Consider the following 72,089-nt stretch of genomic DNA (forward strand, 5'->3'; position numbering starts at 1 on the left):
CATGGTGCCAAGTTTGTAGGACCCTTTGCCTACTACTCCGAGGACGCAATATGGTCCTTCCCAGCTTGGGCCTAGCTTCCCTTTATTTGGGTTTCGAGTGTTGAGGGTGACTTTCCTTAGGGCTAAGCCCCCGACTCCAAAGTATTGGAGGTTTGTTCTCCTGTTATAATACCTCTCGATCCTTTGTTTTTGGGCGGCCATTTGGACTAGTGAAGCCTCTCACTTTTCATCTAGTAGCTCGAGGGCTCTAGTCATGGCCTCGCTGTTCAAGTCCTCGATGGCATGTCGAAATCTGGCGCTTGGCTCCCCGGCCTCCACCGGCATCAAAGCCTCGGATCCGTATACCAAAGAGAACGGTGTCTCTCCTATGCTTGGATTCGAAGTTGTTCGGTATGCCCATAGTACTTCGGGAAATACCTCTTTCATTTTCCCTTCACATTTTCTAACCTCTTTTTCAAGTTTTGGATGATGGTCTTGTTCGTGGACTCGGCCTGTCCATTTGCACATGGATGATTGGGCGTTGAAAGGATCCTCTTGATTTTATGATCTTCGAGGAATTTCGTCACCTTGCTACCTATGAACTGCTTCCCATTATCACATGTAATCTCGGAGGGGATCCCGAATCGGCATATGATGTGGTCCCAGATGAAGTCAATGACTTCTTTTTCTCTTATCTTCTCAAAGGCATGTGCTTCCACCCATTTCGAGAAATAGTCAGTCATAAAAAGAATAAGTCTAACTTTACCTGGCGCCGTTGGTAGGGGGACGACGATGTCCATCCCCCATTTCATGAATGACCATGGTGATAATACTAAATGTAGCTGTTCACCGGGTTGGTGAATCATTGGCGCAAACCTTTGGTATTTGTCACACCTTCGAACGAATTCCTTGGTGTCCTTCTCCATGCTGTCCTAATAGTAGCCTGCTCTGATCACCCTTCGAACCAAAGAATCAGCGCCGGAATGATTTCCACAAGTGCCCTCGTGGATTTCTCAAAGTACATAATTGGTGTCCTCCAGTCCCAAGAATACTGCTAGAGGTCCGTCGAAGGTCCTTCTATATAGAGTTCCCTTCTCGTCGAGTGAAAATCGAGCTGCTTTGGCTCGTAGGGCCCTCGATTCTTTTGGGTCTGTGGGCAGCTTCCCGTTTCTCAAGTAGTAGATATATTTATTCCTCCAGTCCCATGTTAGACTTATTGAGTTGATCTTGGCTTGGCCTTCTTCAATCACTGACTAGGATAACTGTACGACAGCCCCCGGGAGTATGTCATCTTCTTCGACGGGCGACCCCAGGTTCGCGAGTGCATCGGCCTAAGGCATGTTAGCAAGGGGGGGGGGCTCGAGGGATACCGCTTCAATTCCTATAAAGCATGTTGGCATTCCGGAGTCCACTCAAAGCTATTTTTCTTTTTGATTAAGGAGAAGAAATGATGACTCCAATCTGACGATCTCGAGATGAACCGGCCTAAGGCCGCTATCCACCCGGTCAGCCACTATACGACATTCACATTGTTCACCACTGTGATTTCTTCAATGGCCTTGATTTTGTCGGGGTTGATCTCAATCCCCCTATTCGACACCATGAAACCTAAAAATTTGCCCGATCCTACTCCGAAGGCACATTTCTCGGGGTTGAGCTTCATGTTGTAGCTTCTAAGGATATCAAATGTTTCCTACAAATGAGTCAAATGGTCCTCTATGCGCATGGACTTAACTAGCGTGTCATCACTGTAAACTTCCATAGATTGGCCTATTTGATGTTCGAACATCTTATTAACTAGGCGTTGGTACGTAGCTCCTGCATTTTTTATCCCGAAGGACATTACATTATAATAGTATGTACCATACTTCATGATGAACGAAGTTTTTTACCTGCCCTCTGGGTTCATTTGAATTTGATTGTAGCCAGAGTAGGCGTCGAGAAAAGTGAGGATCTCGTGGCCGACCGTGGCATCGATCAAGCGATCGACATTGGGGAACGAGAATGAGTCTTTGGGGCATGATTTATTCAAGTCTTTATACTCTACGCACATTCTTAATTTATTTCCTTTTTTGGGAACCACTACTACATTAGCCAACCACTTAGGGTATTTTACCTTCCTAATTGATCCTATTTTGAGGAGTTCTGTGATAAGTTGGTATTTTACAAACTTATCTTTTTCGTTGAGCCTATACTTTTGCTATGTTTGAGTGATAAAATCATGTGTTTAATGTCATTTACTTCTATATTTACAGGTTTTATGTGATTTAGAAGTGATCTTGAAGAAACCAAGTGAAACGAGTCAAAAAGAAGCTGAAAAGAAGAAAATCTAGAAAATGGCCTTAGTTGTCGCAAATGCGACACATTTATGGGAAATACGAAGAAAGCAGTCATGGGAATTGCGAGTAGCCCATCGGAATTGCAAAGAAGGACCAATCAAGCAGTGCTCGCAAATGTGAAGAAGACTTTACAAATGCAAAGTCAAACTAGGATGTCACCCTTCGCAAATGCGAAGTCTTGATCGCAAATGCGAAGTCTTGATCACAAATGTGAAGGTCAACAGTATATTCAAAGTTCGCAATTGCAAACTTTTGTTCGCAAATGCGAAAATCGTGCTTCAGTGCTGGGCAATTATGTCATTGCACATTTTTTGGCCCCAAACCCTTTAATACCCAAACCAGCTCATTTGTAAAAGATTTTTTTGGCATAAAGGGCTTATTTTCAGTCTCAAACACGAGAGAGAACAAGTTTTGGAAGCTAGGGTTTGCACACACACTTTGGTCTTGAACATTTGAAGCTTTTGGTTGAGAATTTCTTCCCCATTTATGTTCATTTCTTCATTTCCTTGCTTTGTATTGAATATCTAAGTGTATAGTATTTTATCCACACTTGAATCTTGTTTATGGAAATATTCTTGTTTAAAGTATGGATTAAATATCTTGTTGTACTTATGTATTGAATGATTTGTATGAAGTGAGTTATTGTTTCTTTAATTATTCTTGTTCTTTAATGTTTCCAAAGGGATTAGCTAACCCTAGGACTCACCCACTAACTCCAAATTAATTTTGGGAAAGATATTTGGGGTTGGGAACGATTAATTAACAAGAACTCGAGGCTTTAACCCTCATTTTATAGATTCTACCTAGGGATAGGATTGAACTACTTGTAGCCATATCTGAGTATGCTTAATCTCTTAATTATTTTAGGGATAATTCAATTAAAAAGTCTTGTTAGTCTTTGGAAGAAGCTAATATAGAATTATTACCCGTGGCTAATTAACATAAACTCTCTCATATTTGTAAAATCGTGAAATACATTGGATCGTTTCTTGAGTGTAATTCCTGATGCATCCATACTTATAGCTATTGATCACTTTACTTGCTTTCTAGGTTAGTTTACATTTCCGCATTTAGGTATGAATATTTTCTCAAATCCATTCTTAGTGTTGGGCATTGCATAACAAGTGATAATTCTCTTACATTCTTAATCGCCTATATATTGTTCTCTGTGGGATTTGACCCCGACTCATAGTTGGGTAAATTATATTGCATGTGACCGTGTCCATTTACTTTTTAGTAGTGGATTTGGATGTCATCATTTTGTTACCTCATCTTTGATGAATGCATGTTTTACCTCGGACTGAGGCCTCCTTTTTTGCTTCACTGGTTTGAACATGGGATCGACACTTAGTCGATGGGTGGTTATTTCCAGCGGGATCTCTGTCATGTCTAAATGGGACCAAGCAAAACAATCAACATTGCTAATAAGAAATTGGATGAGTTTTTTCTTGAGTTCGGGGGTTAATCCAAGTATACCTTTCAATCTGGAAGATGCTTGATCAAGACGGCCTGTTCGAGTTCTTCGACCGTCGATTTTGTTGCATCCGACTCCTCGGGGGCAATGAAAGTCTGAGGAGTGAGGAAGTCTTCTTCGTCATCTTTGTTAAAATGCTCACTGACCACCTATTCCTCAGGGGTCAGCCCGTTTCCTGACTCATCCTAGATGAGTGGAGTCGATGTTGGAGCCATGTCATTTACCGCGAACATCTTTTTTGCTGCGCATTATTCTCCGTACACCATTTTTATACCATCTTTTGTTGGGAACTTCATCTTCTAATGAAGAGTTGATAGTACCGCACTCATGTTATGTATCCACGGCCTTCCAAGTAAAGCATTGTACCTTATGTCACCTTTGATGACATGAAACTTGGTGTCTTGAACTGTACCAGACACGTTGACAGGGAGGATTATTTCTCCATTCATTGTCCCGCTTGCCATGTTGAATCCATTGAGGACTCGAGAGGTGGGTATGATCTGATCGAGTAGCCCAAGATTCTCCACCACCTTTGACCTGATTATGTTGGCCGAGCTACTTGGATCCACGAGCACACGTTTAATTTGAACGCTGTTCAAAAGAAAAGAAATTACCAGTGCATCATTATGTGGTTGGGATAAGGCCCCGATGTTTTCTTCTCTAAATGTAAGGGCGTCCTCGGGTATATAGCTCCACGTTTGCCTTTTCGTTGTGATGGACACTTTGGTCCGTTTGAACATGGGTCCCTGTGGGACGTTGGTTCCTCCAACGACCATATGAATGATTTACTAAGGTTTTTCTGGTCCATTCTTTCCATTCGCATCTCTTTCTTGAAAGTGGTTCTTGGCTCGATCGCTAAGGAATTCTCGAAGGTGCCCTTCATTGATCAGCCAGGCCACCTCCTCTCGGAGCTGTCTACAATCCTCAATCTTATGACCGTGAATGCCATAGTATTCGCCCATCAAGTTGGGGTTCCTTCGGGAAGGATCTGACTGTGCAGGCTTCGTCCATCTAGTATCCCTGATTCTACCCATGGCTGATATGATGTCTGAGACATCGATGTTGAAGTTGTATTTTGACAATCAAGGTGCCTCCATTGGCCTTGAATGCCTATCAAACCCGGTCTTGCTCATAAGTCCCTATGAATTTTGGCCTCGATCTACTCTTCAACCATTTTGAGGTATATTCTGCCTCGAAGTGTCTCTTTGATCTTTGAAGTATGGCTGATACCTTTCTTTGCCTGATTTCGACTCCCTTGGTTCCTTTAGGAGCCTGCTTGGATATACTGAGCCAGAGGGGGCTCCTAATTGGTCTTCCTCAACCCTGATCTTCGATTGATATCTGTTGTGTACATCTCCAAGTCACGGTGGGATACTCAACCAAGTTCTGCTTTCACTGCTTCGAAGCTATCGAGCTTCGCTCATTCAAGCCCTGAGTGAAGGCCTGCACTGCCCAAGCGAGATACAAATTCCCTCAGCATCTCATTCTCCCTTTGTTTGATCTTGAAGACATCGGAATTCCTTGTAGCAACCTTGATGGCATCGGCATGTTCCTTCATAAAAGAATCTACCAACATGGAAAACGAGTCCATCGAGTTCGGGGGTAGGTTGTGATACCACATCATGGCCCCCTTCTACAGTGTTTCTCCAAATTTCTTCAGCAAGACGGATTCAATCTCGTCATCCTTTAAGTCATTCCCTTTTACAATACAAGTATAAGCGGTAATGTGCTTATTAGGGTCCGTGGTCCCGTTATACTTCAGGATATCAGGCATTTTGAATTTCTTCGGGATGGGCTTCTGAGCCGCACTTGATGAGAATGGTTTCTGCACGAACTTCTTTGAATCTACATCCTTTAGAATCAGGTGTGCGCCCAGGATTTGATCGACCCTCAAGTTATAAGTCTCCACCTTTTTATCGTTAGCCTCTATCTTCTTTTCTCCTGACTCCATTATTTTAATTAATTCCTCGAGCATTTTCATGATTGTGGGGTCAGTCCCCAAGCCGCTTTCATCGGGCCTTTCTAGCACTGGTTCATGCTGCATGTTTACTGGTTCAGCGGTGTTAGGGGTTCTGTTCTGACTTTGAAGTTGAACGATGGTGACTTGCTGAGCTTGCAACATCTCGAATATCACTTGGAGGCTGACTCCTCCTCCTTCCATTCCTCGTGCTTCTTGGCGTCCAGCCTGGGCTTCCCTGCATCCATTCCTTATGGGGTCTGCGCCTGCTCCCATGTTTAGAGCGTTGTGGGAGCTGATATCAACTGGCTCCATGTTTGGCACTCCCTTAGGGTTTATAGGTGGTACACCGAGCCCTATGCCACTATTTTCTCCAAGTCCTTCGCTGTTATGAGCGGGTGCATTTTGTGTGCTAGACATATTTTGGCCTGAAATCAAAAACACTTTGACAAGAAAAAAGTGTGAAGAATAACGTGTGTTATCAGAAAACTAGCACAAAAAACAATCACTATTATTTTTAGCCCCACGGTGAGTGCCAAACTATTTACCTTGAAAATGGTATTAACAATTATATTTGATTTTGTGGTTCTAAAAATATGTGATTTATTTCAATACTAGTTGTTAGGAAATAGATGCTAAGAGTAAATGAAGAGAATATGATATGCACGCCAATGTTGATGAAGGACTGGGCCTCGAGCTGGCTGGAACAGAGGGCCTCGAGGTCCAGTAAGGACAGTTAACAATGAACAATTGATGAAGAAACAATGATATATAAGGCCTTGAAGATAGACTTTTGCGGTTAATAATGAACAATAAATGAAGAACAATAAGTGAACAATAAATGAACAAGCAATAAATCTGTAGAGTAATTGTTGAGCACGTTTAGGCAAGAAAAGCAGAGAATGTCCTATTGTATTCAATATTCACGTGTGTTACAAAATGACAAACGTCCCCTTTATATAGGAGGGAGAATCTCAACATAGTACATGTCTAATAATGATGAGGAAATGCTATTGGTACAACTGTATAGTAGCTCAGTACGGATTTGTACTATTTCTTGCAGACTCTATCAGTTCTAATCACGTTCCCTCGTGAATTTTCCGCCTTTCTATGACGGTCGTCGATTTTTATGCTACCTCGAGGTACGCTGTGATGAGTCTTTGATATACCCTATTGAGGCGAGTGCTTCGGGGACGCGCCTTAGACTGTGCTTCGAGCCCATCGAGGTCGGGCTTAAAATTCCATCGAAACCTTAAAATCGGCCTTCCCTGATTTTGACCGTATACAGATATGTCGGCAGGTCCAAACCCACGACATTTGATATCGAACAAGCAATCCCCATGCACACTTGAAGGAATATCGTGATAAGTAAGTAGGAGTAGGAAGAAACGAGAAGTTGAGGATGAATATATTCATTAGAAGTTTGATTGGGGACGTACTCACTCGGTATGCTAGACAGGACCCCAGGAATTTGAGAGAATGGCAAGATATGGTTGAAGATGTCATGAACTGCTTCGGGTTCAATATTGAGATTACACCGGATAGATTTGCTTTGATAAACATACAAAAGAAGCCCTATGAGTAATTTCAAGGGTATGCTCGTTGTTGGAGATTAGAAGCAGCTAGAGTACATCCCCTACTGGATGATAACGAGTTGACCAAATACTTCATTCTGCCCAGGAAGGAATCTACTTTGATAAAATGATAGGGATGATGGGCCAAAAGTTCCCCGAGCTAGTCAAAATGGGAGATTTCCTGGAAGAAGGTATCAAGCCAGGGAGATACAGTTTATGGCTGCGCTACAAGATGTTAGCAAGGCTATACAATCTGGTTCCATCGGCAACACAAAGAAGAAAAAAGAAGAATGACAGAAATTATCCCTTACTATCAACCAAGTCATCCTCGTCGAGCCAATCCATACCCTACAAACACTCATCCTCCAAAGCAGTCTACTTATACCCCAGTCTACAATGCACAACCACTTTACAATAACCAAACCACATTACAATCAACCCTGATACAATATATTTCCAAACCCATCACGACGATATGCCCCCGTTCAAACCACTACCCATCAAAATAGGTCTGCCTATGCTCCCAGACCACGTCCTAACTTCGAAGCACAGAACCCCAGGAATTTTACCCCAATTACTAAGCCTTTGGCCCAATTATTTGAGAGGTTGAGAAGGGCTGGATTGCTATTCCTGATTGAAGGAAGAATCCCGAACCAACACATTATGTATTTTGATTCAAGCAAGAATTGTGCCTATCATTAAGATGTTCAAGGACATGACATCGAGGATTGCTATAGTTTGAAGCACGAGATCAAAATGTTGATTAAAAGCAGAGCTATCCAATGCACCCCAGCCCCACAAAATGTAAATTATACTCCACTACCAAACCATAGAAATCAAGGGGAAAAGTAGATAAGAGGAATATGATTTAAAGAAGACCATCATTACCATTAGGAATACTGAAGCAAGAAGGACAACTCCTTGGGCGGCCCCGTTAATCACTGTGCAACTAAATCCACTAGTAATGGTTCGGACATATTAGCTATGGCACCCCACATCTGTCAAAGGGGATTAGAATCATGAGTATAAGGCAGTTTTGTGGACCTATCAGTCAAAGTGAAAGACAAAAATGACAGAAACTCTAGCCGTGTCACGACCCCAAATCGGACCTGGTCGCTGAGGCGGATATACACTAGGCCTTGAGGGGTCACGTGAACCAGTTAACCTCGGCAAAAACCCTATATATATATATTGTATGTATAGCTGTATATATTTTAGGGATCCCTTAAATATTTTTCTTGGCCCCCTTATAATCGAAATGCTGCTTGGAGCAATGGTCCGCTTGTGTCAGTAGTATTTCCCTTCGTTTTGCTACGAAGGACTGGGGTTCGAAACCCCCTTTCCACAAATATTTCTTTTTTAGTTTCTTTCACTTTTTATAACTGGAATAATCAATTATATATTAGTACAATAGTACTATTTATTAGTCACTAGTCAACAATTGACTAATTTATAATTTTTTATTTTACCTTTTCTCAATTTTATTATATTTTAATAGTTATAGATAATAGTCAATTTTATTATTTAGTTCTTCTACAAAATCCTACCCAAAAGACCCAAAATATTAAATCCCTAAACCTGTCTTAGTTCTTCCTCGATCAAACGAAAAAGCTCCCCAGTCGGCCAGTCCCCTCCGTCAAACTCAGAAGCTCCCCTCCTTCAAACTCAGTGTTTACTCCCCAGCCATCACTCCTCACTCCGAAATAGAGAACCATTCTTCCTCAATCTCAATTCCTCTCATTACTTTGAAAAAGTAGCGGGCATCGAATCTCTAGTTAGTGCTTCTCTTACTTTGAAACTTAATTTTTATTTATAAATTGTAAGAGCATGGAGAATTGGGGATGGATTTTATATGATTTTATTTAGGTTTAAAATTTTTGGTTCAAGAATTCCCAAAATTTAGGTTTGCCACTGGTAAATAAATCAAATTTTCTCTATTGTTATAAATATATAAATAAAAATACGCCTGCATTCAAATTATAAAGTGATGAATACGTACATCTATTAACTTCGCTGATTGTAATTGGCCTTATTGATGATTACGGGCCTTTAAAAGTTAGAATCGCAGCCACTCTATTTTTACTAACTTTTCAATAAATTAATCACTGTCATATGATACTTTGCTCAGCTAACATCCAATTACTTATGGATTAAATCTCTGTATATTGGGTTTCTGCTTGGAACTTTTTGCTTTTCCGTGGTTTCTACTTTGACCCTTTTTGCATTTGATGAATTTCTATTCTTTATAGACTATTAAATTTATTGAACTCATTTTTTATAGGAAGTTCTTGTTCTTATGAATTGAGATGGACGTGTTTTTGACAAAGTTTAATTCTTCTCAACCAAGTTCTAGTCTTAGAAACAATTCCTCTCATCTCATAGATGAGTTTGATGAGAAATTACTCAATCCCGACCCTGGAGAGAGAGTACCAATTGATAAATATAGTCTTAGAATACGGGATGACATAAGAAGACACTACATTCAAAATGGACCTTGCCAACCGATTGATCATAAATTTCCTAAAACTTTATTCGGGAATAAAATGCGTCAATTTAGTTCGGGTTGGTTTAAAGGTTCCTATTCTAGATGGTTGGAGTATAGTGTGAATAAAGATGCCGCATTTTGTTTATGTTGTTATTTATTCAAAAATGATTATGTTCATGGAAGCACGGGTGACTCTTACACAAAAACGGGCTTTAAGGCTTGGAATAAAGCTTCGGAAAGACTTGACTTACATGTTGGTAAAGTAAATAGCCTCCACCACAAGTATTTCAAAAAGATGCTAGACTTATCAAATCAATCCTAATCAATTCAAGTTGCTTTTGATAAGCAATCTGAGAAACAAAGAAATGAGCACTGAATTCGTTTAAATGCATCAATCGATTTTGTAAGGTTTCTCTTGTATTTTGGATTGTCTTTTCGAGGTCATGATGAAAGTGATTCTTCAAAAAACAAAGGCCTTTTTCTAGGGCTTTTGGAATGGCTTGCAAAGAGGCTCCCTGAAGTAGATAGAGTCATATTGAAACATGCTCCAAAAAATGATATGATGACTTCACCAAAAATTCAAAAGGACATTGTGAGTGCATGTGCAAAAGAATCCGTGAAAGCTATAATCAATGATTTGGATGGGGATTATTTCGGGATATTAGTTGATGAGTCCAAGGATATTTCACACCATGAACAAATGGGCCTTGCTTTGCGGTATGTTGAATAAAAAGGCCAAGTGAACGAGCCATTTATTGGTCTTGTTCGTGTTCATGATATCTCTGCAAAGTCGTTGAAGGAAGCAATACTTTCTTTGCTTATGAAATACCCATTAAGTCCATCCAAAATACGTGGACAAGGCTATGATGGAGGTAGTAATATGCAAGGAAAAATGAATGGTCTTAAAGCTTTAATTTTGCAAGAAACTCCTTCGGCACATTGCATTCATTGTTTCGCTCATCAATTACAGTTGACGCTTGTAGCGGTTGCTAAAAAACATAAGGAGGTGGAAACTTTCTTTGCTACAGTTTCTAATATGTTGAATGTGATTGGAGCATCCTTTAAACGTAGATATCAACTTCGGGATCATCATGACAAATTATTGGGGCAATTGCTAGAGAGTGGTGAAGTTCAAAGTGGGAAAGGATTAAATCAAGAGCGAGGGCTTCAAAGGCCAGGTGACACTCGTTGGGGATCACATTGTAAACCATTAGATAACTTTGTTGTTTTATTTTCATCTATTGTTCATGAGCTTGGGGTGATTGAATATGAAGGTCAATAGGCTAATAATAGATTGCAAGCAGAAGCTTTTTCGAGTAAAATTAATTCATTTGAATTTGTTTTCTTGCTTCACTTGATGTTGAAGGTATTGTTGATGTCGAATGAGCTGAGTAAAGCTTTTGAGAAGAAAGAGCAAGATATTGTCAATGCCATAATATTTCTTGACATTACAAAGGAAAGGTTGCAACAAATGAGAGATGAAGGATGGAAACTATTAATGGATGAAGTATATTTGTTTTGTACTAAACATGATATTTTGGTGCATAATATGGAAGAATTCTATATTCCTGGAAAGTCAAAGCGTAGGCCTTCTATTGTTACTTATTCTCATCACTTACGTGTTGAACTTTTTTATACAGTGATCGATTTGCAAGTTCAAGAGCTTAACCGTCGTTTCGATGTTGTTAGTGGTAACTTGCTTCTTGGTATGGCTAGCTTGAATCCGGCTAACTCGTTTGCTAATTTTGACAAAGAAAGAATAATGACCTTGGTCAAGTATTATCCAGATGAGTTTGATGAATTGAAGTTTCGAGATCTTAGTCACCAACCTGAAACTTTCATATTGCACATGCAACATGGTGACCCTAGATTCTCAGATTTGAAAGGAATTAGTGACTTGGCAAAAGCGTTGGTTGATGCAAATCTTGTAGAGACATATTCACTTGTTTATTTACTTGTGAAGTTGACTCTAATTTTACCTGTCGCGACTGCAACGATAGAAAGAGCATTCTCATCCATGAAGTACATCAAAGATGAATTGCATAGTAGTATTGGTGATGCATTTTTAAATGATTATTTAGTTTGTTACTTTGAAAAAGAAGTATTCACAAATGTAAGCAATGATGCTATTATTGACCGTTTTCAGAGTATGAAAAAGCGTCGAGTTCAAGTATAAGTGGATGATGTACTTTTGTTATATTAGTATCAATTAAAGATATTCTATAACATTGAAGTTTGTCTTTTGATGTAAATTGTGTCTTCTTTTGTTCTCATTTTTGGATAACAGTAGATATTACTATTAGTATGTCAGGAATTGTTATTAAGGCCACTACGCTTGTTTTATATTTTAAAGTTTATTTCAATTTAGTCCATGTGTGCGCAAGGATGTGCAAGAAGTTGTTTATTTTCTTGGAATGCTTATTTTTTTTTAAAAAATTCGCAGATCAATTGGGGAGTCTGATGAAATCAAAGTTTGTGTTCACGGGTCAATTAGGGAGTATGATGAAATCAAAGCGTAAGCTCTTCTTACTTTATTTTGGTTTTTTGCTTAGCAAGTTTATATTATATAGTGGATTGTGCTGCTTATTTACTGGTCTATCATAGAGTTTATATGTATTTTTTTACTGGCTTTGGGTAATTCACTCTAATGACAATGGTGCCCCCGTTATACTCAAATCCTGGGTCCGCCTCTGCCTGGTCATGATGACGCCTCTCATGAAGACAAGGCCAGCCAACACAATCCCCAAATCCATTTCAATAATTTTAATATATCAATCTAGGCCTTTTTAATTAATCGGATATTGCATAATGTAAATTTAAATGAACAGTGCGGAAATAGATACAACCCGACATCGGGGTGTCATAAGTCACGAGCATCTACTAAGGTCTAAAATACAACAGAAATTATGGAAATACTAAATACAGTCTAATGACATCAAGAAGGAGTAAAGCAGTGCTGCGGATGCCGGATGGCTACCTCGCTAAACTCCAATGACTCTGCCTCAGCTCAACCAATACCTGATACGGGGTGTAGAAATACCTGAATCTGAACACAAGGTGCAGGGAGTAAAGTGAGTACTCCAACTCAGTGAGTAATAATCATAAATAAAGATGACCGATAAGAAATCACGAAAAGTGCATCAACATGCTGGATAGAAGTAGTACGAAACCAGTAAGAAAGCAATGAAGCTGTGAAATCTCTTTAAACATCTTAGCTCAGTTTAAAACTTCTTTAGAAACATCTTTTTAACAGTTAAGCAACTAAATGCAAAGCGACTAGATCAAATAAGCATAGAAAATCCGCCCCTCGGGTGCAAACAACAACAGAAAACAGCCCCTCGGGCAACAATATGGAACAACACCAGCCCCTCAGGCTATATCTCACATCACAATGGGTACCCGTGCTTACTGGGGGTGTGCAGACTCCTGGAGGGGCCCCTTACGGACCAGAGCGCAATATCAAGCCATCTCGTGGCATCATCTCTAGGCTATCAGCCTCATATCAACAAGCGACCTCGTGGCGTACATATCTCAAGCCCTCGACCTCATAATCAAAATCAGTGTATTGCCGTTGTGACGTGCAACCCGACCCAAAAGTATCCTCATAACATAGGCCCTCGGCCTTACTCAGTCAAAATCACATAAGCCACTCGGACAACAATAAAACATGATGCTCAACCCAAAATATTATTTAGAATATCATTTCAAGTGTTAAAGTAGAGTAAACATGGCTGAGTTTTGAAAACAGTAGAATATAGCATGACTGAGTACAAGTTTAAAGTCAAAACAGTGAGGAAATATCAATAAAAATTCCCGAAGGGTCCAAATAGTTGGCACGAGGCCCAGATATGGCATTCAACCCACAACATGATGATAGCAAATAGTTTTCAATAAAATATGCAGTAAAATAGTCATTCGGGATGGACTAAGTCACAATCCCCAACAGTGCACGACCCCACGATCATCATCTAGCGTGTGCGTCACCTCAATATAGCAAAACGATGTGCACGTCCGGGTTTCATACTCTCAGGACAACATTTACAATTATTACTCACCTCAATCTGGTCAAATATCTAGCTCGCGATGCCTTTGCCCCTCGAATCAGCCTCCACTCGCATCGAATCTATCCAAAATTAGAACGAGGACGTCAAAATATGCTAAGGGAACGAAGCCCAAGCGAAGATAATCAATTTACAACATAAATCCTGAAATTACCAAAACCCGACCCCCGTGCCCACAATTCGGAATTTAATAATTTTTACATCAATAGATTCCTTATCTCCCCACGAGTCCATACATACCAAGAACACTGAAATCGGAGTCCAAATGGCCCCTCAAATTCTCATTTTAAAGTCTCATAATCTCAAGCCCTAATTCCTCAAATTTTGGCTTAGATTCCATGATTTATTAGGTAGATTTCACAATAGAATCGAGTTTTAAGTCCAAAATACTTACCTCCAAGTGATTCCTCTTGAATTCCTCTTCAATCCCCTTCAAAAAGCTCCAAAAACGATTAACAATAGAAGAAATAAACCCCAAAATCGCGGACAAGATGAGTATTTAAACATTCTGCCCAGGCCTGAAATCCTTCTTCGCGAACGCGGTCAAAGCCTCGCGTTCGCGAAGCACAAATCACCTTTGACCAAAATTCCTCTTTCGCGATCGCAACATGCACTCGCAGACGTGATGGTTCCTTAACATGACTCTTTGCGTACGCGCTCCCTCACCCATGAACGCGATGAACAAAACACCTCAAACCCTGCTGGCCAATTTCCTCTATGCGAACGCGGAGCTTACCTCGCGAACGCGATGAATTACTTCCCAGTCCTTCGCGAACACGGAGTTTTCCTTGCGAATGCGAAGTCCAAAATCTCCGCCTTCTCCAGCTAACCCTTCGCGATCGCGGCTCCCCTCTCGCGAATGCGAAGGTCAATTGTCTGCAACACCGAGCAACAGATTTCTGCAATTCCAAACTTCATGAAATGGTCCGATTGACCACCCGAAACTCACCTGAGTCCCCCAGGACCTCAACCAAACATTCCAAAATATCTCATAACCTCATTCAAACTTGTTCCAACCTTCAGAACGCTATTCGCATCAGATTCAAGCCTAAGAATTCCAAAATCTTCTAAATTATGCTTCTGATAAAAAACCCAACCAAACCGCATCCGAATGACCTGAAAATTTGCACACACATCCCAAATAACACAACGGAACTACTGCAACACTCGGAATTCCATTCTGACCCCTTATCAAAATCTCACCTACCAACCGGAAATCACCAAAAATCCACTTTCGCCAATTCAAGCCTAAATTTACTCCGGACCTCCAAAACTCATTCCGATCATGCTCCTAAGTCACAAATCACCTAACGGAGCTAGCCAAATCATAAAATTCCGATCCGAGATCATATACCAACAATTCAAATCTTGGTCAAACTTTTCAAATTTCAAGCTTCAAACTGAGAACTGTTCTTCCAAATTCATTCCGACTACTCTGAAAAACAAAACCAACGATTTACATATAAGTCATAATCCATCACACAGGGCACGTCATGCCCGAGAACAGACGAGCAAAGTGCAAAAGCTTAAAACGATCGATTCCCCCACTTAAACATACGTTCGTCCTCAAACGTGCCCAGAGTTGTTCCAAAATCCAACCAATCGCTAAATAACCTTACCATGCATATACCCGGGGGTGATAGCACGTCACCCAATCTCATATGAGTCCAATAATACAATGTAACTGAAATTCCACAATCCCACCTAGCCCATAAACTTTAGAACCACATTTCACTTCTGAAATCATCCACAAGATCAGAATCTCATATCTATACTCTGAATAAGCCCAAACCAGTTGTAATAACCCATACCTGCAACCTCAGGTGAAATTACATGATATACCACACAACTCAAACATTTGTAGTGATAACTTCTAATCAAAGCAGCTGCACACAACAACTGAATACCGGTAGAAAACCTCTTATGTACTAAAGTCTCACTCCAACACTTTCATATATTGCCAATGATAAATAAAAGACGCAGTAAGCCATAACCATTTCTCAGATCAACCATTCATGAAGCCACTTCTCCTTTGGCAAAGACCATAGCAAATTTCTGAGCCGAACCTTGATATTATCTTTCCAACATGCTAAAATCGAATTTGTTCGTATTCATTAATGATCCCAATGATCTCATCTAATTCAACACACTACTCTGGTGATATGGCACATCAATACAGGCTAAAGTCACAACTTGTGCAATCCGCACACCAATAAGTCACAATCCGAACATATTCAAATCATGAAAATGACTCAAATGAAAGAGCTGTACCGTAAGCTTGCCAGTATCACCACACATAATGCTGAGAACCCATTACCCATCATATAAACAGAACATATAAATTTAACCCATAGGATCATACTTCCACATAGCTTAACTCTGCAATGCGACCTCATCCAAACACTGGTCCACATGAAACACCTCAAGTCACTATGGTCAAAATCGACAACCACACACAATTTGATTTTCTAGAACCAAAGCAGATCATTATAACCATGGCGAAGCAATTGACATAACTTTACACAAACCCAAAAGGACACAACCGATACGCCATCCGCCGAACAATACTCAATACTCTTCCCACTCAAATTCCACTGAGAGACCCCAATAACACCGCACCACCGGTGCATATACCCAACAAATTCCAATGCCTCGCAACATGTAAAGGTAACTCATGGATCTCCCCAGATTACTAATAAGCTTAATAACAATCGAATCAACACATCCCTTAACAATACAACTCGGAGCCAACCAAGCCAACCCAAGTTGGAACACACATTCATATTGGCCTGCCAACGAACCCCTTATCAAAGAAACCCTAAGGCTGCTCCTTCAGCTCCTTTAACTCTGACGGTGCCATACGATACGATTCCCGACACCACGTTAATACCGAAATCAACAACTTTTCCCGGTGACATGCCCGACCACAAGAAACACCTCTGAAAAGTCCCTCACCACCGGAACAGAATAAATGGTAGGAGTCTCTACACTGACATCCATAACGAAACCCAAGTAAGAAAGATGATCCTTCCCTGCTATCCACTGGATCTTCAAAATATGAAACCACCCTATTAAGAACATAATCCGTAAAACCTCGCCACTCAATCCGTGGCATTCCCGACATAGCCAAAAGTGCCGCCTTAGTGCAATAGTCCAGAATACCACGACACGGAGACAACCAGTCTGCCCCCAATATTACATCATAATCTAACATACCAAGCAGCAAAAGATCCACTCAGGTCTCCAAACCCTGATAGTCACTATACAGTGCCAATACACACGACCCACAACCACAACATAACCTATTTGTGAGAACTTCCCATCTCCAAATCCATATAGCACACGAATCACCATATCCGATCCCAATTCTGCCGTCCGAATACATACCACACCTCTAATACCTAATCATTCTACGAGAGATACTCTAAATTCTTCTGTCCCACCAAGCAAACTCGAATATCAGCGGTCGATCTAAACAAGAGAATGCTGCAATACTACCGAAGTACCATCAACTTAATCACATTGCCTTTTTCTGAAACATATACCCTCGTCAAATCACCCCAGTTAGCAATACCATTTCCCTAATCATCTGAAGATCATTTCCCTAATCATCTGAAGCTCATTTCTCTAATTATTTGGAGCTGCCCATGCTGCCTAAGAATTTGTGACCTTCCTTTCAGAACTGATCCATAACCTTACACATGCAAATCTAAGTCCTGCATAACATACCGCATATACCATACCATCCTAAGGTAAACATGAGAACTTCATATCTATTCTGAGCCAAACGTAACTACATACTCAACTAGCCAAGAACTTTTCTATTGGACCCTGTCTGGGAGAAAATCACTATATATCCCATGCTCTTCATGCCCATGGAAAATATACACCTCTAACCGTGGTAGAAATCATCAAGAACTTTCCAAATTCCATTCGCACAAAATTAAACCATCAGGACTGAATCCTTCTAACTCAACCAAGCTATGCATGCCACTAAAAACCCAAGAGAATTTTCGTGAAACACCTGCAGAAACTCATTACTCCATTCACACCCAAGGAACTAATCATATCCTTACCATAGCGATCCGGTCTACTACCAAGCTTTCCCATCTATCCAGTTTTCCTTCTAATTTACCTTCAACTTGATACTCCTTCTTGCTATAACACCACAATTCCTCAACCTAGACTCACCACACGAGACCCAAGCATAAACCACACTGTCTAAGGCTCATAAGCTGCCGAGTACTCTCTTAAATGTTCCAAAAGCACCACTTTCAAAATACCTACCCCGAAGAGACTTCCTACGAATCTGGAACAATTACTTTCCTAATACTGATATATAGAATCCCATAATTTGATATAGAAATGACACAAGTCTCGGCACCCTCCAATGCAAACCTCAGTTTCTAGCCAGATTATACACTTGAAATCTCCAATTATTAAACGTAAAACCTTGAACGCGTTAGAACCATTCTCTAGAGCCATCCACCCTACTCAAACTACATTTAGCCTGATCAAATGAACCGAACAACCCGTGCCTCATTAGCACTCTGACACCGCAGAGTGTAACCTCACCTTAATGCAACCAAGCAGCTCCATGTTCTAAGAACCGCACACCCTTTACCCATAACAACTCAAGATATTCCATGATTCTCATACACCTACGAAGCATAACATAACCTTTTCCTTTACTCGAGCCATCCTCTATCTCAAATCTTTGTAAGCCATAAATGATTCTCCCGAATGCCTCAAACTGGAACCAACATAGCACATAACTGTGCAATCAACTAATCAATAGCAAACTTCCCCACTTGGCTCGAAGCCATAGATCAAAACACACTCAATCACTCATAACATATATACTCTATTGCTGCCATAATACCATAGTGAGATTAAACTCAATCCTTCATAAGCTTGTGAAACATAGACCATCTGGTACTTTAACTCTTATGCAAATCTCGCATTCACTCTTGTAACAGTTAAACCAACTCTCTTAAGCGACCCAAATTTAAATTGCAACACATATATTTCACTTATAAATGAGATCTTCTAACAGACAACATAAGGATCACAAAATCTCAGAACACTCCGCAGGAGATAACCCACATGCTTTTCCTCAAATTGGAATTTCTGTATACCTTCCACCGTCATAAACGTTACGTAGTCAGTTAATATTCCTGAGTCTGAACTCATACCGCAATATGAAATTTACTTCACTCCCAACTAGAAAATATGAAAAGATTCTTCACACACCCATAACTCGGGGATATACCCCAAATCAAGATGGAAATCAAGCACCTAATAGTCCTTGCTGCCCCAAAGTAGACCCTCCTCATCTCATTCGATTCATATGAACACATCCCACAGTCACATCACCCTCATCACGTAGCTATCCAGTCATTACTTCTCTTAATAGGGACACAACAACACGTATAGATCCAAAAACACACGCATTACGCAATCAACAGCTCAAGGCTCAAGATATAGGCAGAAATCCGGCCTCAAGTCTTCCAGACTGGCCCAACATCAACACCCAGGGATCACATCTCGCCCCTCGATCAGGGAATTATAAGCCATCGATGCACATCTGATACCGAGCGCTCATGCGCGCATACGAACGCGTGGAAGGAATTCAAAGAGTTACTTTTCAAGATGAATCAAGGACGCACGATAAGAATTCAGGAATGTGAAGTTCTTCCTAAAGGTTCTGCAGCCTGCCAAGGATAAGTACATACATCTCTGCACCGATCTGCGAGACTCTACTAAACTTGCTTATGACTCGTGAGACTTATGTAACCTACGCTCTGATACCAACTTGCCACGACCCCAAACCGGACCCGGTCATGATAGCGTCTCTCGTGAAGACAAGGCCAACCGACATAATCCCCAAATCCATTTCAATAATTTTAATAGATCAATCTAGGCCTTTTTAATTAATCGGAAATTGCATAATGTAAATTTAAATGAACAGTGCGAAAATAGATACAGCCCGACATCGGGGTGTCACAAGTCACGAGCATCTACTAAGGTCTAAAATACAACAAAAATTCTGGAAATACTAAATACAGTCTAATGACATCAAGAGAGAGTAAAGTAGTGCTGCGGAAGCTGAGCGACTACCTCGCTAACTCCAATGACTCTGTCTCTGCTCAACCAATACCCGATACCGGGTGCAGAAATACCCGAATCTGCACACAAGGTGCAGGGAGTAAAGTGAGTACTCCAACTCAGTGAGTAATAATCATAAATAAAGACTGAGCGATAAGAAATCACAAAAAGTTCATCAACATGCTAGATAGAAGTAGTACAAAACTAGTAAGAAAGCAATGAAGCTGTGAAATCTCTTTAAGCATCTTAGCTCAGTTTAAAAATTCTTTAGAAATATCTTTTTAACAGTTAAGCAATTAAATGCAAAGCGACTAGATCAGATAAGCACAGAAAATCCGCCCCTCAGGCGCAAACACTAACAGAAAATAGCCCCTCGGGCAACAACATGGAACATCACTAGCCCCTCAGGCTATATCTCACATCACAATGGGTACCCGCGCTCACTGGGGTGTGCAGACTCCTAGAGGGGCCCCTTACGATCCAAGCGCAATATCAAGCCATCTCGTGGCATCATCTCTAGGCTCTCGGCCTCATATCAACAAGGCACTTCGTGGCGTACATATCTCAGACCCTCGACCTCATAATCAAAATCAGTGTATCACCATTGCGGCATGTAGCCTGACCCAAAATTATCCTCACAACACAGGCCCCTCAGTCAAAATCACATAAGCCACTCGGGCAACAGTAAAAATGATGCTCAACCCAAAATATTATTTAGAATATCATTTCAAGTGTTAAAGCAGAGTAAACATGGCTAAGTTTTGAAAACAGTAGAATATATCATGACTGAGTACAAGTTTAAAGTCAAAACAGAGAGGAAATATCAATAAAAATCCCTGAAGGGTCCAAATAGTTGGCACGAGGCCCAAATATGGCATTCAGCCCAAAACATGATGATAGCAAATATTTTTCAATCAAATATGCAGTAAAATAGTCATTCGGGATGGACTAAGTCACAATCCCCAATAGTGCACGACTCAACGCTAGTCATCTAGCGTGTGCGTCACCTCAATATAGCACAACGATGTGCAAATTCGGGGTTTCATACCCTCAGGACAACATTTACAATCATTACTCACCTCAATCCAGTCAAATCTCTAGCTCGCGACGTCTTTGCCCCTCGAATCGGCCTCCACTCGCGTCGAATCTATCCAAAATCAGAATGAGGACGTCAAAATATGCTAAGGGAACGAAGCCCAAGTGAAGATAATCAATTTAAAACATAAATCTCGAAATTACCAAAACCCGACCCCCGGGCCCACACCTCGGAATTCGATAATTTTTACATCAACAGATTCCTTATCTCCCTACGAGTCCATACATACCAAGAACACTCAAATCGGAGTCCAAATGACCCCTCAAATTCTCATTTTAAAGTCTCTTAATCTCAAGCCCTAATTCCTCAATTTTTGGCTTAAATTCCATGATTTATTAGGTAGATTTCACAATAGAATCGAGTTTTAAGTCCAAAATTCTTACCTCCAAGTGATTCCCCTTGAATCCCTCTTCAATCCCCTTCAAAAAACTCCAAAAATGATCAACAATGGAAGAAATAAACTCCAAAATCGCGGACAAGACGAGTATTTAAACATTTTGTCCAGGCCGGAAATCTTTCTTCGCGAACGCGGTCAAGGCCTCGCGTTCGCAAAGCACAAGTCACCTTTGACCAAAATTCCTCTTTTGCGATCGTGTCATGCCACTCGCGAACGTGATGGTTCCTCAACCTTACTCTTCGCGAACGCGCTCCCTCACCTGCGAATGCGTGAACAAAACACCTCAAACTTAGCTGGCCAATTTCTTCTATGCGAACGTGGAGCTTACCTTGCGAACGCGATAAATTACTTCCCAGACCTTCGCGAACGCGGAGCCTTCCTCACGAACGCGAAGGCCATAATCTCCACCTTCTCCAGCTAACCCTTCGCGATCGCAGCTCCCCTCTCGCGAACGCGAAGGTTAATTGTCCGCAACACTGAGCAGTAGATTTCTGCAATTCCAAACTTCATAAAATGGTCCGATTGACCACCCGAAACTCACCCGAGGCCCTCGGGACCTCAACCAAACATACCAACATATCCTATAACCTCAATCAAACTTGTTCCAACATTAGTAACGCTCACAACAATATCGAAACACCAAAATCGCATCGGATTCAAGCTAAGAATTCCAAAATCTTCTAAATTACGCTTTTGAAAAAAACCCCAACCAAACCACATCTGAATAACCTAAAATTTTGCACACACATCCCAAATGACACAACGGAACTACTTCAACTCTCGGAATTCCATTCTGACCCCTATATCAAAATAATACCTACCAACCGGAAATCGCCAAAAATCCACTTTCGCCAATTCAAGCCTAAATCTACTCTGAACCTCCAAAACTCATTCTGATCATGCTCCTAAGTCCAAAAATCACCTAAAGGAGCTAACCATATCATAAAATTTTTGATCCGAGATCATATACCAACAAGTCAAATCTTGGTCAAACTTTTCAAATTTCAAGCTTCAAACTGAGAACTGTTCTTCCAAATTCATTCAAATTACCCTGAAAACCAAAACCAATGATTTATATAATTCATAATCCATCACACGGGGCAAGTAATGCCCGAGAACTGACGAGCAAAGTGCAGAAGCTCAAAATGATCGGTCGATTCGTTACAAGCCACTCATGGGATGACTCGATCCGGGAGATGCTACACTCCTAAAGAATTGAATCTAGGAAATTCAAAGAGAGAAGAAAACCAAAAGAGGAATTGATGAGATTGAAACACACACTAATATATGCTAGCTAGTCGAATATAGTAAATTATAATATTAATCCACAAGAATTGGAGTTAAACAATATTTTCGTAGTATGTAGCTAGATTGCTATCCAAGATGATCAACAATTGAGGTTAATATGATTAAAACTAAAATTAACTAAGAGTCTAAATTATTGGATAATGACAATCAACACAAGTATTAAGCAAAGGAAGTTATCAATTGGGAGAAGATAGGGTTGATAGGTTAGGCGCAAGACAAATATTTGGGATGTAACTCTAGATAATTCACTTCTAATGTTCAAGTGACTCTCTCGAATTTACTTGGTTATTAGTTCACTTGTTTAGTAGAAACTCCTCTCTCGATTAAGTCTCAACCTCACAAGATAAACAAATTTTAAGCACGTGAAGATATGTAAGAATTCGTAGTGGATTGGTATTTAGGAGAACCTCTCTCGATTATTCTCCTAACGAGGTTCAATCAACAATTCAACTAGCCTCTTTTGATTACTAAGAAGAATTAAAGACTTCAACCAACAAAATATAAAGCAACGATATCACAAGTTATGCCTCTCTCGATTACATGAACTAGTGAATATAGAAGCAATGATTAAAACATTTAAAATGATTCAATACATAAAACTAGAGTTAATTATCCACAAACAAGTATCAATACATCAAATCCATCAAACCTTAAAGAAGAATTACTCCATGGATATGGAGAAATTCATCACAATTAAGTTTAAGTCAAAGGAAAACATAAAACATCCAAACCCTTGTCTTGGGTGAGGATGAATGGTGAAATTTGTGTGCTCTTGCTTCTCCCTCTTCTCCTTAGCTTCCTTAGGTCTAAATTATGTCAAAAGTCCTCAAAATACCATTTTTCATGTATATATATCAAGTAGGGTCGAACCCAAACAATTACACCTTCTCTTACGTGAAAAAGGACACTTTTCCCTGAAAGGACGTGCGCAGCCGCGCCCCTGGAAGTGTGGCCGCACACTTTTCACACTGTTCTGGCCCATATGCGCGGTCAGTGCACGAACGCGCACATTTCACCATGTTTTGTTGGGAATTTGAAAATACGTAAAACATAAAAGTTGTATCCCTTTAAATTAGATTTCCAACTATATATTGTGTAGCCCAAACGGAATTCTGAGAGAAAAGTTATGTGTATTTTACTAGACAGTGCGCAGTATGTCTGCTCGATTCTTTATTCGTTCTTAACTATCATCTGTTGATCCCCAAACATGATCCCGAATTAATTTCTTGGGATTTTACTCTGATGAATTCATTCCATAACATCTCGGAATCACTCCTACAAGGCATAAAACACATTTTAGTGCAAAAAACTAGTGATTACAGCTCAAACTCATCTGAAGTGCAGTAAATTGAAATGAAATAATCGACTAAAATATGAGATTATAGCCTACCGTCAATACCCCACATGTAAACCATTGCTCGTCGTCGAGAAATCAAACCACACTTTATATAGACACACCCTTATTAAACAACACTCAAGACTCATCACACCAAGAATATTTAAAATAGACTAAGCACAATAGTGTAACATCCTCACCTCAAGATTTGACTCATAAGTACCACGCATCATTCACAACATGCTCACATACTCTAACATAGAGGTCAACGACATTACCTTTCCTTTATGAATCATGTGCCCTCACACAACAAAAGAGAGTAGCTCCACACACATAGAATTCCAAATTAATTAGAAATTCAAGATAGGAAGAATTCATTCACTCTCAGAAACGACATTCATGTGCCACAAAAGGTGAACCATAGGCTTGCCCGTAGTGTACTACTCTACTAATTGAGTTCATTCAGTCAAGAATCAAGTAGGACTTTAAACTGGTTGTAATGTAGGCTATGAGATGGGTATGGTAAATTTATATATAAGAGTGACTACACCTCCCTAAGCATTTTAATACATACACTTTAACAGTTGAAACCCCACACTTATGTCAAACCATAACTCCACCTTCACATCAATAGGCATTAACGCCCTTCTTCTTTAAGTACAATTACATCAAGAGTCACCACTATCAAAGAATATTTTGCACAACAATACAAATATATTTTTTTCTTTTCTTATTCAGCTCAAGTGGCTCTTACTTTTTCAAAACAATGCACTTTTCTCATTATTTTATTAGTTCCACTCAAAAGCCAAACCAACCACCCCACACTTTAAATTTTACAAAGTTCATAATGATTTCAAGTGCTCTTGGGAGGTACAAGGTTCAAATAGATGGTCAATTCAAACAATTGGGTAAGGCTTATAATGTGATTGCCAAATAAAATAGGATTACAGGCTCAAAGAAGTTAACTAAGATACTTAACAATTAGATGGGTAATAACATATAACTGGCTTAACAAAGAAATTCCTATATCACTTCCAAGACTGAATAAAACTACTATTTCGCTTTGCAACTACACGGGGAAAGTTCTAGACACCAAATGTAATGCACAGAATAACATAAAAATCTCACACACACATGTCACATGACTCACTCAAGATTGGCCTCTCAAGACACTCTAGTCAAAGCCATTAAGAAAAGTCAAGATCATACAAATTAAGGTACTTATACAAGAGTCAAAATCTCAGCCTAAGCGTCACAACTAAAGCACTTACTATTCTCAAGATATAGTGAAGTCAAGAGATATTGCTTCGCATTGAAATCATAGCACAAGGCTACACCTAACAAAATAAAAACTAACTACACCCGGTTCAAACAAAACCCTTGAAAAAGAAGTGCGGCACAAAGAAAAACTAAGGGAGAATTATTACACTACCTACAAAAAAATCTTTTTGTCTTTTTTCTTTCGATTAAATCCCTCAAGAAACCAGTTGAATGATATTCGTCGACGGGAAATTTTTTATAATTTTTATGTATTTTTTCCTCAATTTTTTCTACTACTCAAGCTAACAAAAGCAAAAAACAATCAAGCTAACTAAAGCAAAAACTAAGACTAATATATATACAACATACAATTATCCCCCACCCCATACTTTAAGTTATGGTATGTCCCCATGACACACAATTAAAAAGTATAAGGTAGAGGAAACTTTCCTGAATTTCTAGTTGAGGTCTGAATCAATGTCGGGCTCCTTTTCATGCACCCGACTTAGTGCACACATCCACGCAGATAACTTCTTCTCAGCCTTCTTGGGGGTACACCCCACACTTATATTTTTCACTAACAATAGCCTTCTCTTTCACACCCTTCACCTTCCACTCAACACTTGCAGTTGGCTTCTCCTTTTTCACTCCATTTGCTACATTCATCTCAAAAGTCACAGTCTCCTCACCCAGTCTAAGTAAGTGTTTTCTATCATGTATATCTAGTATAGCTCTACCCGTTTCTAAAAATGGTGTTCCTAGGATGAGGGGGACCACCTTGTTCTCATCCATATTCAACACTATGAAATCTACGGGAAATACGAACTTATCCACTCGCACTAAAACATCTTCTACTATCTCCTCGGGTATTATAGTTGTTTGGTCTGCCAGTTGCAAAGATATTGGCACTGACCTTATCTCTCTAATCTCCTTCTCTAGTTTCCTGTAAATAGACAATGGCATTAGATTAATTGAGGCCCTATAATCACATAAAGATTTATTAAAATTAATAGAGCCTAAAGAGCAAGGTATAGTAAAACTCCCTAGATCTCCACACTTCTGTGGGAGTTTACTTTGCAGTATTTCACTGCAATGCTTTGTGAGCTTCACTACCTATGTATCTTCTATTTTTCTCTTCTTTGTCAGGATCTACTTCAAGAACTTAGCATAAGCTGGCATTTGTGAGAGAACTTCCGTGAATGGCAGATTTACATTAACATGTCTCAACATATCTAGGAACCTCTCAAACTACTTGTCCAGCTTTTCTCTATAGAGCTTTTGGGGAAAAGGTAGAGCAGGCATATGCTTGCTCACATCTTCGGATTCCTCCTTTCTTGAAGTTTCATCCTTCTTCTTTTTCTCAACTCCCTTCTTGCCTTTCTTCTTCTTAGTATTTTTATCATCATCTTCAATTTTCATCTCCTTCTCACTTTCTTTTTTGAGTGCAACTTCTTTTTGAATTGGAGTGGGATCCTTCAACACTTGTCCGCTTATCAAGGTCACATTATTTACCATTTCTTTGAGATTCTTTTTAATATCAACTGGCAAAGTACCTAGGATTCTCTCAGATAATACATTTGCAATTTGTCCCACTTGTCTATCCAAGTTACGCAAACCTGTCCCAAGTTACTTGATAGCTGGACCATGAGCATCTAATCTTTCATCAGTCTTGACAATGAAGGATTTCATTAGATCTTCTAACCAAGACTGAATTGGCTGTTGAGGCTGAAACTGCGGCCTGTGCTGATTCACAAAAACCAAGAGCTCCTTGAAATATGGAGTTATTTTGTTGCCATGAATTTGTTGTACCCCCAGGTGAACTGCAAGAAAAATCGGGGTACTTCTGACCCATTGAATTGAAATTATAATTACCCTTAGCATTAACTTCCTCCATTGAAGCTTGACACTCATAAGTAGGGTATCCTCTTCCACATATGTCACATGCTGCATGAGGCTCATTATGTATTGAAGCTAAGGTTAGATTCCTTATTTCTTTTGCCATGGAATCAAGCTGTACTTGCATAGATGTGTTAGCATCAACATGGTGAACACCAGTTGATCTTCTTCTTTTAGCAATCTCCGAGGGCCACTGATTTGCATCTTCAGATAACTCATCTAGAATAGTGACTATCTCCACTGGAGTCTTCTTCATTGACGAACCTCCAGCTGCATTGCTCAATGTTTTGCGTGAGGTTGGTGTCAAACCATCCCAAAAGTCCTGGAGTTGCATCCAGAGTTCAATCCCTCTGTGTTGACACTTTCGCACAATCTCTTTAAAACTCTCATATGCTTCAAACACAGTCTTAATCTCATTCTGGCAGAAGTTATGGATTTCTCTTCTAAACTTGCCCATTTTATCTGAGGAGAAATATTTATCAAGATAATTTGAGGTCATTTCCTCCCATGTTCTAATTGATCCCTGGGGCAAGCTTCGAAGCCCGTGCTTTGCATAATCTTTCAAAGTGAAGGGGAATGCCCTTAAGTACACTGCATTTTTTGACACACTGTTGTATTGAAAGGTGTCCATGATCTCCTCGAAGTCCATTAGATGATTGTTTGGATATTCGTGCATCTTTCCTCTGAAGACACAGTTGTTTTGGAGCATTTAAAACAACACCTGCTTCAGCTCAAAATTATTGGCTGCAACTGGAGGTGGTATCACACTTGATAAACCTTGGTTGTAGGCCGGTCTAGCATAATCACCAAGTGGTCTCCCTTGACCAGGAGCTATGTTTCTAAACTGGTCTAGAACCAAGGGTTGATTCTGAGCCATTCTTCGAGCTCTCTCCTCCTCATAAGCAATTTGTGCATTTCTAAGTGCTGCTTCTACAACATCTCTTGCAGCTTTCTCTCTAAGTTGGGCTGCGTCTCTCGCAACCAAATCAACATTATCATCATCTCCCGCCATCTTTTCTTTGGTTGAGGGTTGCCCAACCTTTTTTGAAGATTTCTTTCCTTTCTTAACTGTCGTAGATATTTATCGATTTCTGGTTCGTATGGTTGTAATTCCTTACTAGAAGATCGACTCATGCACGAATCTAACCTGTAGCCTGCGAATAGTCAAAGAACACCAAGTGTAAAAAGAGAAAATAAAATAAAAAGAAAAATTCCTGAATTAGCACTACAGACTATTTCAAACACTATTGATTGTCAATCCGGGAGATGCTACACTCCTAAAGAATTGAATCGAAGAAATTCAAATAGAGAAGAAAACCAAAAGAGGAATTGACGAGCTTGAAACACACACTAAAATATGTTCGCTAGTCGAATATAGTAAATTATAATATCGTATCCACATGAATTGGAGTTAAACAATATTTTCGTAGTATGTAGCTAGATTGCTATCCAAGATGATCAACAATTGAGGTTAATATGATTAAAACTAAAATTAACTAAGAGTATAAACTATTGGCTAATGACAATCAACACGAGTATTAAGCAAAGGAAGTTATCAATTGGGAGAAGATAGGATTGATAGGATAGGTGCAAGACAAATGTTTGGGATTTAACTCTAGATAATTCACTTCTAATGTTCAAGTGAGTCTCTCGAATTCACTTAGTTATTAGTTCACTTGTTTAGTAGGAAATCCTCTCTCAATTAAGTCTCAACCTCACAAGATAAGCCAATTTTAAGCATGCGAAGATATGCAAGAATTCGTAGTGGATTAGTCTTTAGGAGAATCTCTCTCGATTATTCTCCTGACTAGGTTCAATCAACAATTCAACTAGCCTCTTTCGATTACTAAGAAGAATTAAAAACTTCAACCAACAAAATATAAAGCAACAATATCACAAGTTATGTCTCTCTTGATTACATGAACTAGTATAGAAGCAATGATTAAAACATCCAAAACAATTCAATACGTAAAAACTAGAGTTAATTATCCACAAACAAGTATCAATACACCAAATACATCAAACCCTAAAGAAGGATTAATCCATGGATATGGAGAAATTCATCACAAATAAGTTTAAGTCAAAGGAAAACATAAAACATCCAAACCCTTGTCTTGAGTGAGGATGAATGGTAAAATCTGTGTGCTCTTGCTTCTCCCTCTTCTCCTTAGCTTCCTTAGGTCTATACACCATTTTCCCATGTATATATACCAAGTAGGGTCGGGCCCAAAAGTGAAAAAGGACACTTTTCCTGGACAGGACGTGCACGGGCGAGCACCTGGAAGTGTGCCTGCACATTTTTCATACTGTTCTGCCCCATATGCGCGGTCAGTGCGCAACCGCGCACTTGCTGCATTCTTTTCAGCCTGTTCTGTTGAGAATTTAAAAAAACGTAAAACATGGAAGTTGTAGACCTTTGAATTATATTCCAACAACATATTGCGGAGCCCAAAATTAGTTTTGAGTGAAACGTTATGTGTATTTTACTAGATAGTGCGCAGTATGCATGCTCGATTCTTCGTTTGTTCTTAACTATCATCCGTTGTTCCCCGAACACAATCCGGGCTTAATTCCTTGGGTTTTTACTCAGACTTCAAAGCTCCAAGTTACTTAAATTCATTAAATAACATCTACATAGCTCGACATCACTCCTACAAGGCATAAAACACAATTAGTGCAAAACACTAACGATTAAAGCTCAAACTCAACCTAAGTGCAGTAAATTGGAATGTAATAATCAACAAAAACATGAGATTATAGCCTACCATCAACATAACTGATGCAGAGGGATCAAATTTCTGGAGGAAGTTGCTGGTTAAGGAATATTCTATAGAAGAACAATTAGAAAGACCACTGCCCACATATCAATCATGGATTTGTTGATGAGTTTTGACAACCACAAGGACGCTTTGGTCAAAGTATTAAGTGGAGTAAGCATTCCAGGCAATACCACATGTGAGGTACTGACAACAACAATTGGGAATATGGTAGAGGCAAATATGATCTCTTTTTAGAAGAATGAGCTTCCTGTGGAGTGAATGGATAAAAAAAGATCTCTACACATCACTGTCAAGTATGGAGACAAGGTCATATCTCGGATACTGATCGACGGGGGATCTGGAGAGAACATTTTCACATTCTTCACTCTACGAGAATTAGGCATCCATATAAGAGGTGAAAAAATTCATATAAGGGTAAGCGTTTTTGATTGGTCGCATAAAGACGTAATTGGGGAAATCTATCTAGCTTTGCAAGTTGGACCTATTGAGTTTTCGGGAATACCATGATACACATGGAAAGGGAAGTTTCTTCCACTCTCCATATGAAGTTCAAATAGGATTGTCATGAAATAGTGATACATGGGTAATGAAGTCATTCAACTTATTTACAACACACAGTTACTTTTTAGAGGGACTGGATAGGGTTTTTATGCGGCCGAGATCATGCAAGAAATGGAAATGGAGAAGGATAAATGGCACCACAATACGCAGTCACCATATAAGTTAGGGATGGTGATTCGGGAAATGATGAATTACGGGTAAAATACATGATCTGGGACGGGGGCCAGATCAGATGGGATAACTGATCCAATCCAACCAAAGCAATAGAAGGGTACCATCGACTTAGGATACGAGCCTACAATTGGAAGAGTCCACAACAGTAACCCTAGGAAGCAAGGTTTCGTGCCAAAGCATGTTCCGAGTCTGGGTTAGAGCTCACTACAAGAAGAAAAATCATTGATGGGATCGGAAGGGTTTTTGTGGCAATAATTGAGGAGTGCTATGGCAAAGCTGACATCAAGACACCGATCATTAAGGATGTCGAACCATGAGATATTCTATGAATTGTAGTAATTTTTGAAAATTGCATGGTCAATTAAGGCTTGAATCATGCCGATGCTTTTTTGTTGTTGTTAAATCACCTCTTTGAATGCTGAGACGTTTCTTTTCTTGAAATAAAATGTTATTTTTCCTAAAATAACACTCTCTAATCTCACTAATAGCTTGGCCAAATCCTGAACATCCATGGCTAGTGGCCTCTCTGCTACCAGTAAATATGCCGAACCGCCCATGCTCTCAGCCTTCCTACTCAGTGCATCGTCCACCACATTGGCCTTTCTCGAATGATATAATATGGTGATATCATAGCCTTTTAGCAACTCTAATCATATCTGCTACCACAAATTAAGGTCTTTCTGTTTGAACAGATGTTGGAGACTTCAATGGTCATTATAGACCTCACAATGAATGCCATATAGATAGTGCCTCCAAATCTTCAGCATGTGAACAATGTTTTCCAAATCTAAATCATGTAGAGGGTAATTCTTCTCATGAAATTTCAATTGCTGAAACACGTAGGCAATCACCTATCATTCTGTATCAACACCGCTTCAAGCCCAATACGTGATGCATTATAATACATGGTGTAAGATCCCAAACTTGTTGGAAACACCAACACTGGGGCTATAGTCAATACAGTCTTGAGCTTTTGAAAGCTCGCTTCGCACTCATCTGATCATCTGAAAGGAGCACCCTTCTGGGTCAATCTAGTCAAAGGAGTTGTAGATGAAAAACCCTCCATGAAACGACAATAATAACCTGCCAAACCCAAGAAGCTTCGAATATCTGGAGCTAAAGATAGTTTGGGCCAACTATAAACTACCTCAATCTTCTTCAAATCCACCTTGATCCCCTGACTAGACACCATATGGCCTAAGAATGCCGTTGAATCAAGCCAATACTTGGAGAATTTAGCATATAGCTTCTTCTCCCTTAAAGTCTGGAGCATGATCCTCAAGTGCTGCTCATGACCCTTCCGCTACGAGAATACACCAATATGTCGTCAATGAACATGATGATGAAAAAATCAAGATACGACTGGAATACACTGTTTATCAAGTGAATAAAGGCTGTTGGGGCATTGGTCAGCCCGAATGACATTACCAAAAACTCATAGTGACCATAACGAGTCCTAAAGGCCATTTTCGGAATATCTGAATCCCGAATCTTCAACTGATGATACCCCAATCTCAAATCAATCTTCGAGAATACTCGAGCACCCTCAAGTTGGACGAACAAATCATCAATGCGTGGTAATAGACACCTGTTCTTGATTGTAACTTTGTTCAACTGCTTGTAATAAATACACATCCTTATAGAGTCGTCCTTCTTCTTCACAAATAGAACTGGCGCACCCTAAGGTGAGACACCCGATCATATGAAACCTCGATCAAGCAACTCATGAAGTTTCTATTTAAGTTCCTTCAACTCCACTAGTGCCATGCAATATGGTGGAATAGGAATGGGTTGAGTTCCTAGCACCAGGTCAATACAAAAATCAATATCCCTATCGGGTGGCATACCCAGTAGGTCGGCTGGAAACACATCTAGTATATCTCTCACTAATAGAACAAACTCAACGGTAGGAGTACCAGTACTGACATCCCTCACAAAGGCTAGATATGTTCCACACCCCTTCTCAACCATTCGTTGTTCCTTCATAAAGGACACCACCTTGCTAGATATGGGTCTGGACAAAGTTTTTCCATACTCGAGCTGGCATGCAAAAGTCATTTTGAATTATCTCAAGGTGCTTCCTTATTAAAGTGTGAGTCCACTCAAGGTCAGTAGGACTATAAATGAACTTTTGCACAATTCTTAAGTTATAATTGTCGACCCCTAAGTAGTTGCACAGGTCCTCTATAGATAAGTATATCGTTTTTACCCACATGTCTGTATTGGACATATTTATTATTCTAGTTCACATAATGTTCCTGCACCATACTTAGGTTGGCACAACCGGGTAACTACAACAAACAGTCCAACTTCAATGCCTTCATTTGTGCCAACACCTCTCAATAATTCTTTTTCGGAGCAGCTATATTGATAGTTATCTTAGAGATATACTAATCATGTGGCTCAAAGTTATGGTACCATGCCTTTGCATCATCACTATCAAATTCTAGAGCTGGTTTGATGGTCTACTTGAGTTTCGGTTGCTTGCTTGCCCTTAGCTTGTTTAATGGAAGTAACCTCACCATGAGCATGTTTCTTCATCGGGTGAGCATCAGTAGATGACTTTGTAGCAGTATGGGACTTGCCTTGCTTCTCATGAGCCATTACACCTAAACCTACAAGATGAATTCAACACATGAGGTATATGTTATAAGATCAACCAAGCCAAAAAGGAGGGTCGAAACGAACCCACACTTAAGACGTAAGCATTGTCATAGGCAACTTTCCACCCATGCCTCCATGACCCCTTGGACTCTCCCCACGGTGTCCTGGCAAACCTCTCAATGCCTAGCGCTAGGGACGACCTCGTGTTTTTGACCATGCCAAATGACAAGTGCGCACGTGCCTATGTCGCCCCATCAATACCCCTCGCCACCGTCCAGCCACGGGCAGATGCCAACAGTGCCCCTTGGTAGGTCACACCTTAGCACACGCCCGTTGTCAGCACAATCAACCCATGCCCTACAGTTAGTGCCTCGCGCACAGACCCTAATGTTAAAGACAAGGTTGCAGCCCCTCCAAGTGCCACCGATGAACCTACTTTTACCTCGTAGGAATCTAGGTCCCTTTTGTTGTAAATATAGAGTAGTTTTACTTCCTGTATTTCTATTATGATTCTCTAGCTTATTTACGTCAAGTCCAATAACTTTGGTTTTTTTAATATCATTATTAGGGGGGATCAAGTAGTCAAACTTTCAAGAAAGTAAATAATTCTCTGTATTGGTGTCTCTCCCCCTCGACAACATGTTGCCTTTTTGTAATGGCTTTCATTAATGCAATCAAGCTTTCTTTCATTCTCATTCTCTTTTATGTGTTCTCATTTGCTCTTGACATCGATTTTTCTGTATGACAACGATAGTCTAGTCTAGCGTACGGAGTGGAACCCAATTGGAGGATAGTAACCACACAGACATTGGTTACTTAGCCTTATGTCTCCCTTACAAGACATCTCAAGAACACATCAGTAATAATTGGTATTAGAACCTAGGCTTGACATCGGATGAGGGAACACAATGCCATTGCCACCATTTTTGGCCATGGTGAATCATGGGGACTACATCGTGTCCTTGAAGAGATAACTAAAGTATTATGATCCATCGCAAGTACGGTGACGAATCTAAGAACTAGCATAGTGCAAAGGCTGGACAACCTGTACAGGAGGATGCGTCAGGCGAAGGAGATTTTGTAAACATTAGCCATGACTCTAAAGGAGGTGGATGCCAAAATTTTCGGTAAACTCGAGAGGACCCAATAGGAGTGGACCAAGGATTTAGCCCATAGGGCTAGGGTAACTTCCATGCAACAAACCATAGACAACTTGACGGGTCAGCCCAAAGGTTTTGAACGGTGCGCTACAAGGCCTACTCCGAGGAGGCGGAAACCACATTGGGGGTGCTGTGAACCTCGCCCTTGTTCCACAAAAGCTTAACATCCCTGAAACAAAGCCCTACAATGGGGTTCAGAATGCCAAAGAAATGGAGAACTTCATCTTTAATATCGAACAGTACTTCGATACCGTGGGGGAGTTAGAAGAAGCAAAAATGTGATGTCATGTATCTTCAGGGTGATGCTAAACTCTAGTGATGGGTAAAATACGATGCCATCAGGGCTGGTGAAGATATTCTTGAGACATGTGTCGCGCCCCTTTTTCCCTTTTTGCATCAAAAAATCGGGTTTATGACATTTTGGTATAGGACAACTCATTCCTTTTGGGAATTGGGTTTTTCATTTGAAGAGTCGCCACCTAATGATTTAAGGTGCATTAGGACACCCATAAGGTTCACTTCTAAGTTTGTTTGATAACCAAAGATATGGTAATGGCTTGAAATTATCCTAAGGGGAAGGTGTTAGGCACCCCTCAGGATCCACTAGTGTAGTTCCCGGCCAGACAGTTTTTTGTGAATTTGAGCAGTTTAGCAAATAGACGAGTATAGGCTCAAATAGTAGGGAATTTCAGTTTAAACACATAAGAGTTTGAAAGAACAATTATTAAAAGACGAATTTTGAAAAAAAGTTGCAAATATAAAGAAAAGGGGTCTTATGTTTATTTATAATATGGATCACATCAATGCGATACCCGGTATAACACTTTTCAGAAGAAGGGATACACATGGTATTAGCGCACCGGTCATCATATCCATATCTACCCTTCCCACCCTGTTAAGGTATTAAAGCGCGGATTGGTCTCGACCACTATTGCATGCTATTACTCGTCCCATTCCTATCAGTCCCGAAGGAACTTAGGACTACTATTCCTAAAGGGGAGGGATATTAGGTTGACTTTTAGGTTTCAAAAGGTGAATAAAGCTAAGGCGACATACAAAAAATATATAGGATTGCACATTAGGGGGAAACATGTAAACAACTAAGAGGCTCATATATACCTCCTCGAGCAAAGCACATAAATAGCATGACTTAAATACAATCAGGGTCTGAATTTAAAGTACTAAGGCAAAGGGAGTTGTAATTGTTGAGGCAGACCATCTTATTACATAACTCAGATAAGAAGTCTGAATCAGGCCTGCTGCTGGTTGTAGTAGTTACTAATTAACAAAGGCGGATTTAATTTTTCTTGTTGTCACCTAAGGCTTGCCTAAGTGTGTTTGGTGAGATCCTATAAACATTGATGCCTATTACTAATTAGGAGTGTAGAAAAACAGTGACAGTTTTAAAACGAGCGATTTGAGATCCTATAGGCATGCTTTCTAAACCGTATTAATAAAAGGAGAGTAGGTTGTTTAAAAACAGTACGAGTTAAACTGATTTTAAATTAGACTGGTTTCGGATCCTATAGGCATGATATCTATTATTGCTAATTTCTAATTCCTATAGACATAATATCTAGTTGAATGTGAAAAAAACAGGCAGGAATTACTTGAAATTCCTATAGGCATGATTTCTATGGAAAAACAAATACTGATTTTAACCTTATGGACATGATGTCTAATTATAGCCGTTTAGATCCTAAAAACATGGTGTATAAGTGTGGTAATAAGACATGCAGAATTTAAAACAAGTCTTATAGGCATGTTATCTAAATGTAGAGTTAAACATGCAGAATTTAAAACAGGTCCTATAGGCTTGTTATCTAAATGCAGAGTTAAATATGCAGAATTTAAAACAGGTCCTATAGGCATGTTTACTACCATTCTAATAGCTAAACATGCATAATTACCTATCCCTTTTTCACTAGCCAACCCCGATGTTTATTACAAATTATTACAAACCAAATAATGAATTACATCAGAAAATGTAAAAGAAGAAGTTACAACCAGAGGAAGAATGATTCTTGACTTTCTCTCCGAGTTGTGGAATAAACCACCTCAAGCACCACTTGTTTCAAAGCCTTTCTCAGACCTGGGTGTGTCAAAGTTCCCTAAGGGTCTCAAGGGACCTCGGGCAGCACTTACACCCAGGTTTGTATAACCAGATAGAGATGAGTGCAATGTGGAAGGGCCAGGCCTTATGTGTCCAAGTTCAGATGGAGCTCATGGGTCCCAAGGCAAGGCTCACACAAGAGGGGAAGAATCTAAGTTCTAAGAGTATAGTGGAAGTGCAGAAATAGAGATTTATTTAAAACTAGGTTAAGAATAATAAGGGGTAAGAGTGATTTGAAAACAGTAGTAGTAAAGCAGAATCAACAGTTGCACAAAGGGGTCTCGGGTTTGGGAATTCATTGCATGGAGCATATGACCCTAGGAGGAGTCAGGTTTGGACATACACAACAATAGATGATGCTGGTATGCCCATAAACCAGCCAAGGAATACAAACACATAAGGGGATATGGGGTTTGGGATTCATAAGTCAGTAAATCACATAATCAAGTGACTGACAAAGTACATACATAAGGGAACACATTAATTTAGAAGGGGAGGGTGCAGATTACATCATGCTTAGTAATGAAACTTGATTGCATAAGTATAAGTAGAAACAAGCAAGAGTGAAGGAAACAGCTAAAGAAACATGTTTTTGATGCTCGAAGCTAATTAGGACATACTAGTAAGAAGCAAATGCAAAAAGGAAACATAAGCAAATTTCCACAGCCTAGCCTTGGCTTTCAGCCGGCTAGACAAAGCAGTAAGCACAAGTAGTAAGAAAGAAAAGAGAGAGACAGTTTTGAGTAAAGTGTGTGTTTTGAACTTAGATGGTTCGTGTGTTTGAAAGAAAAAAGGATGCAGGGTATTTATAGCTTCTGAAAACGAGTGAAAAGTAAGGTATTAAGTACAGTTTTAATACAAATATGGAAACAATCAACAGTTATAATCAATTATACAAGTGATTCCCTTTAATTAAGGAATCACTGTTTAACGGGTAGTAACAGGTTCAAATAAGGAAAGAAATCAGTTTAGGAGTAGATTGATTATTGCCATAAAAGGGGTAGTAAAAGCATGCAGTGAACAATCAATTCTGAGTACGAAAATATGCTTATTTTTTGAAAAGATTCAGTAAGGTAAATATTACAGTAAAGGGAAAAGAATTAATCAATTTTAAACAGGCGAGTGAAATTAGGGTTCATAAAAGAAAAAGCTTTGGAATCAGTCACAAGATCAAGATCAATCAAGGAAGAAATATGCTTCTGCACTTCAGTATATAAACAGAGTGAACAGAGACATCAAACATGCGAGGCCAAGCCCATTGGCAAAAGAAGCAGCATACAATAGTAGCAGAAATAAGCATAAGGTTCAGTTGATAGTCAGGGCTCACACATATAGCCAAAGTGAAGAAGGGAGTCAAACAAGTAAAGGCCTCATAGTAACAGGTGAGGAAACCTTTTGAAAAGTTAGGGGTTCAAGTCGAGTTTAGAAGATAGTAAAACTCGAAATCAGATAAGTCACATAAAGAAGAGGGAGTCAGAAACAAAGAACTTTAATCGAATCAAGTGCATTCTCAAGCAAACAGTTTCAGACCAAGAAGACTTAGGGTTTTCAACAATAATCGAGTTTAAAAGCTGACAAACAAATAAGTCAAACAAGAACTTAACCAACAAGTACTCATCTAACAAACCGCTTCAGAACTTGAATGAGACCCAAAAGAAATTAGGGTTTTCAACATGCTAACTCAGATATAAGAACAACATGAGCAAAACATAGCAAAATCACAAACATGTTAAAATTAGAGAAGGGATTTTTGAAATAACTTAAAGGAAAACCCTAATCGAAAAATGAAGAGTCTTTTTGAAAGCAAAGTTAAAGAACCTTCGAGAAACACTTAAGAAAGTCATAGTAAGTACAGATCTAAAGAAGATGTGAGAGAAAGTTAAAAGATCTTAAAGATTAGGGTTTTGAAAAGCCCAGAAAAGATGAGAAAGGCCCTGAAAGTTACCGATCTAACCAGGAGAGTCAAGGATCTGACTCGAACGGCTATGGCTGGCCGGAGAAAGATCAAGGATGACCGGAGAAAAGCCACGAACTGAAATCAAACAATGACTGGACCAGATTCCCTCAAGGTCTGGCCATGAAACCACGGGAACAAACACCCAGGAGCCATAGGAGGCCACTACATGTCTCCAATGGCCATGGGAGGCCATGGGTTAGGCAAGGTTTAAGGTGGATTAGGGCGTAGTTTGATGGCGGCGGCTAGGGTTCGTAAGAGTTTCAGAGAGAGTTGAGAGAGAAGAGGGATTCAAAGGCGGTGGTGGGTGAATAATGAAGTTGGGTAATGGGTCGTTTGGAGTTAAAAAAGGAAAGGGAAGCCGGTGGCTGTTCATCTAAATGATCAACGGCTGGGATTAAAGGGGTTCGGTGGGGATCCTGGTTGGGTCGTGTCAATTGGGTTAGGGGGTCGGGTTTGAGTGTTAATTGGGCCAAAAGAATTGGGTTCAGATTGGGGTCAAATTAGGCTATAATTAAAATTAAATTGGGCTATCATTTGAATAGCCATTTTCCCCTTTTAAAATTATAAAAAATAGTAAATTAATTTTTGGAAATAAATTAAAAGTAATAAAATAATTTATGACATATAATTATCAATTTAAAAATACTGGACTTAATTTTCATGAATATAAACGCAATTAAATCCTTAAAGAGGCTAATATTGAAATTATGCAATTCAGCTTTAAAAAATACTAAATAAATTTGTAACAATATGCAAAAATTTCCTTAACTATATTTTAGAATAAATATAAAATTCCAACAAGTGAAGCACCAAAATGATAATTTTTGAAAATAATTATTGGGTTTTTATAGATAAAATAGAGAAATAAATTGGTTTAAATAACCTTTACAAATTAAGGAAAAATAACAAAACACTTGGACATACTTATAAATGCATACATATGCTATATTGAAGGTATTTCGCATATTGAAAATTATATAGGAAAAATTGGGTATCAACAGCTGCCCCTCTTTACCCGGAAAGGATGAAAGAGTTGTCGGGTAAAGATATGATGGCCAATTTTGACCGAACGAAACGATTTGAAGAAGTTAGGCCGCGCCCTGGCTTCTGAGCTACCTACATATCCCCGGTTTTTAGGAATCAGGCCATATGTAGTTCAAGATCTGTCGGCAGATTATGCTGATGGAGACTTTCCAAGAACGGATGCACTATCTAGGACAGGGTGAGTGGGCGGCTTGTGAGAATGGTTAAGGTTCGATATGGCTGCGGAAACTGGAGCGGGCTTGCTCCTGCTGGGATGGACGTTGCTCGCTAGTGTACCCGCAATTTGAAACAATACAAGCGTATATTGTGCATAAATCTAAACATGATGCAAATTCTCGTCGGACCATGAATGTTGTCTTCGGACAGTTAGGATGACGTCCTTAGACCATGATGTCTTGGGCCATGAAGTGTATGATAAAGGATTTGCAGGCCATGAAGTGATGCTCTCGGGCTATGAGGATGGTGCCTTCAAACCATGGTGCCTTTGAATAATGATATGCAAAAAATTAAAAAGGATCCTCAGGCTATGACATGGTGTTCTCGGGCTCTGAAGATGGTGCCTCCAAACAATGATGCCTTTGGATAATTTGGTGATCTTTCAGCCCACGCGATGCAGTATAAGGCGATCTTTCATCCAGGTAGATGCAGTATGGGGCAATCTTTCAGCCATGATATGTAGTATGAGGCGATCTTTCAACCAGACAGATACAGTATGAGGCAATTTTTCAGCTGTGAGATGCAGTATGTGGTGATCTTTCAGCCATGCAGATGCAATGTGCGACGTTCTTTTAGCCATGCGGATGCAGTGAGGCAGTGTTTAGCCTTATACAAGGATGAATGCAGTATTTAGCCTTATGTAATGCAAATGCAGATGAAGGCAGAGCTTAACCTCGGAAGGCAGAATGGTAGCCTTATGCAATGCAAAAATGCAGATGGACGTAGAGCTTAACCTCGGAAGGCAGAATGGTAGCCATATGCAATGCAAAAAATGTATATGGAGACATTATTTAGTCTCGGAAGGTAGAATGGTAGCCTTATGCAATGCAGAAATCAAATGGAGACAACGTTTAGTCTCGGAAGGCAGAACGGTAGCCTTATGAAATGCAAAACGCAGATAGAGATAGAGCTTAGTCTCAGACGACAGAATGACAGCCTTATGCAAGAAATAAATTGGCAGATGGTAGTAGAGCTTTATAGCTGATAGCAGATTGTGGCATTCTGATTGCCGGGTACATTGTGACATATAGAATATCACTGGTGTGTACGGATAGCAAATGTTGGTAAGTGGCAACGGTTCTGAGAATTGTATTCCTGAATAATGTTTGTCCCACGGGTGTATAGTATGTTTGATGATTTCGCAATCCAAGTGCCTGCATCCAAAGAAAAATCGTGAGTTTTGTAAAGGGAAGGTTAGTTTGTATCCCCGCTGGCTTTGCTTGACCTGTTCGGCTCTGATCTGGTGATACTGTATGTATCATTGGGGTAACATTGCTAAACAAAGCAATTTCAGTAATATGCATGATTTTGTAAAAATATGACATAATAATAATTTTTAGATGAACCCATGACTGTGACGTGGTTAGGGACATTGCAACATTTCTTGCTACGAAATTTTGAGGGTCCCCCTCAAAATTCTGCCCCAATTTAATGGGCTGATGCTCCTGACTATTGCTTGCGATGATCGACTGAAATTACTTTGGAATTTTGAGGGTCCTCCTCAAAATTTTGCCCCAGTTTCCAATTGCGGGGGGAAATAGAATTTTTATTGAATTGTGACCAAACCCATAGGGCTGCCTACGTATCCCCTCTTAAATAAGAATCAGGTCAGACGTAGTTCAAAATCCGTCATATAAGGGAAGCATAAAGATTACACATAGTAGCGCTTGACTGCATCTGAATTGATTGGTTTTGGCCAGAATTCTCTGTCCATTTCTACAAGTATGAGGGCTCCTCCTGTCAGAACCCGGTGAACCATGTATGGACCTTGCCAGTTGGGAGAGAATTTCCTTTTGGCTTCATCTTGATGCGGAAAAATTTTCTTTAACACCAGCTGCCCCAGTGTGAACTTTCTCGGCTTGACTCTTTTGTTGAAGGCTTTGGACATTCTGTTTTGATAGAGTTGACCATGGCAAACTGCATTCATTCTCTTTCCGTTGATAAGGGCTAGTTGCTCATAACAACTTTTCACCCATTTTGCATCGTCGAGCTCAGCTTCTTATATGATCCTTAGGGAAGGAATTTCTACCTCGGTGGGAATGACTGCCTCTGTACCATAAACCAACATATATGGGGTTGCCCCGGTTGATGTATGGATTGTGGTGCGATATCCCAATAGAGCAAATGATTACTTCTCGTGCCACTGTTTATGCCTCTCTATCATTTTCCTCAATATCTTCTTGATATTCTAGTTGGCGGCCTATAGGCTGTGGAATTCTTGTGTTTGATCTTGAAGGTTTCACACATAGCTTTCATCAAGTTACTGTTGAGGTTTGATCCATTATCAGTAATGATCGACTCTGGAATCCCAAATCGACAAACAATGCGGTCGCAGACAAAGTACACCACGACTTTCTTAGTCACTGCTCTGTAATATGACGCTTCGACCCATTTGGTGAAATAATCGATTGCTACTAGGATAAACCTATGCCCATTGGAAGCGGTAGGCTTGATTGGTCCAATGACATCAATTCCCCAAATGGCGAACGACCAAGGTGAGCTTGTTGCATTAAGCTCATTTGGAGGCACCTTTATCATGTCTGCATGTATCTGATAGCGGTGGCATTTTCGGACATACTGGATGCAGTCCGTTTCCATAGTCATCCAAAAGTAACCTGCCCAGAGTATCCTCTTTTCTAAGACAAAACCATTCATATGTGGGCTATAGGTCCCAACATGAATTCCTCTAGTAGCTTGGATGCTTCTTTTGAGTCGACACACCTTAATGGTCCCAAATTGGGAGTCCTCCTATACAGGATTCCTCCGATGTGAAAGAAATTGTTGGACAACCTCTGAAGTGTGCGTTTCTGAGTAGGATTTGCAAGTTTTGGGTACTTTCCTTTTGCCAAATATTCCTTAATATCATGAAACCAAGGCTTTTCGTCTGTTTCTTCTTCAACATGGGCATAGTAAGCTAGCTGATCATGGATCTTTATTGGAATAGGATCAATGAAATTTTTGTCTGGATGTTGTATCATAGACGACAGGGTAGCCAATGTGTCACTGAACTCGTTCTGGATTCTGGGAACATGTTGGAACTCAATTTTCGTGAACCTTTTCCTCAATTCCTGTACATGATGCAGATACGGGAGTATCTTGGAGTTCTTGGGTGCCCATTCTTCTCGCACTTGATGTATAAGCAGGTCTGAATCTCCAATTACTAACAGCTCTTGAATGTTCATGTCAATGGCCATTTTGAGCCCTAGGATGCAGGCTTCATACTCGGCCATATTGTTGGTGCATGGGAACCTGAGTTTGGCGGACACCAGATAATGCTGACCGGTTTCTGATACTAGGACTGCTCCTATGCCAACTCCTTTGAAGTTTGCCGCTCCATCGAAAAACATTCTCCAACTATCATAGGATTCTGCAACTTCTTATCCTATGAATGATACCTCTTTGTTGGGAAAATACATTTTCAGGGGTTCGTATTCTCCATCCACGGGATTCTCCGCAAGGTGGTCTACCAGTGCTTGTCCCTTGACCGCTTTCTGAGTTACGTACACAATGTTGAACTCGCTCAACAGGATCTGCCACTTGGCTAGCTTGCCAGTGGGAATGGGCTTTGGAAGATGTACTTCAGAAGATCCATCCTTAACATGAGATACGTAGTGTAGGCACAAAAATAATGCCTCAACTTCTGAGCTACCCAAGTCAAAGCACAACAGGTGCACTCTAACAGAGAATACCGGGCCTTGTACGGGATGAACTTCTTACTGAGATAATAGATGGCCTGCTCTTTCCTCCCCGTTTTATCATGCTGCCCCAGAACGCAACCAAAAGCCCCATCCAATACTGCAAGGTAGAGTAATAAGGGTCTACCTGGCTCGGGCGGCACAAGACTGGCGGTGTTGATAGGTACTCTTTGATTTTGTCGAAGGCCTTTTGGCAGTCATCAATCCATTTGGTAGTGGCGTCCTTCTTCAACATCTTAAAGATTGGCTCACAAATAACCTTAGACTATGTTGTGAATTGGCTGATGTAATTGAGCCTTCCCAAGAAGCTCATCACATCTATCTTATTCTTTGGCGGTGGAAATTCTTGAATGGCTTTGACTTTTGATGGATTCAGTTCTATTCCTCGGCGACTCACAATAAACCCAAGTAATTTCCTAGCAGGAACCCCAAATGCGCATTTTGCGGGGTTCAGTTTCAGGTTGTACCTTTGCAATCTATTGAAGAACTTCCTCAAATCTTCCATGTGATCAGTGGCCTTCTTGGACTTGATGATGAGATCATCTACATATACCTCAATCTCTTTGTGTATCATATCATGCAAAATGGTAGTCATGGCCCTCATGTAGGTGGTCCCTACATTCTTTAGGCCGAACGGTATGATCTTGTAACAGTACATTCCCCACGGCGTAATGAAACTCAGCATTTGTTTCATCATCCAGATCTGATGATAACTCGCGAAACAATCTACAAATGACTGCAGCTTGTGTTTGGCACAATTGTCAACAGGATGTGTATGTTCGACAAAGAGAAGTCATCTTTTAGACTAGCCCGGTTGAGATCCCGGTAGTAAACACAGACTCTGACCTTCCCATCCTTCTTTGGCACTGGCACGATGTTCGCTAGCCATGTTGGGTATTCTACTACCCTGAGAACCTTAGCTTTGACTTGCTTAGTGACTTCTTCCTTGATTTTCAAACTCATATCAGGCTTGAAATTTTTGAGCTTTTGCTTTACCGGAGGACATGTCGGATCGGTTGGCAGTTTGTGAGCCACAATAGACGTACTTAGACCAGTCATGTCATCATACAACTAGGCAAATATGTCCTCATATTCCTTTAGAAATTCTGTGTATTCCTTCTTTTCTGATGGTGATAAGTGGACACTGATTTGTGTTTCCTTAATGTTTTTTGCATCTCCCAAGTTAACAATTTCTATCTTGTCTAGGTTGGACCTAGGTCTGTTCTCAAAGTTCTCAATTTGTTTGACAATCTCATCTGGTATGTCATCTTCCTCTGAATCAATGTCCGTTTGTTGCGTTGTCTCATTTCATGTCACTGCATTGGTTCATTAAGATAAGTAATAGTAATGCTGTATAAGTAAAGTAATGAGAGAAAAATAACAATAAGTGTTGATTCATAAGAAAAGTCAAAATGCTTTGATAAATTGCATAACTATTTTGAAAATTGAAGATCTTATTGCGGGAATTAAAAATGCGAAAAGAAAATCATTTATTAAATAAAAATAGTGCATGGTGCTTGTTTTAGCCTTGCTACCCCGAGGCTCACCTGGCTCTGGTTGTCTTGATAGTCCAGTTATTGAGGCGTGCCCCTCTGCTCACAACATGTATGGAAGGGCCTTCCTCCCCCTCCTCCTCTAGAACAACACAACAATCCATGTTGTTGTCTTCCAGGAACAAGTTCTTCACCGCGACTAGGGCTTCTTCTTCCTCTGACCCATAAACAATGTCGGCCTGCTGGAAAGTCTGCTCCAAATGCGGTATTGGCTACTCCAGTGGGTAGTAAGGACCGCGCCATGGTGGTGACTAGTTGTTGAATTCTTCCCAGGTGTACTCATATCCCAGACCGAAAGTGGTGCCATGTTTCTTGAGCTTTATGGGCTTAGAGATTCCTTGGAGGTTCTTTCCGAGCAAGTTTGTACCCACTCCAGTTCAGCATACTATCAATTTTGTTATCCCACCATTTATCTTTGTCAATAGCATTTACACTTTCAATGTGGTGGTAAGTCTCTCCACCTAGCTTCCTTCTTCCTTCGATTGCCGGAATGGTCTGGCGACTGTATATAGGGTTGCTACCATCGCCGTGAATGATCACCTCTTGATGATTCCATTTGAATGTTACTGCTTGATGCAATGTTGATGCTACGACCCCAGCAGCATGAATCCATGGCCGTCCCAACAGCAGGTTGTAAGATGCCAACACGTCTATCACCTGGAAGTCGACATCGAACCATGTTGGTCCCATTTGAAAGCATAGGACAATCTCACCAATGGTGGACCTCTAAGAACCATCGAAGGCTTTCATATTGATTGATCCATACTTTATCTCGTGCAGTCCTTTACCCAACTTCTTGAGTGTTACCAATGGACAAATGTTGAGACTGGAACCTCCATCGATCAGGATTCTGGTGATAAAATAGTCCTCCATTGTACAGTGATGTGCAGTGCCTTGTTGTGCCCCAAACCTTCAGGTGGTAGCTCGTCCTCGTGAAAGTTAATCTTATGGCTCTCCAACACTTGTCCTACCATGTTGGCCATCTCCCCGCCAGTGATGTTGCTTGGTACATATGCTTCACTCAGCACCTTTAGCAGAGCATTCTTATGTGCCTCAGAATTTTGTAGCAAAGCAAGAATGGAGATTTGCGCTGGTGTTTTGTTCAACTGGTCAATGACCGAGTATTCCTTAGCCTGTATCTTTCTCCAAAGGTCATCTGGACCTGTCTCAATGATGGGTGGCCGGTTGGAGGCCTGCTTGCTTAACTCAGCTAGATGTTTAGGGGTATAGACTCTACCATTTCTTGTCATTCCCTGTGCTGCAATAGTCTCTTCGAACCTGACCTTGCCTTTCCTCCGTGCCTCGGTTGTATAGTCCCAAGGTATAGCCTTTGTAAGGAATGGTGTCATGGTCGACATCGCCACTGGGATCGGCGTGGCTACTGTTACTACTAACAGAGCATGTTCCTTGGGTGGTAAAACTGCAACTTCAAATGGTGTGGGTGCATTCGCCGGAGACACGAATTCGACCTTAATTGGTGTTGGTGTCTTTGCAGACGATGTCGCTTCAAATTCAAGTGGCATAGACATATTTAATCTAGCGTCCCCAGATGGTTGAATCTAGACTACGATTGGATTAAGAGTAACTATTGGCTGCTTTGGGTCATCACCTTCTACGATCAACCCTATTGATCCCTCAGGATCCCAATCATCCTCTATTTTAATCATGTTGATACCTCTACCCTTATGGTCTGGCAGAGGGTTGTTGCGGATATTTGGAGCGAGTTCCATTGCCACAATAATCTTGTTATCAATTAAAGTCTGGATCTTGTCTTTCAAAGAATGACATTCATCGATGGTGCGCCCTTTCATGCCGGAGTGGTCTGCACAAGATTTGTTTGGTTTAACCCACTGAGAAGGGTTCTCAGGGGTCGCAGCAGGGATAAGGGTGACATAACCAACAACTTTGATTCTCTCATACAACTGGTCAATAGGTTCAGCAATGGTTGTATATTGTTTTGTAGGTCTGCGATCAAAATTTTGTCGAGGTCTAGGGAAGCTTTGGCGTGTAGGAGGTGGTTGATAGTGGGATGGTTGAGTATTATAGGTTTGGTAGACATGAGCGGGTTGGGAATATCTGGGCAAAATAGGCTGATATGTGGGAGGTGGAGGTGATTGATAAGTGGGTGGTGGAGCTTGATAGGAAGGTGAGGGTGCTTGGTAGTTCGGAGTAGGCTGATATGTGAGTGGAGGTGTTGGGTAAGTTTGGTATTTGATAGGAGATTTGGTCCTTTGTGCAACCATCACGGTTCCTACGTCCCTTTTCTTGGACACACCACCGGACTGTAAAGCCTTATTTGTAGCTTGCAAGGCCTCAAAGTTAGTAACCATACCACTTTTGATACCTTCTTCGATTTTTTCACCCATTTTGATAATGACGGAAAATTTGTGTCTTTCAATCATCATTAGTCATTCATAGTTTGCGGGTCTTGGGCCCGGACAAAGAATTTATTCATCTGTTCCTCCTCTAGGGCAGGCTTGACCTTAGCAACTTCGGACCTCCAGCGAGTAGCATACTCGCAAAATGTTTCTGTAGGCTTCTTCTTTAGATTCTGAATATAGAACACATCCAGCACATTCTCTATGTTAAACCTGAACCTGTCCATAAAGTTGGACGCCATGCCTACCCAGCTTGACCACTTCTTTGGATCTTGGCTGATGTACCAAGACAACGCATCTCCTTTCAAACTCCTCATGAACAACTTCATGTGGATTCTTTCGACTTTCCCTACTCCAACCAGCTTGTCACAATACGTCCTTAAATGGACCCTTAGATCGCCTGTACCGTCAAACATTTCGAACTTCGGAGGTTTGTATCCCTCGAGCAGTTCGACATTGGGCTGTATGCAAAGATCTTCATAGTTCAGCCCCTCAATTCCCTTGCTTCCTTCCATGCCTTGAATCCGGCTAGTCAATTTCTTAAGTTCCTTTGCCAGGTTCCTGATGAGAAAATCTTTATCATTAGACTCGGGTATGCTTGAGAAAAGTTGGGTGGAGTGTGGCACGGTCTCCACGTAGATGGAAGTGTTATGGTGGGTGTGAAAGTGGTCATTTGTGGAGTTTTGGAGTTTTGGATGAGTAGCGGAGTGTTATTTGGGGTATGGAAGGTGTTGCATTGGGTCTTTGATGGAATAGTGTGAGGAGCGGGATGATTCTGTAGCTTTGGGATGTTTTGAGGTGGTGTAGGGTATTGAGTATTGGGAAAGGTGATGTCTGGGGTGCTAAGGGAAAATGTCAGGCTTGCCAGATTCCGAACCTGATCGAGCTCTTCTTGGAATTTCAACAGCTTTTGTTCAAGTTGGGATACATTCTCCTTAGGAACCTGAGTACCATAGCCATTGGTGGTCTTTACCCTATCAGTTGAATCTCCTTTTTGACGTTGTTCAAATCTTCCATGTTGCCTTTGTTCTTGTCTTTGACAGGACTAAGAGGAGGAGTGGGTGGAGGACCCCTGGATCTCGTGGAATAGGATGATGTTTCCAGATTGCACGAACTAACCTTTGGGGAGGGGAATAATAAAAACAAAATAAAAAGAAAAGGTAATCAAGCTAATGAGGATTATAGGAAGTATTGCAATATTTAAACACATAGTGCGGGAATGTAAATCGTGTCCTAATTTGGGGACCTCTTTGTGCCCGAGGTAGGCCTAGCGACAAATTGATTTGGAGAACTTAGGATACTAAATGCCTCATTTTATTGATAAAAATAGATGAATCCCAAACTGACACTAAATAAACAGGAAATGAAAATCACTAATGGCCATTGGCCTTATTACATTCATAAAGCGAAAAAGGCAAACTCCTATATACTTGGTCCCAGAAGGACCTTCCCCAGATTGAATGTTCTCGTTGATCAAATCCTCCAGTTTGCATAGGTTCACCGGTAAAAATGCCTTTGCCAAATGTTCTCCTTCATTTCCCTCAGCGTCTTGGCAATCGGCGACTCTCTTCCTCACCTTTCCTTCCAATTCCAACATGCTGTATTCCAGATATTCTAGCTTTTCGCTGGATTTGGTAGCCCTCTCTTTCAATTCATTGATTTGGTCATTTGACGGAAGATTCCTCCACCAGTCTAGCAAGAGTGAGGATGTGCTAACCATACCGAAGCTGGGGACCTCGTTCTTCATAATTCTGCAAGACAAATAAGGTTAGGCCCTTACCCCCACCAGACTCGACTATTTTATGTCAACAATTAGCATGAAACATTTAGTTCTCCAAATATAAGCGTTGCTATGGTATTTGTTTGGCACGAGTGGAGTATGACGTTGAGCATGATTATGCAATAATTAAAACATGTTGGCACGTATTTGGACATTAAGAAAGCGATAAATACAACAGTTTCATAATTTAAAGCGGTAATAAAGGAAAGAAACAAGAAGACATGTCAGTTTTACAATTGAAAAGGATATTAAATGCTTAAAGGAATTAAACAAGTAATTGCACATAAAGAGGTACAAATTCACAGACAATCTGAAGTGGTAAAAGCCTAAGATTCCCCAGCAGAGTCGCCATGCTGTCGCGCCCCCTTTTTCCCTTTTTGCATCAGAAAATCAGGTTTATGACATTTTGGTATAGGACAACTCATTCCTTTTGGGAATTGGGTTTTGCATTTGAAGAGTCGCCACCTAAAAATTTAAGGTGCATTGGGACACCCATAAGGTTCACTTCTAAGTTTGTTTGATAACCAGAGACAGGGTAATGGCTTGAAATTATCATAAGGGGAAGGTGTTAGGCACCCCTCAGGATCCACTAGTGTGGTTCCCGGCCATACAGTTTTTTGTGAATTTGATCAGTTTAGCAAATAGACGAGTATAATCTCAAATAGTAGGGGATTTCAGTTTAAACACATAGGAGTTTGAAAGAACAATTATTAAAAGACGAATTTTGAAAAGAATTTGCAAATGAAAAGAAAAGGGGTCCTAGGTTTATTTATAATATGGATCACATCAATGCGATACCCGGTATGACACTCCTCAGAAGAGGAGATACATGTGGTATTAGCGCACCGGTCATCATATCCATATCTACCCCTGATCCCCACAACTCAACCAACGACCACCACTATGCCCAAAATCCCAGAGTTTATCAAAGCAACCCTATATACGTGGAAACCTTACCCCACACTCCACAACAAACCCTATACATACTTGAATCTACCGAGAATGACCTGCTCATCAAGAACATGGCAGAAGAACTCAAGAAACTTACTAGTCGAGTCCAAGGTATTGAAGGCGTTAAAGGCATCGAAGGTTTGAATTATGAGGATTTGTGCATTTAGCCGGACGTAGAACTACCAGAGGGTTACAAACCTCCTAAGTTCGAAATGTTCGATGGGACAGGGATCCAAAGGTACACTTGAGAACATATTGTGACAAGCTCGTAAAGGTTGGTAAAGATGAAAGGATCCGCATGAAGTTGTTCATGAGGAGCCTCACTGGAGACGCCTTATCCTGGTACATCAGTCAAAACCCGAAGAAATGGGCTAACTGGGTAAGCTTTGCGTCAGATTTCATGGATCGGTTCAAGTTCAATATAGAAAATGCCTGCGAGTATGCCACTCGATGGAGATCAGAAGCCGCCAAAGTAAGGTCAACATTGGAGGAAGAACAAATGAATAAGTTCTTTGTCTGAGCTCAGGATCTGCAATATTATGAAAGGTTGATGGTTATCGAAAACCACAAGTTCTTTGATATCATCAAATTGGGAAAAAGAATAGAGGAAGGAATTAAAAGCGGAATGGTGACAAATTTTGAAGCACTCCAAGCTACAAACAAAGCCTTGCAGTCGAGAGGTATCTCTAAGAAGAAGGAAGTTGGCGCAGTAATGGTAGCCTAAGGTCTGAAGTCTCTCCTTACATACCAAACACCACCACCCACATATCAGCCTTCACCTCCCAAATACCAACAATCCACCGCCACTTACCATACTTATAACACTCAACCAACATATTACCACTCACCACCACCAGCCGGCCAAAACTACCAAAAACCCAGACCAAATTTTGACTGTAGACCACCTAGACAATACACTCCTATTGCTGAACCCATCGATCAGTTGTATGAGAGATTGAAAGATACCGGTTATGTCACTCCCATTCCCACCGTTTCCATGGAAACGCCTCTCAATGGGTTAATCCAAACAAGACATATGCCTATCACTTAGGTATGAAGGGTCATACTATTCATGAATGTCGCACTTTAAAGGATAAGATCTAGATGCTGATTGACACCAAGGTTATACAAGCAAAAAAGGCCGCACCCAATGTCCGCAACAATCCTCTCCCGGATCACAGGGGTGAGGGGTAAATGTGATCGAAACTGATGAAGAATGGGATTTAGAAGGATCAATTGGACTCATTCGTGAAAGGGGATGAACCTAAAAAACCTCCAGTCACTCTCACGCCTATTTTAGTGCAGATTCAATCACCAATTAAGGTTGAAATAGCCATGCCAACTACGTTTAAGGTTAAAGCAACAACGCCCTCAACTGTACCAACCCCGTTTGAGGTGGAAGTAACCACACCCTTTACTGTGATGGTAGCACCTAACCCTTATTATCACCCTAAAAGTTATACCCTGGGACTATAATGCAGAGGCGAGAAGGAAAGGAAAGGAGAAAATGGAAGAAACCAGTGCAGCACAAGGTATGAACATACCGGTAGGGTTTACATGACCGAACATTTGGGAGGGACAAGTAAAGAATCAACCTATCATTGAAACTGGCCCAAACGATCTTTGGAGAAAGGTGCAAGCAAGAGAGTATTTTGTGGTTGATCATCTGAACAAAACCCCTGCTCAGATATCCATTCTATCACTACTACAGAATTTTGAGGCGCATAGGAATGCATTGATTAAAGTATTGAATAAAGCTTATGTACCCAATAATATCACTAGTGGAGAAATGACTAATATGGTAGGGAACGTATTGGAAAGCCACAAGATCACTTTCCACGAAGAGGAACTGCAGCCTGGAGGATTGAGTCATAACAGAGCACTGTATATCACGGTATAATTTGAGGACAAATTCATCACCACGGTCCTGATAGATGGGGGTTCGAGTCTCAATATTTGTCCATTGACTACTTTGAAGAGTTTGGGTAATGGTTTGCATGAAATACGAGCAAGGACTATGAACGTGAAAGCATTCGATGGGTCCCAAAGGGCCACAATTGGGGAGATCAACCTATGTTTGCAGATGGGTCCGACTTGGTTTGACATTGAATTTAAAGTATTGGGCATATCCACCACATATAATCTGTTGTTGGGACGACCTTGGATACATGTTGTTGGGGCCGTAGCCTCAACTCTACATCAGGATGTGAAGTTTGAATGGAATCATCATGAAGTAATCATCCACGGGGACGGGAGTAATCCTATTTATACTAATCAAACTGCTTCGGTTGTCAAAAATAGAAGGAAGTTGGGTGGAGAAATGTACCATTGCATCGAGCGCATCAATGCAATTGAGAAAGATAAATGGTAGAGTAATAAGATTGAAAACATACTGTCATGGACAGGGCATGAACCTGGCAAGGGTCTTGGCAACAATCTCCAGAGGATCACCAAATCGATATAGATAAAGCATCACGTCACAACTTTGGCTTGGGTACGAATACACCTGGCACGAGTATCAGTATTGGTCGCCACTATCGTGTGGTCCTTATTACCTACTTGAACAACCAATACTGCATTTGCACCAGACATTTCAAAAGACTGACGTGACATGGGGATCTGAAGAAGATAAAGCTTTAGCTGGCCTGAGGAATCTATTTCTGGACGATGAAGACATGGATTGTAATGCAATAGTTGAGGAGGATGAGGAAGACTTTACAATTCAGACTATGGGAAAAGGAGCCATTCTCAAGAATTGGACTGCTGCACCATCTCGGGACCGTCAAGTTCTTAGGTATCCTAGCAATATCATGATCTATTTTTAAGAGCAATTTTAAGCATTTAAGACATTTTCAGTATTTCATTTTGAACGTACTTTGTTTTGAAATAATTGCTCGAGTCATCGAGCCGTATTTGTTTGATGTTTTCAAGATTTATCTAATGCATTGCTATTTTAGTATTAATCCTTTATATTTCCTCTCTACAATATTATTATTACTTATCCTGATAAACCGACATGTAACAATGCAACATAAGGATAGTGATTCAGAGGAAATAGAAGAAGAAGATATAATCACTGAGGAAATTGTCAAAGATGAGAAAAATTTGAGAACAAACCTAAGTCCAATTTGGAAGAAACCGAGATAGTCAATTTGGGAGATTCTAAAACAATCAGAGAAACTCACATAAGCATTCACCTGCCACCATCAGAGAAAGAAGAGTACACCCGTTTCCTGAAAGAATATGAAGATATCTTTGCATGGTCTTATGATGATATGACTGGTTTGAGCACGTCTATAGTGGCTCATAAGCTACCTACCAATCCTATGTGTCCACCTGTAAAGCAGAAGCTCAAAAAATTCAAACTAGATATGAGTTTGAAAATCAGAGAAGAAGTCACCAAGCAAATCAAAGCTAAGGTTCTTAGAGTGGTCGAATAACCTACCTGGTTGGCCAATATTGTGCCAGTTTCGAAGAAGGATGTGAAGATCAGAGTATGTGTCAATTATCGGGATTTAAATAAAGCAAGTGACAAAGATGATTTCCCATTACCCAATATACACATACTGATCGACAACTATGCCAAGCATGAACTACAATCCTTTGTGGATTGCTTCACGAGATACCATCAGATCTAGATGGATGAAGAAGATGTCGAGAAAACAACCTTTATCACTCCGTGGGAGATGTATTGTTATAAAATGATGTTGTTTGGCCTGAAGAATGCTAGAGCCACTTATATGAGAGCTATGACAACTATTTTTCATGACATGATTCACAAAAAAATAGAGGTATACGTGGATGACATCATCATTAAATCCAAAAGAAACTCAGATCATATAGCAAACTTGAGGAAATTCTATAATCGACTTCGAAGGTACAATCTGAAACTGAATCCTGCAAAGTGTGCCTTCGGAGTCCCTGCTGGAAAATTTCTAGGCTTCATCATCAGTCGCCGAGGGATTGAACTAGACCCGTCAAAGGTCAAAGCTATCCAGGATTTGTCACCACCAAAGAACAAGAAAAATGTGATGATCTTCTTGGGGCATCTCAATTACATAAGCCACTTCATAGCACAATCGATCATGATCTGTGAGCCAATTTTCAAAATGCTGAAGAAAGATGCTGTAATAAGTTGGACTAAAGAATGTCAAAAAAAAATTCACAAAATCAAGGAGTAACTATCCACACCACCAGTCTTGGTCTCGCCGGAACCTAATAGACCTCTGCTATTCTATCTGTCCGTACTAGATGGAGTTTTTGGTTGTGTCTTGAGAAAACATGACAAGACGTGAAGAAAGGAACATGCCATATATCATCTAAGTAAGACGTTCACACCCTATGAAGCACGGTATTCTTTGTTGGAACGCACCTGCTGGGCCCTAACATGGATAGCTCAGAAATTGAGCACTACTTATGTGCGTACACTATATATCTCATATCAAGGATGGATCCTCTGAAATATATTTTCTAGAAACCAATGCCTACAGGGAAACTAGCAAAATGGCAGATATTGTTGAGTGAATTTGATATTGTCTATGTAACTTAGAAGGCAGTCAAAGGATAGGCTTTAGCAGATCATCTTGTGGAAAATCCTATATGAGGAGAATAAGAACCACTGAAAACGTAATTTCCCGATGAGGAAGTATCATTTGTAGGAGAATATATCACAGAAACCTACAACGGTTGGAGAATGTTCTTTGATGGGGCCGCAAATCTCAAAGGAGTGGTTTATTGAAGCTGTTTTGGTATTATAAATAGGTCAGCATTATCCGGTATCCGTGAAGCTCAAGTTTCTGTGCACCAACAAGATGGCGGAATACGAGGCTTGAATCTTGGGGCTCAATTTGGCCATTTTCATTAATATCCACGAATTGCTGGTAATTAGTGATTCAAACCTTCTGGTATATCAGGTTCTAGGAGAGTGGGCTACCAAGAATACCAAGATATTGCCATATTTGCACTATATGCAAGAGTTGATGAAAAGATTCATAAAGATAGAGTTCAAACATGTTTTGAGAATCCATAATGAGTTCGTAGATGCATTAGCCACTTTGTCCTCCATGATATAGCATCCAGATGAGAATTTCATCGACCCCATTCTAGTAAGAATCCACAATCAGCCAGCTTATTGCGCTCATGTTGAAGAAGAAAAAGATGGGAATCCATGGTTCCATGATATTAGGGAATACTTAGCAAAAGGAGAACACCCAGAGCATGCAAATCACACTCAAAAACGCACACTCCGAAGATTATCCAACCATTTCTTCCACATTAGAGGAATTCTGTATAGAAGAACTCTAGACCTAGGATTATTATGGTGCGTTGATGCCAATGAAGCTTCTAAATTGCTCGAAGAGATACATGCTGGAACTTGCAGACCACACATGAATGGTTTCGTTTTAGCCAAGAAGATATTGAGAGCAGGATATTTTTGGATGACTATGGAAATGGACTGCATCAGGTATGTCCAAAAGTGTCATTAGTGCCAAATACATGCAAATATGACATGAGTACCACCAAATGAACTCAATGCAACAAGTGCACCTTGGCCTTTTACCGCTTGGGGAATGGATGGCATCATTCAAATCGAGCCCGCCGCTTTGAACGAGCATAGGTTTATTTTAGTTGCCATAGACTACTTCACAAAATTGGTTGAGACTGCATCTTACAAGACTGTAACCAAGAAAGTCGTCATAGATTTTGTTACGCATCATATTGTTTGCCGATTCGAGGCACCAGAATCTATCACCGACAATGCTGCCAACCTCAAAAACGACTTAATGAAAGTTATGTGTGAAACCTTCACAATCAAGCATAAGAATTCCACAGCATACCGACCTCAAATGAATGGAGTAATGGAAGCCTCCAACAAAAACATCAAGAAATTCTAATTAAAATGGTAGACAACCACAAGCGATGGCACGATAAATTACCATTTGCCTTATTAGGATATCATACCACAGTCTGCATATCAACCGTAGCAACTCCCTATATGTTGGTTTACGGTACTGAAGCTATCATTCCTGTCGAAATTGAAATTCCTTCTCTAAGAATTATACAAGAAGCAAAACTCAGTGATGCAGAATGGATACAAAGTCATTATGAACAATTAGCTCTTATTAACAGGAAAATAATGAATGCGGTATGCCATTATCAACTTTATCAAAACAGAATGTCTAGAGCTTTCAACAAAAGGGTTAGACCTAGATAGTTCGCACCGGGCCAGCTGGTACTACTGAACTACACTTGACCTGATTCCCGTTTAAGAAGGGATACGTAGGTAGCCCTGTGGGTTAGGTCACATCTTAATAAAATCTTCATTTTTCCCATGGTAAAAAACTGGGCAAAATTTTGAGGAGGATCCCCAAAATTCCGAAGCAAGTCCAGCCAGCTTCGTCATATGCCGAACGATCAAGGAATTGCTTATTAAACTACGACACAATTTTGACCCTCAAAATTCTAGTGCAGAGAAGTCGCAGTGTCTCTAAAGTGTCACAGTCATTGACTCATCTAATTTACGTGATATTGCATACTACTATATTTTTGAATAACTATATTTATCAAAGTACTTGCATATTTTTTAAAAACTTTATTTCTATGGCAGCCAGATGTTACCCAGGGTAACCCGAACAGGATCTCCAGAGCAAAGCAAAGCAAAACAAGCAGGCAAATGCATGAACCAACCTTCCCCGCAAAACTCACGATTTTTCTTTGGATGCAGGCACAACGAACATGACAGGAGTAGTCACATATATACACGTATCAAAATCACTATCTTCATAACAACAAGGCTATCAAACGCAAACATGTATCCAGATAAGAAAATACCATGCTATCACTCATTATCCTTCCCTTCCATGAGACTAAGCATTGTCTCCATTTTGCATGAGGCTAAGCCTTACCTCCCTAATTGCATAAGGCTAAGAACTGCCTTCCCCTGTATGAGACTAAGCATTGTCTCCTCTTCTTGCATGAGGCTAAGCCCTGCCTCCCTATTTTCATAAGGCTAAGCATTGCCTTCCGTTGCATGAGACTAAGCCCTATCTCCTTTAATTGCATAGGACTAAGAACTGTCTCTTGTTCTTGCATGAGGCAAAGCACTGCCTTCCATTGCATGAGACTAAGCTCTGTCTCCTTTAATTGAATGAGACTAAGCATTTTCTCCTCTTCTGCATGAGGCTAAGCATTGCCTCCCTAATTGCATAAGGCTAAGCACTACCTTTCCTTGCATCGAGACTAAGCCTTGTCTCCTCTTTTGCATGAGGCTAAGCATTGCCTCCCTAATTGCATAAGGCTAAGCACTGCCTTTCCTTGCATTGAGACTAAGCACTGTCTCCTAATTGCATGAGTTTAAGAACTCCCTTTATTGCATGAGGTTAAGCCATGCCTCCTCAATTGCATAAAGCTAAGCTCTGCCTTTCCTTGCGCGATGCTGAATGCTATGCTATTAGAAATCTAGCACTATTTTGCCTTCCCGGGGCTAAGCTCTTCCCCAATCTTATGCAATACTAAGATCTGTCTTGTTTCGCTTCTAATATGAACCAACGTCATGTCTTTGCATCTCATGGGCTGAAACACCACCATCTTAACCAAAGGCGTCATCCTCATAGCCTGAAGATACCATGTCATGGCCTGAGGATCTCTCAATATTTCACATCATTATTCAAAGGTGTCATGGTTTAGAGACACCATTCTCATGGCCCGAGAATATTATTTCATGGACTGCGAATTCCTTATCTCATGATTCATGACCCGGGACATCATGGTCTAAGGACATCATCCTCACCGTCCAAAGACAACCTTCATGGTCCAAAGGGAATTTGCATCATGTTTAAATTGTCTCAATAACCCATGTATATTTGCATGCATCGTGTTTTAAGTTTGCAGGTAATCTAGGAAGTAAACGTTCTTCAAGCGGGAGCAATCTTCACTCTGGTTTCCATTTACAACATTCATATCCTGCAATTATTTCAAACGTGACCGACTCCCATCAATTACTCACTTTTCTCTATGTCTATTTAGATACTTACTTTATAACACATCCGTTACGTTTCAAATTCACATTCATAATTCTGCTTAAATCCATTTGATACTAGCCTCCCAAAATAAAACCCTTTCCGGAACACACGACCATTCCTATAACAATTCCATAGGTTTCATTCATCGTTGGGCCCAAAACTACACATGGCCCGATTCCTATAAAACCAGGGATATGTAGGTAACTCGGGACTTTGCATTGGCAACCAGGCTAAAAGCCAAGGCCAGAAATTCTGGATTCTTGTTACTGTGGACTTTGTTCTTTCTTGTTTTTGGCTTAACTAGTGAGTTACTGAACCTTTGCAATTTCGTTCCTATGTATCTGCAACTTGCATATGTTTTTTCACTTTTGAAGTTCCTAGCTTAATGTGTTGTTGGGTTACTCTTGTGTGCAATTCTATTTGCTTTACCTCAGTTTTAGGTCTTTTTAACATTTGACTTCATAGTTTGAAGCATGCCTAAGCCTAATTCGAGTAGTCAAGATTCTCTTAATTTCGTTTAGCCAATGTGTTATGAACTACTGTTGTATGTGACCTTTGCACTTGTTAGCATCTCCTTGGTGTTTAATTCTACTTAAGGTTGTCCATTCTATTATTTGAATATGCCCCATCTGTATAATTTGGACTTTCTTTTAGTTGATTGGTCTATTAGGCCAAACTTGAATGCATACACTTACTATATGACATGAGCTTATCTTCCTTTTCTGTTATGAATCTCTATAATGGCAGTCTTGCATAGATAGTATGCTTAATTCTGTGTCAAGATCATGTTCTATCAACCATGACTAGTTCTCAGTTAATATACCCCTCAACATGTTTTGGCTCATTTGATTCACCAGTAGTTGTCATAATTTGTGCTTCCCTACTATGTCTAAATGTTGTTCTGCTGCCTGATGTGAAGTTAACATGATTGTCTTATGACACTGGGACATATACTTAGCATAATTTGGACCTCTAGGTTTTCACTTATTTGGTATTATGTATCTATGCATGATGATCTTTGTGAATCCTACAAACTGATTATTTTGCTAACTCTGGCAATATGTGACTGCCTATGTGCTAAGTATTGAACCTGCATCTAAGTCTTTACTAAGCTTGTTTTTTAAATCACGTGACTTGTTCGATTATCTGCTATATATGCTCAATTTGGTCATGTCTAGGTATCCCTCAATCCTTGTTTCTCAACCTTGGTCCATTCCCTTTAACTTGTTACCTGGGCTCTTTTGAGTTCTCATTCTTAGCTGGCTGAAAGCCAAGGCTACCTAAGTTCTATCATTGACCCGCCTAGTGTGAGCACTTCTCGGGGTCTAATTGAGACCCTTGTGAACTCTGACATACTAGGACTTGGCCCTTAGTCTATCCCTGAATCTCTTCTATTAACCTCCCTAGTGTGAGCACTGCCTTGGGTTCTTGAAGCCCTTAGGAACTCTGACACACTAGGGTCCAAGGTTCTTTGCCATCTTGTCCTAATTGCTCAATTCTGTCCCATTTTCACCTACTAAATAAGCCAATGGGCTTGTGTACATGGCTATTTCTTTGAATCTTTTATGGATACTGGGTTTTGGATATGAAAACTATTTTATGGGCTGTTGTGAACTATCTGGGCTTGAAATCGAAGGCCTGGCTTTGCCGGGTATACTTTGGGCCTGTCTTAGGCCCACTTTAGCTATTTTGTAATTTTGTAATTCATTTTATTCATTGGGCCTGTAATAATGATGTAATAACAATTGGGGTGTTAGTAAAATTGGGGAAATGGGTTTAATCTAGTGCTTGCATGAAACAGGCAGAAATCCCGCCTATTTGTATTTAATTGCTTAATCATATTCTGCTTAGCTATGTGTTAGATAACCTACCTATAGGACTTTAATATTCAATTCGTTCAACATGTTCTGATCCATATGTTTTATTAGATACCATGCTTATAGGAAACTAAAGGACCAATGTCTCAACGTGCGTTACAACATATTCATTAGGTGCTATGGGATTTTGTTAATTCACATGCAATTTAGAAATTATGCCTATAGGGTTAATTGGTTAACATGTTGTTGTTCATGTAATAAACATGCCTATAGGATCTAAAATCAGTCTTGATTATTGATTATCCTGCTCGTTTCCTTTAAGTATGAATGCTGAACTTTCAACACTGTATCATTGCCACTATTAGGAAACATGCCTATAGGATATAACTAAGCAATTCTAAATATTCCCCTGTAGTTTCCCCTGCCAATTACTGCATAAATCACTGTCACACCTCCCTTTTTCTACACCCGCAAGGGCGTAAGGGGAGTTTTCCAATTAAAGAACAATCAAAACGGGATTTATTATTTAATTCAGAGTCTCCACTTGAGAGATTTATAGTGTCCCAAGTCACCAGTTGAATCCCGAATCGAGGAAAAGATTGACTCTGTATTACAGTCCGCGAACCAGAAATCCGGATAAGGAATTCTGTTAACCCGGGAGAAGGTGTTAGGCATTACCGAGTTCTGTGGTACTAGCATGGTCGCTCAACTGTCATATTCAACTTATTTATCTGATTTTAATACATGTTGAACCTATGTGCAAATTTTAACTTCAACCGCTTTTTATTTATTTTTAAAGGAAAATTGCAACGTCATTAAAACAAGTCTTGAACCACATCACATAAATGCACCCGTGGTTTTTGACATATTTTAACATTGTTGAGATTTGGATTTGAGTCACATAAATGCGCACCCGAGTTTAGGAAGGTAACATTATTAAAATACGCGCCTAAAGAGACTAGCGCGTTATTACTTTAGGGAAAAACCGTGAAATTCGCTAAACGGCCCATCCCGAAATCTAAGTATTTTTATATATACATTTAATGAGGGCCCCGTAATTTATTTGTTTGTTTAGCGAGGCTCATCTCATTTTTATCATTCAAAAGGAAAACCTAAAAGCTACGGGATTTTTTTTACTTGTCTCTCTAAAATAAAGCAAAAGGGTCTAATTAATTAACATGACTTAAGAAACCCGTTTTAAAAATTTAAGACCCAAATAAGCACAAGGGCAGGCCATTCACAGGCCTGGGCCCAAGTCCAAATGAATTTAATGTGAAACAGGGCCTGGGCCACCTTGTTCACACGTTGAAGCCCAAACCGCCTAAATATAGGCTCTCAGCCCCTTTTCGACAAAATGAACCACAACTCCAATTTAAACAAGACTAAACACTTGCTGGAATTTTAGTTTCCACTTTTAATAATTCGTACCCAGACAAGATTAAACGCAAAGACTGGATTGAGTAAAATGCTCATGAGGTAACCTCAAGTATATGAACTACCACCCTGATTACATAGTTTGGCTATTTACATCCTTTATGTTCCCGCACACTCAGCTAGTATTTTAATCAAACTTAACTACTACTGAAATAGTTTCTTAAAATGACTTTATTGCAACTATATTACTTACTAGAATAACTTCATGAAGCAACCTGAAATGACCATTGGAGTTAACCTTAGCTAGTTAAGACATTGCTCTACTGAACATAAGTATAACTGAATGCTTAGCTAAGAGTATTCACACAAGTCTGAGAAAACCAAATACTCACAGTCCAAATACGGTTCAGTATGAATCAGCTGGTCTAAGTATTTCAGAAATGGTTCTAATTATACAGTCCTTAATACAATACAAATTAGATGAACTAAATATGTATACTACTCAACAGATGATCAAATACAGCCATATGCATTCCAAACGAGCATGGCTCTGGAAATATGGTTTCATTTCATTTAAATCTGTAGTTACATCAAGATGAGTTCAAATTGTGTACCTGGAAATCAGAAATCAACAAGAAGTAGAAGCAGTTAGCTCAGTAGGGCAGTCAACAACTATTAGGAATTTCACACAGCCACAACACAGCTATTCTTCAACCCAAGAATGATTTAATGACCCAAAAACCAAACAGAAACCAAAAGATTGACCCACAGTAGTACCCAAACAAACCAAATGAACTCAAAGAGACGACCAAAACCACTTGAAACTTTCAATAGGCTAAAGTTCAATCAGAAACCACTTCAGCTAGACTCAAAGTCACTCAAGATCAGTCTAGTGTATTTGAATTAGGAAAATGAAATCACTGAAGCAGGAAAAGAATTTCAATGACACAGTGAGACTTCTCAGTATTTCTGTCTGTTCTTTTCAAGCTTAAAACTCTCCAAACTGATCCCTAAGAGACTGACTGACTCTCCAGTATTTTAAGTGTTTTGAAACTCTCAGATTGCTTAAAGAAGAACTGGCTTAAAGTGTTTTCTCACCAGCTGATTTCTTCAGGACTGGTGAAACTCCCAAGAACTCTCTCTATTTATCTAACACTGACCCAAAAACTAATCTATCATCTTTCTTCTCTTAGGTCTTCCCCTTTTAAAGACCAATGTTTAAACTCTTTTTTATTCAAATTTTGCACTTTTCAGCCTGTTTATTCCCTCCCATGTGTGCCCCTTTAACTTTTTATCATTACCCCCATACCAATATGTTGTGTTCCCCACTAATTATTAAACAAATGCATTATTTTAATGGTACATTAGTACTTAGTGGACAGAACACTCATACTACCCATTTCTTCAAGTTTTCAATTCCCAAATTACCCCCTGGAACCCCTGTGATTACTATCCTAACTTAACCCCCTTTAATTTGTGCTACATCTTTAAGCTATAACCAATTCTTAAAGAAGAAACCTAATCACTGATTAACTAAAGCTGAATTTAACCACAAGTTCAATTCCATCGGACTCCAAACTCAAACAGAACCACAGTCAGATTCAAACCACTAAACTCACACAACAATTGAACTCAGATCAGAACGAACAATATTGTAACCAAGATGAAGGGTTTAAGGATTCAGGGAATAGACTAACACAATTCTACACTAAACCTAAATACGACCGGATGAAACTGTAAATACATTGAATGAACAACTAAATTCATACGCCAAGTCACGTCACAGAGTAGGGGACCAAACATCACATAAAAATGAAACAATTTGGCATAACAGCAAACGATTTGACCAGAACTACTGAACTACAATTAAACCGGATTAATCGACGAAACTATTTAACCATATGTTGACTGATAGAAGAAAACTGGACCAAGAAAAAGTCCGATGGAGAAGAAATAAAGGAAAGTTATTGAAAAAGATAGAACTATAACGAAACTTAATCAGACAAACCATGAAACAACAAAAGAAAAAGTAAAGAAAAATAAATACCTTAGAATTTCAGTCCGAGTTCCCATTTGTTTTAATTGAAACTCCCACTTGTGTTTGAAGCCGAGACGGACCTTAATCGAGTGTTCTCGACTGAGAACACATGAGTAAGGTCGACCACGACCTCAATTCTTTCCCTTTAGGGTTCGCTCTTTCGTTTTGAGATTCGACCAACTCCGCTGTGATTCGCGCAAAACTAGTAGGGGACTTGGGACGATGGTGGTCTAGTGGTGAAAAAGTGTGAGTTTGGTGGCCATTGAACGGATTAGGGTTTGGTTCCATTATTCGATCTAAGATTCGAAGAGTCTAGTACTGATTCGAAGAAAACTGATTCGGGATTTGTAAAGAGGACGTCGTGGGGAGGCTGTGATGTAATTTTGGGGCTGTTTGGACCACTGGAACCGCCGTGAGGCGATTTTTGGTGGGCGGAGCACGGTGGTGAAGGGTGGCAGATGCATTTGGTCTCTGAGGTTTGGAGACGAAGAGGTGAGGGGGGGTTTGGCTTGGGGGGGGGGGGTATGGTTTTAGGAATATATAGTGGGGTGGGGATTTGATCTTGGCCATTCGATCATTCACGATCAACGGCCTGGATCACTTCACTAATGAGGAACAACATCGTTTGGTTTCAACTGGGGTTGGACCGGGTGGGGAACAGGTTTTGCGCTGATTTGGGGCGGGTATTGGGGTGGATTTTGCTTGGGCCTGGGTAAAATGAGAAATAGCCCAATGAAACTGTAAATACATTGAATGAACAACTAAATTCATACGCCAAGTCACGTCACAGAGTAGGGGACCAAACATCACATAAAAATGAAACAATTTGGCATAACAGCAAACGATTTGACCAGAACTACTGAACTACAATTAAACCGGATTAATCGACGAAACTATTTAACCATATGTTGACTGATAGAAGAATACTGGACCAAGAAAAAGTCCGATGGAGAAGAAATAAAGGAAAGTTATTGAAAAAGACAGAACTATAACGAAACTTAATCAGACAAACCATGAAACAACAAAAGAAAAAGTAAAGAAAAATAAATACCTTAGAATTTCAGTCCGAGTTCCCATTTGTTTTAATTGAAACTCCCACTTGTGTTTGAAGCCGAGACGGACCTTAATCGAGTGTTCTCGACTGAGAACACATGAGTAAGGTCGACCACGACCTCAATTCTTTCCCTTTAGGGTTCGCTCTTTCGTTTTGAGATTCGACCAACTCCGCTGTGATTCGCGCAAAACTAGTAGGGGACTTGGGACGATGGTGGTCTAGTGGTGAAAAAGTGTGAGTTTGGTGGCCATTGAACGGATTAGGGTTTGGTTCCATTATTCGATCTAAGATTCGAGTCTGGTACTGATTAGAAGAAAACTGATTCAGGATTTGGAAAGAGGACGTCGTGGGGAGGCTGTGACGTAATTTTGGGGCTATTTGGACCACCGGAACCGCCGTGAGGCGCTTTTTGGTGGGCGGAGCACGGTGGTGAAGGGTGGCAGATGCATTTGGTCTCTGAGGTTTGGAGACGAAGAGGTGAGGGGGGGTTTGGCTTGGGGGGGGGGTATGGTTTTAGGAATATATAGTAGGGTGGGGATTTGATCTTGGCCATTCGATCATTCACGATCAACGGCCTGGATCACTTAACTAATGAGGAACGCCATCGTTTGGTTTCAACTGGGGTTGGACCGGGTGGGGAACAGGTTTTGCGCTGATTTGGGGCGGGTATTGGGGTGGATTTTGCTTGGGCCTGGGTAAAATGAGAAATAGCCCAATAGATTTTGCCCCTCTTTTATTTAATCATTTCCATTTTCTTTTCTTCCAAAAATTTAAACTAAAACCCTAATTAAATTTTTTTAAAAAACCCTAATTAACTTTAAAAAGATTAATTAACTTTAAATAATACCTATCACAAATAATTAAATACCAAATTAAATTAAAATTAAAAGAAAAATCACAAAATTTGACATTAAACACTAAAATGCACAAATACATTATTTTTTTGGTGAAATTTTCATTTTTGTAAAACAACAATTTACTTAATTAATGTAAGAATGTAAAACTAAATTCTAAATGCAGATGCTATATTTTTTGTATTTTCAATGCATTAAAATGCATAAAATATGCAAACAATCCGGAAAATTGCACAGTAATTCCTAGAATAACACATAATTAAAGAAAAGGACCTAATTTTGAGAATTCTTTTGGTGTAATTCATGTGAGGCAAAAATCACGTGCTCACAGCTGCCCCTCTTTGTGCGGAAACTCGAAGAGTTTTCGTGCAAAGATAAAGTGAGCGGATACGAGCGATTTTTGCCCGTTCAAATACTCCGTGGGAAGCATTTTTTGAAAGATTTGACCGAACCTCTGCTTCAAAGGTTTCCTACATATCCTTGGCTATAAAGGAATCAGGTCAATGTAGTTCGGAAAGTTTCGGTAGCTGGGTCCAAGCGTGAAATGAGGTAAGTAGTGTAGGATGACAAATAATGTTTCAACTTCTGTGCCACCGAAGTTAGGGCGCAACATGTCCTTTCCAGATGAGTATACTTAACCTCATAAGCCGTGAACTTATTACTAAGATAGTAGATGGCATGTTCTTTCCTGCCGATGGCGTCATGCTGCCCTAGTACACAGCCAAATGAATTTTCCAGGACAGTCAAGTAAAGAATCAAAGGTCTCCCTAGTTCTGGAGGTACTAGCACAGGCGGGTTAGACAAGTATCCCTTTATCTCGTCGAATGCTTCTTGACACTCATTAGTCCACTTGACACCAACGTCCTTCTTCAGCAACTTGAAAATAGGCTCTCAAGTCGTCGTGAGCTGAGCGATAAACCTGCTGATATAGTTCAACCTTCCTAACAGACTCATCACTTCAGTCTTGTTCCTCGGAGGTGGAAATTCTTGTATGGTTTTGATCTTTGATGGGTCCAACTCGATGCCTCGCCGGTTTACTATGAATCCCAACAATTTTCTGGATGGAACACCAAATGCACACTTGGCGGGGTTAAGCTTGAGGTTGTACCTGCGAAGCCTCTGGAAGAATTTCCTCAAATCCCCGACGTGGTCGGCCTGATGTTTTGATTTTATGATCACATCATCTACGTATACCTCAATCTCCTTGTGTATCATATCATGAAATACAGTAGTCATCGCCCTCATATAAGTTGCCCCAGCATTCTTCAAACCAAATGGCATTACTGGGCAGCAATAAGTTCCCCATGGCGTGATGAACGCCGTTTTTTCTGCATCTTCTTCATCCATTAGAATCTGATGATACCCGACATAACAATCCACAAAAGATCCAATCTCACGCTTGGCACAATTATCGATCAAAATGTGTATATTGGGTAATGGGAAGGTATCCTTCGGACTTGGTTTGTTGAGATTGCGGTAATCAACGCATACTCTGATCTTGCCATCCTTCTTCGGTACGGGCACGACATTAGCCAACCAAACAGGATATCAGGTGACCCGAATAACCTTTGCATCCAACTGCTTGGTAACTTCTTCTTTAATCTTCACACTCATATCAGTTTTGAATTTCCTCAGCTTTTGCTTGACGGGGGGAAACGCCGGATCAGTGGGCAATCTGTGGACCACTAAATCAGTGCTTAAACCCGACATGTCGTCATATGACCACGCAAAAACATCTTTGTACTCGACGAGTGCTTTGATTAACTCCTCCCGAATTTTTGGCTCGAGGTGGACACTTATTTTAGTCTCTCGAACATTGTCTGTGTCCCCTTAATTGACGGCTTCTGTGTCATTCAGGTTGGGTTTGGTTTTTCTTCGAAGTGAATCAACTCCTTACTAATTTCTTCGAAGGCTTCATCCTCATCATCATATTCTGATTCGTAATCACAATCTACTTCTTGAACTAACATTTCGGAATCAGATTGATTTTTAAGACTGGGCTGAGGATTCCTTATGCATGCCATATCATTAGAACCAGCGTAAAAAGAACTGTATAGAGAAGAAAACAAAAGCAAAAAGGAAAACCATCAGGAATGATGAAGAAAGGGAAATTTTATTTCATCGAATGATAAAAGATAACAAGGTTTGCACACTCAAACAGACTGAAAAAATGAAATCTAGATTACAACCCTGGAATAATCCATACAAACTTAAAGGAAAATCAAAGCAAACTACCAAGACTCCTTCCGAGTAGGGAGAGGAGTAGCCTTCCAATTATTAAGCTTTGTTTTTGGCCCGACAAATTGCACTTCCGTGTTGCTAGAACCCTCTACAATTTCCACCATGTTCACACTGTCGAACAACTTCTCAAATCTTTCAATCAACTCCTTGTCAGGATTTATCACAGAACCAGGAATTGCTGTCACTGGGCGACTCCTTGTACCGGACTTGACAAATGATCTGGAAAGACGAGGGACCGGCTTTGGAAGGACCCATGTCCTCTATTTCAATTTCCTGGCTCTTTTTATGTCTGCGACTGTGGGCTTGAATCCCAGACCAAATGTTCCCAAGTTTTCAGGAAGAGACACGAGCTGTATGATGCCTTGCAACGCTGATCCCAAACCCTTTCCTGGTACAAAACTATTCTTCAACATTTCATACGCTACCATGACTGATGCGGCGTTTATCTTCGGATTTGGGATACATTTCCCCTCTGGAACTTTCTCGACTGACATTGCGTCAGAAACTTGGTAGACCCATGGTCCCTTGTCATCTTCCACCTCAATGAATGGCACGATGGTGTTGTTGTGAGCGCACAAATTATCTTCGCCGTGCACCACTATTTCTTGTATGTCCCATTCAAACTTGACCATCTGATGGAGTGTTGATGGCACCGCTTTAGCGGCGTGAATCCATGGTCGCCCTAATAGCAAATTGTAGGAAACAGCTATATCCAGCACTTGGAATTCCATTGTGAATTCCACTGGACCTATGGTTAGTTCCAGCATTATGTCCCCGACTGAGTCTTTGCATCCGCCGTCAAATCCCCGCACACAGATACTGTTCTTATGGATCCTCTCATCTTCTACTTTCATCTTGATTAGAGTGGAGAGAGGACAGATATTCGCGCTTGAACCATTGTCAACCAATACCCGGGTAACCACGACATCCTCACATTTCACTGTTAGGTAAAGGGCTTTGTTATGCTTAGTACCCTCTACCGGTAATTCATCATCGGAAAAAGTGACTCTGTTTATTCAAAAATCTTGTTGGGTATCTTTTACAGATGGTTTACTGAGATCTTGTCGGGAACATGAGCCTCATTCAAGATTTTCATCAGTGACTGACAGTGCTCATATGAATGGATTAGCAACGAGAGTAATGAGATCTGAGCGGGCGTTTTCCTCAACTGTTCTACAACAGAATAGTCATGCACTTTCATTTTTCTCAAAAAGTCCTCTGCCTCTTCTTTAGTTACAGCTTTCTTTACCGGCGTTGTATTATCTTTAGCTCTTCTTAACTCCTCGTGAGTAAAACACCTTCCTGAGCGAGTCAAACCTTGCGCTTCACAGAATTCTTCTCTGACTTCTTTCTCCTTGTAAATCACCGTCACCCATTCATAATTCCAAGGAACAGCCTTGCTGTTGATTACTGGAAGCTGAGTTACTGGTTTTATAATAACAGGCTCTGTGCGAGCACCCTTCACGACCACAATAGGTTTACTTGCAACCCCTGGCACTACCACTTTAGCTTTCTCTGGTTTCACTACAACAATGCTTGATGACCCTCTCTCGGCTACCACAGCTGGCTTATCATCTACCCCTCTCAACTGGGCCACTGATTTCCCACTGGTTACTTTTTCCTTTGAGCTGGTTTCGCTGGAACAGATCATCATTACCGTCTGTGAGGGCTTCCTGGGCTCCCCCTCTTTGTGTATCAACTCAATCATGTGCGTCTCATGGTGAGTTGGTAGTGGATTCTGATTGATATTTGGTACTTTTGGGGCTTGAACCTCGATCCGATGAGTATCAATAAGCTTTTGCACAACTATTTTTAGTTTCCAACACTTCTCTGTATCATGCCCAGGGGCCCCTGAACAGTACTCACAACTCACCGAGTGGTCAAGATTTCTAGGGGGAGGATTTGGCATTTTAGGCTCAATTGGATTCAACATGCCCAACTGCCTCAACCTGTGGAAAAGACTGGTATATGATTCCCCCAGTGGAGTGAAAGTCTTTTGCTTCTGTGACCTCTCATTCTTGAGGGCTTGGTTTGGTCGAAAACCTATCCCGGGGGGATTTCTGTAGGCCCTTGGGGGTGGATATGTGTTTTGTGGAGCTGGGTATGGATTTTGTGGAGCCGGCGTATGCGCGTGTGCCGGGGTTTGGGTATAGGCTTGTGCATGATGGACGAAAAAATGGGGATCTGGCGGTGGGTAGTAGTGCTGTGGAGGGCTATATGAAGTGTGGGGGTAATTTTGGTGGTAGGGTCGTGATTGGCTATAGTAGGGTGACGTGCCTCTAGATTCGAACCAGGCTCCGGACTCAACAGTCGTGACATATTATTTCTTCTTTTTCCCAAGTACACCCCTAGTGCCGCTTTGAATGGCCTGGGTGGTTGCCTTGATCGCTTAATAACTCATGATCTTGTTGGACTTAAGCCCCTCCTCGACCATGCCTCCCATTTTTACAACCTCATTAAAAGATTTGCCAATTGCGGACACTAGATGACCAAAGTAGGTCGGCTCCAAAGCCTGCAAAAAGTAATCAACCATCTCGCTCTCTTTCATTGGGGGATCTACCCTTGCTGCTTGCTCCCTCCACCGGAAACCATATTCTCTAAAGCTTTCACTGTGCTTCTTTTCCAGTTTGGTCAGGGATAGTCGGTCCGGAATGATCTCAAGATTATATTGAAAGTGACATGCGAATGCTTGGGCCAAATCGTCCCATGTGTACCACCTGCCATGATCTTGTCTGGTGTACCATTCTAACGCCGATCCACTCAAACTTTGGCTGAAATACGGTAATTCATCCCTTCCGCCTGCTCCCCTCATCTTGCTACAAAAACCTCTCTGATGAGCCACCGGATCACCGTGTCCGTTGTACAAGTTGAATTTGGGCATTTTGAACCCCACCGGTAGTTGTACATTTGGTAACAAACACAAGTCTTTGTAAGCTACACTTACCTGACCTCCTAACCCTCTCATATCCCTGAAGGATTGTTCTATGCTTTTCATTTTTCTGAACATCTCTTCCTGTTCAGGATTTCTTACCGGTTTTTCTGCTTTCCCTGGTAGGTCAGAATGTGGATCATATGGATAGGTTTCGGGCGCTTTGAAGGTAAGCTCCAGGGGATAATACTGGTTGTCCTAAGCTTGGAACACAGGTTCACTCGGGGATTTATGGAGTGCATCTGGTGGAGATGCCACAAAGACAGGGGTGATTGGCGGAGGAGGGTATGGAATTGATTTTGGTGGTGGAGCTTGTGGCATATGGGAAGTAGTGCCATGGTAGTGTTGATAAATGGGAAAACCTGGATCGGTGGCAGGATGATCCTGAGACTGAGCTAATGGTGGGGTAAAAGCAGGGTTAGCAGGGTAAGCTGGCAGTGATTGCCCTTTGGACCAGGCCTAGTACATTTCGGCCATATGTTGCTTAAGCTTGAGCATCTCCTCTTTCATTTTATTGACGTCCAACTCCTCTACTTCAACACTAGTGTCGACATCTGGGATAGACATGATTTCCGGTATTGGTCCCTTCGATCTGGTTTGGTAATGATAATGTGCCAGTATCCTCTAATTAAACTAACTGCTTGAATTCTCTAGAAAACAACAAACTTGTTAGTTTTTAGAGTTTAACACATATGCAATTACACGTTGGGATGCAATGCACCTAGGCAATTAACCATTTCTATCATGCATTTGCTTCGGTTGCGTGCGTCATTCCGGCCTCTCACAATTGTGCCTCTTCTTTTAAACTTTCTTTATTCTATCCTTCTTTATTTTTCCTTTTCCCTTTTAGTGGTGGTCGAATCCTATAGAGATTGCCTACGTATCATGTCCCTACATGAATCAGACCGTGCGTAGTTCTGTCTGATAAAACAAACTTCTTTTGAAAACAAGACTCTTTTTTATTGGCAAATAAAACTATTTTTCATAAACAAAACTTTTTTTTTGTTTTTCTCTTTTTTTTTCTTTTTCATTTTTTTTCATTTTCTCAAAAATTCGGCAGAGTTTCGACACTATTTGGACATTGTTTTTTTTTCAAAATAGGCGATTAACTCTCTTTAACCCTCGTACCTCTATCCCTCTTTCCTCGAAATATTCAAAAGCCGGTCAGCATGCCAGTCCGAAGCAAACAAATGCACAAGTAGCAAGTAAGATGCATCAGGATGGTCTTTTGTCATTTTTGGTACACCTGTCCTAGACAGACCCAACCCCTGTGTTGAGCCTCCAAAGTTAAATGCACGTGATGAAAACAAACGTTCCTACTCGAGATCCGGCATGAAGCTAAGTTATTCTAGGTTCATAACCTGGGTATTTGTTCTAGACTGTGTACCCGAGCGGACAACTCGAGTCGAGGAGGAGGCTACGTACCGGGAACCAAAAGGCCATCCGGCTTAGTAACTTGTCCGAGCCTCTTTCTTATTTCAAGGTATGACACTAACAGAATAGGGAGTCCCGACCAGCGAGCACA

At 40.4% G+C, this 72,089-nt stretch overlaps 2 protein-coding genes across 2 annotated transcripts; one reads left to right on the plus strand and one right to left on the minus strand.

The window, feature by feature from the left end:
- The first annotated feature begins 9,936 nt into the window (after positions 1-9,936).
- LOC104230288 (uncharacterized) lies at positions 9,937-11,984 on the plus strand. Its single transcript, XM_009783051.2, has 4 exons — positions 9,937-10,070; positions 10,217-10,525; positions 10,646-11,066; positions 11,175-11,984. The coding sequence occupies exons 1-4, from the start codon at positions 9,937-9,939 to the stop codon at positions 11,982-11,984; spliced, it is 1,674 nt and encodes a 557-aa protein (XP_009781353.2).
- Positions 11,985-25,911: 13,927 nt separating this feature from the next.
- Positions 25,912-27,919, minus strand: LOC138889764 (uncharacterized). The gene is made up of 3 exons (XM_070173100.1): positions 27,049-27,919; positions 26,627-26,990; positions 25,912-26,353 (listed from the first exon to the last, which is right to left on the minus strand). The coding sequence occupies exons 1-3, from the start codon at positions 27,917-27,919 to the stop codon at positions 25,912-25,914; spliced, it is 1,677 nt and encodes a 558-aa protein (XP_070029201.1).
- Positions 27,920-72,089: the final 44,170 nt, after the last annotated feature.

The sequence above is a fragment of the Nicotiana sylvestris genome, chromosome 4 (genome assembly GCF_000393655.2).
Source record: "Nicotiana sylvestris chromosome 4, ASM39365v2, whole genome shotgun sequence".
Lineage (NCBI taxonomy): Eukaryota > Viridiplantae > Streptophyta > Magnoliopsida > Solanales > Solanaceae > Nicotiana > Nicotiana sylvestris.

Coding starts and splice junctions, on each gene's coding strand:
- LOC104230288 (XM_009783051.2), top strand. CDS start 9,937: ATGCCGCATTTTGTTTATGTTGTTATTTATTCAAAAATGATTATGTTC. Junction 10,526..10,645: donor CAAATGGGCCTTGCTTTGCG/GTATGTTGAATA, acceptor ATACCCATTAAG/TCCATCCAAAATACGTGGAC. Junction 11,067..11,174: donor CTATTGTTCATGAGCTTGGG/GTGATTGAATAT, acceptor TTGATGTTGAAG/GTATTGTTGATGTCGAATGA.
- LOC138889764 (XM_070173100.1), bottom strand. CDS start 27,919: ATGGACTTCGAGGAGATCATGGACACCTTTCAATACAACAGTGTGTCA. Junction 26,991..27,048: donor ATCTAATGAAATCCTTCATT/GTCAAGACTGAT, acceptor AACTTGGGACAG/GTTTGCGTAACTTGGATAGA. Junction 26,354..26,626: donor TATAGAGAAAAGCTGGACAA/GTAGTTTGAGAG, acceptor ATGTGATTATAG/GGCCTCAATTAATCTAATGC.